We start from the raw sequence: 72,089 nt of genomic DNA on the forward strand, positions 1-72,089 counted from the left end.
AATGGGGGCTAAGGGATATGTGGAAACTCTCTGCACCTTCTGTTCAATTTTGCTGTGAACTTAAAATGGCTCTGAACAATAAAGTCTATTTAGGAAAAAACAAACAAACAAACAAACAAACAGGAAAAGGTAAAGAGAGGAAGCAAAAGATAGGGAAAGAAGAATAAAGAACGTGAGAGGCCTTGTGCAATTAAGAACCAGTCATTCCTCCTTAGGGGCCGTTGGAGCTCAGGCTGGCAACCTGACCCATTCCACCACGTGCGTGTATAGGCTGAGAGCCCTGACCTCTGTCTACAGTATTGTTATAGCTCATACAGCAAGTGTCTGAGCACTAACGCACATTGTCTTATGCACAGAGAAGAGGTAATCTGGAAAAATCTAGTTAATTTAGTTATTTCCATGCCTATCACGATGACATTTTCAGACCCAAACTCAGAGTAGATTGTCTGATGTCCATCCTGATGTAAGACAGACTGTTTCAGATTTAAAATATATACAACTTATTTTATTGAAACTCCAGACACTGGGGGAAGAAAAGACAAAAGGCATCTAGTATTGTTCTCCACACTCACCCTAATTCTCCAATTCAAAACTCAAGATGGCTTATAGAACTCATAGTCAACTCTCAAATATAAACCATAACTAACATGCAAAACTATGAATATATGTTCCATTATCTCCATGTCTTCTTGGCATTTATTTTATTAAAAAGCAGTCGTTCATGAAATTTACATATGCTGGTTTGATTTCTTATAAAATAATTGTTCTTAAATTTTAACTTTGACAAAAAGAAATGCTGAAAGAGTTGTCTTCTTTCAATCAAGTCCTTCTTGCTGAATAGCTACTGTATAAATGGAAGGTCAGGGCAGAGGAGATCACTGTGTTCTGTGTCCCTCCAGTGTTGAAGGGGAACTGGATATAGAGTTGCTCCTGTGGCAGATTTAAGTAACATGTTCTACTGAAGATATGCCCTGCCTGTATTTGGAACCTATATCTGTATCATGACCAAGTCAAAGTCAGTACAATGAGTGGAGTTTTGAGAAAAAATGCCTAAGGGATAGACCACACGTGGAGGAGTGAGTGTATTTACGGGTACAAAATCGTGTCAGCGGTTGTCAGTAGGGTGATTGAGCGTTTGACAGAAGAAAAGATCAGGCAATCCTCAGTGCCTGTGTGCAGTACAAAGTCTACATGTTTGATATATGTTACATAGTATTTTCTCTCTTGGGGGTAGAAAATAAGTATAAACTACAAGGAAGTTTAGGAAGGTAAGACTCCTTTTAACCACTAACCACATTCTGTCCTCTTTCCTCTTTCTATCCCCTCCGTAGGGAACTTGTTAGAAGTTTGATTTTTATTATTCCAGGTTGGTGTATAATTTTCATTACCTGTTATTATTTTATTACTTTGTTGCTATGTATTATTTTCTTATTACTATTTGGGTTTCGGTTTTTTCTTTGTTTTGCTTTGTTTTAGATTTAAAGTATATTTTGCATGCAGTATACCCAATTTTACATGCAGTATACAAAAAGATAGACAAAATTTTAAGAATTCAACTCAGTGAATTTTTACATGTGCAACCACTATACCAATTAATATATTAAAACTTTCCACACCCCAGAAGGCTCCCTCAAGTTCTTTCCAAGTCAACATCTCCCAACCTGAAGGCAACCACATTTCTCACTTCCGTTACCATAGGTTGGTTTTGTCTAAGATCAGAATCAACTCTTGGGCCTAAAGAACCTCCTCGTCACTGGTGTTTGTGATTATGGATTTTCAGAGAATTATAATAACAATAAAACAGACTGGCTGCAAAAGATGTGGGACACTTTGGATGGTTCAGAAAATCCTTCAGTCATTTCTTAAAGTGGTGAGCTGGGCAATAGAGATTTCCTGAATTATTAATTTCCCTCATTCTCTGACCCACAGATGAGAGGCCAGACTGACCTAAACCCAAAGAGAGGTGTAGGTTTCCAGAAGATTGGGAGAGTCGAGCCTCATAAAGAGAGGCCAAAGGTGGAGAGGAAAGGGTACTGCCTAGGGGCTCTCCATCCATCACATGTGCATCCTGAGGAACTGGAAAGGGGCTGCTTTTGGCTACCTAGTCTGCACTGTTAGGGTGTGTAACATCAGAACTCGTAAGTCGGTTTGCCCATAAACTCTAGTGGAGAGCAAAAGAGGCACACCAAACGTCCCACCATGCTATGGCCCTATTCTACACACTTGGCTTGTTCCCGTTCATCCACCTGGGACATAATCTGTTCCAAAATCACTACCATTTACTGAGCATTTACTCTGGGTCAGGCACAGGAGCTATTTTATATACATTAGCTCAGTTGATCCTCAGCGACTATCTCATGTTGTTGGCATTATTATTGTTGTTATGGTCATGACAATCTTTTTACAGATGAAGAAATCATGAAGCAAAAAGGTAAGTAATTGTTACAAAAATCACGTAGTAGTAAGGCTTGGCTGGACCCTGGGCCAAGTCTGCCAAACTCCAACTTGTGATTAACTCATGCCTGTGATTAATTATAATAGTGGCTCCCAAATCTTTACCCATCCCTAGGTCTCTGTCCCTACCATGTAACTCCACAGTTCCCACCTGTCCTCATGCTGCTCTCAGACACGTGTGTCTTGTGTTGGCCAAGGAGATGACACAAACAGACTTGAAAAGTACTTTCCTGACTCTGCTAGCCTATTCTTATTCATCTGTCATGGCCTGAGACCACAATGTGTTCTAAATAGGAGCAGTGCTATCTCAGTGATCCCACCGAGGCCATCATAAATCAGCTGAAGCCAAACAATTCCCTGAAATGAGGGTGCCCAGTCCAGATCGGCTGAGTCCCATAAACTTGTAAGGTAACCAAATGCTCCTTGTGATAAGCCACTGAGGCCATGTGGTTGTTTATGCAGGGTTATTGTGGCAGTTGATGAGTGACACAGCACACTGCTCCTCTGGTCAGTCTGGGTTGGAAACCTACCTCCAATACCATCTGGGTAAACTTGGGACACTACCCAACCTCTGTCTCGGTTTTCTCATCTGTATAATGTGGATAATAATAGTATTTCATGAGGTTTTTCTAGAAGTTTAAAAACTTTTTTATGAAGTATAAATTCTACAAAGCACACTGCATAAATCTTTAGTATACAACCTAAAAGCTTTTTACATTACTTATATACATATGCATGTGCCCACATCAGAATATTTCTGGATCTCCAAAATGTGCCTTTATCTCCTCATAACCAATAACTCTTCAAAAGTAACCACTAGTTGGGGCACCTGAGTGGCTCAGTCGGTTCAGTGTCTGACTTCAGCTCAGGTCATGATCTCACAGTTGTGAATTCGATCCCTGCGTAGGGCTCTGCACTGACAGTGTGGAGCCTGCTTGAGATTCTCAGTCTCTCTCTCTCTCTCTCTGCCCCTCCCTCATTTATGTTCTCCCTCTTAGAAATAAATAAACATTAAAAAAAAAAAAAAAAAGTAACCACTAGTCTGACTTCTATCATCATAGATTAGTGTGGCCTCGTTCTGAAATGCATAAAAATGAAATCATACAATTATACTCTTTTGTGTTTACTTTCTTTCACTTAATATAACCATGAGACCATCCATATTTTGTATATGATACTTGTTTGTTCTTTATCATTGCTATGTAATATTTCATTGTACAAATATACCACATTCTATTATCCATTATGTTACTGTTGGACAGTTGAGCTGATTCCAGTTTGGAGCTTTTGAAGCATTATAAGTGTTCTTACACATGTCTTTAGTGAATCTCATTTGTTTTCCACTCATACACCCAGGAGTAGAACTGCCGAATTATAAGATATACATGGTTTGCTTTATGAATATTGCCAAAACAGTTTTCCAAAGTTCTGTACCAATGTATAATCCTACTAGCAACATGTAAGAGTTCCAGTTAATTTACATTCTTGCTAACATTAAGAGTGAACAGTTTCCATAGACTGAGAGAAGATTCTGTTATTGACAAAAGACTTGCTGGAGAAAGAACTACAAATCAATCCAACCATCAAAAACTTTTGCAAAAAGGGGCAAATGGGTGGCTCAGTCAGTTAAGTGTCCGACTCTTGATTTCGGCTCGGGTCATTATTTCACCATTGATGCGTTTGAGCCCCGTGTTGGGCTCTGCACTGATAGTGTGGAGCCTGCTTGAGATTCTCTGTCTCCCTCTCTCTCTGGCCCTCCCCTGCTCACTCTCTATCTCCCTCTCTCAAAATAAAAAAATTAAAAAAAAATTTTTTTTTTAATTTCTTTCTAAAGAAAAAAAGACAACCCAACTAAGAATGAGCAAAAGACTTGATCACTCTGCATAAAAGAAGATAGTCCAATGGCCTATCGACAGATGTTCATCATTACCAATTATCAGAAAAAAGCAAATTAAATCACAATGAGGCAACATTACCACTAAGAATGTTAAAAGTGTTTTCCTTTGTTTTTTAATAAATGGCATCCCCCTCTACACCATTCAGCAACTTGGGTCATTCACTCAACAAATGGGCTTAGACATCTGAACATGTTGCCGCAAATATCACTGACTCATCCGTTTCAATTCCTCAGAATTCCATAGTATGAAAGTTCCACAATTAATTTCAACGTTTCTATTTCAATGGAAATTTAGGTTGTTTCCCAATTTTTTCACTGTTATGAACATTCTTATATGTCCTCCTTCTGTACGTGTACAAATGCCTCTCCAGGGTAGACAATCAGCAGTAAAATCTGGGTGGCACAGGGAATGTGTATGTTGAGTTTTAATAGGTACTAACAAATGATCTTTCTTATCAGCTATACTAATTATCACTCCAATCGATAACATATGAGAATAGGTTGCATTACCTCTCTGCCAGTATTTGCTGCCATCACATTTTTTCATTGTTTTCAAACTGATGCTTAAAATGGTACATTATCTTAAATTTTTTTTTTTAAACTGTTTACTGAATTTTACATCACTATGGGATGTCTCTAGGAATCAGGGAGGTGGTAAGGTGGCCATGGTGAACTTGGGAATGATGATAACGTATATTATCCCATTCTGTCCCCACACCACTCTAAGCTTCTAAAGCAAGTCCTTACTGTCCCTACTTCCTTACTCTTTTCCTGGTCAGCCTCCCTCCAAATGTCTTCTCTCAATTGCATGAATCACCGCACCTTTTCCTGTCCCTTCTGTTCATCAACTCTCCTGTCCTCCCCAAGGTCAGTGGGCCCATTAATCCAGTAAGAAACTGCTCATTTAAACAAATGAAGCAAGAGAGAAAGGTTAAACTGGTCTTTCCCATCCTAACAGTGTCTAAGTGCTAGCTGCGTCTTTAGTGGATTTTTTTTTCATGTTTACCTATTTATTTTGAGAGAGAGAGAGAGAGAGAGAGAGAGAACAAGTGGGGGAGGGGCAGAGGGAGAGGGAGAGAGAATCCCAAACAGGCTCCGCACCATCAGCACAGAGTCCAGTGCTGAACTCGAACTCACAAACTGTAAGATCGTGGCCTGAGCCGAAATGGAGAGCCGGACGTTTAACAGACTGAGCCACCCAGGCACCCCAGTGGAAATTTTAAAAGTCGGAGGGAAGAGAACCAGAGTTATAAAGAACTTTAAAGATCCTTTCCCCCTGATTTCTTCTGGTTTCATCTTCAGGGCAACAAAAACCACTGTAATAACTAGCAGGTATTGAACACATACTAAGTGCAAGGCCCTAGGCAAAGCATTTAGCGTGCACCATATTTAAGTTCCCCAACAAGACTGGAGAGTAGGGACAATTATTACCCCTGCTGTGGAGAAAAGGAAACATAAATCCCATGTAGGACGAATAACTTTCCAAGTTGCATAACAAGTAAATTTGGCTAGGAATTAATCCCAGCAGTCTGACTCTAACCTCTGTTCTTAACCCCGACTCCAACCCAGTAACAGTGTGGGAAGAAAGTATGGCGCAAAATAATAGCAGGGGTTATTCTGTCTGACACATATATGCCTGCCTTTATGACACTAAAGCCTGGAAGGTTTTACACATTTCACTGCTCAGCACAGTAATCGTGTTTTTTAGCCACGAAGTACGCCCATATTTTAGGCTAACTACTGGATGGAGATACAGACTCTTAGTTACATAGAAGCACAAATTAGGAGCTATGATTCCCCCCAAATGCTCCTGGATCCATGACTGCAGAAAAAGAAATGCACATTCCACTTCTGTCTTTTGCAGGATTCTAGGATTTTCAGACTGTGTGGCCTGGAGCATGTCACTTTACTTCACTCTGTCTCAGTCACCTCAGTGGTAATATAGTGATAATAACAGCACTGCGAGCGTTGCTGAAAGGATTAGATGAGCACATATATGGTGCTCGCAAGAGTAGCTGGCACGTCTTCGGCACCATATGAGGGTTTCTATCATCTTTGAAGCTTTCATAATTCAGGGTAACAAGCGCAAATTTACTCTTATTCTAACATCTCAAACTGGCTTCCAGTTGAGGGAGTGGTATAGAAATCCAAATATTTGAGTTTTACAAAAGCTTCTGGAAGCTTTCGGCCCTTTATTTTCAGACCTACGCGCTTTTCAAAGACAGTGCAGTGAATGTTTCTGGCTCACTGAAAAGGATATTTGCTTTGCTTCATCTTCCCCTCCCCTCGCTGAACGTCACTTAGTGTTCATCTGCTATGCCACTTTCAGGAACATAAACAGTTTTAAAGTCTTTTCCTTTGAACGTGATGTTTTGGCCAAGTACAAATCTTCAATGGTATACGCGTCCTTCTGAGGCTGCCATGGCTGAAGGGCCTCCGTCTGCAAGTGACTCACCAGGAGCCCAGCTGGCCCTCACACTGGCCTGCCTCCCTGCAGCTACTAGACTCGTTGCTGGTTCTGGTCAGTGCAGTCTAGACCAGCTGTGACTGACTGGCACAGAAACGTTGCCGAAGAAAGCCTCAGAAGTAGGAACAGGAAGGCTATTCAAGAGTGTCCCTGATACGGATCTGTCCTTCTGCATTGCCCCGCCTGATCCCTCACCCACCTTTTATTTTCCTACTCCCTGTGGCCTTAATTTGACTCTGACTCTTTGACTTTAGGTGCCCTTGAGCTAATCTCTCTCCCGGAAGTTGATTTCTGGTTTTCCAAGGCCCAGGCTGCTCCCTCCCGTGACTAACGCCAGCCTGCCCCAACTGCCTGCCACCTGCACTCACCTTTGGCTTTGGATAGTTGCCCTTGGCTCCAAATCCTAAGTAGTGACTTCAGCCAGCCACCTGTGCCACAGGGTTGACTTACTCCAACCTTTTCTCTTTATGTTTCTATGAAATGCCTTGGCGTTCTAGCCCAGGAAGCTCTCTGGATAAGGAGGCTCAGAGAGATTCGTTTACTCTACCAGGATGTGAGTGATGTATTGTGGCATTGCAGAGCCAGAGAAAACACATTCAGAAAGCCCTGTTTATTCTTCTTCCACATAATCATGGTATGTTGGGGATTCTAAAACCAAAGTATGTAATTTTCTTATGTTATTTTGAGGAAAGGAACTCAGACATTCTGTGCTTGTTAGTGGATGGTTTTATCTTGTTTCAGGACCACCATATATATGATAAAAGGACCCAAACCTTAACACAATCCAGAGGCCGGAGTTCATTCCATTTTTGTGGCACCAGCTGTTTGACTTTTGGGAAAGCCTTTTTAATTCCTCCAAACTTCGATTTCTTCTTATATAAAATTGTGACCAAAAAAATCCACTAAACTTTATCCTTTGAGATTATGAAATATGTCTTGTTTTTATAAGACTCCCCCCCACCACAAGTGACTCAGAGAAAGTGCTCCAAAATTGATCTCATAAGGCTGATAAAAGAATCAAATAAATTAGGGTATGCATAATCACTTTGAAAATTGCAAAGCACAAGATAAATATGTTTTTTGTGACTGTGAATGAGTTGTATGCCAAAAGTTGCTATGGAATTCGGAAACTATTTGCCCCCAAATTATCCCTCAGGGCTCAAATCAGATGGGACCTGAATCCCATTGCTTCCCCTCCTTTGTACCTTTGTCAGGCTTGTCCTATCCTCATTCTAGTATCTCCTTGTCTGAACTCCCCTTCAGACCATAAGCTCCTTGAGGACAACCCATATGGCCCATGTCAGAGTCACTGTACATACTAATAATATAAAAAGCTTTTAGTATTATTGAGGTTTTATTGTAAGTGCTTTATATATATGAAATCATTTAATCCTCATGGATTCCTCTGAGATAGAAATTACTATGACACCCATTTTATAAGCATGGGAACTGAGGCGTGGAGAGGTTAAGTGAACTTCCCAAGCATACATAGCCAGTGAGGGGCAGAGCTGGGCTTTGAAACCAGATAGACTAGTTCCAGGGTCCATGTTGTTAACTACTACATTATATTGCCTTTGTTGGATGGGTAGGTGGGTGAGTAGATTGGTAGGTTATTACATTTATTATTGTCCTTCATTATCTGTAGTCATAGACAATAATGCAAAAAGCATGAAGATCATGATTAAATACACATGAGGTATCAGAGTAGTTTTCCACTCAGTACATAAATGTGTTCAGTGAGGAGCAAATCAATACCTTTTTTTCCATTGCAATCAAAACGACAAAAAAATTATTTAATTTTTTGTATCTAAATAGCAATTATTGGTTACATTTAACTCTACCTTTCTCCGGTTTTAAAATAGAATGTTAAATTTGCTATGTTCAAGATGTGCAAACATTTGTGTGTTGATATATAATGATGGAGAAGGGGAGTATGAAAGGATTATATTTCCCTCTCCCCAACTTATCTGAAAACTAACAGCTCAAAGTCTGGGTCCTTCAAGGCTGAGGTTTTGAACCCTACCCTAAATAAGCTATCCAAAGGATTGTGGTGAGCCCGGAAATGACATCTTTAAAGCAAAAGTGACTCCTGCAAACACAGACACATTCACCCCTCCATTTTGGCCACTCACACAACCCCCAGGTTCACCCTATCCCCAGACATGTTAACTATGGGCTAGACACACAATCATTCTGGTCTAGTTGGTTTGGCTTGGTGCTTCTCCCCCAGACATCTCATTCGCTCCCACGTTTCGAATATCCTCTAAAAAAAACATCAACTCTCATACTTTCTGTCCTGTTCAGATCTATGTATGGAACTGTTTGCTCATCAGACACTTTTATGGGGATGTTTTACAATAAGCATCTCAAAGTCAATATATCTAAACCAGAACAAATGAACTGCCTCTTCAAATGTGTTCCTTCTAAGAGTAAATGGTACTAGAATGACCAGGTACTCTAAACAGAAACCTGGAAATCACATTAATCATCCTCATCTTCACATCTTACTCCTATTCAATGATTCACAAAAACCCAACAACTATATCTGTGAAATATCTTAAAGCTCCATCCCCCTCTCCTTCCCAGCTCTGTAATCTAAGCCACTGTATCTTATTTAGACAACTCTGGGAGCCTCCTAACAGATCTCTCTTCCATTCTTGCATTACTCCAATCTATTCTAGCCCAACAGATTCGAAAGGAAAACCTACTACATTTGACCCTTGAAAAATGCAGCGGTTAGTGGCAGTAACCACTATGCAGTCGAAAATCTGCAACTTACCTTTGACTCCTCCAAAACTTAACTACTAATATCCTACTGTTGACCTCACCAATAACATAAACAGCCAGTTAACACATATTGTGTGGGTTACATGTATTATATACTGTATACTTATAATAAAGCAAGCTAGAGAAAGTAAAATGTTATTAAGAAAATCGTGAGGAAGAGAAAATAAATTTACAGCACTGTACTGGATTTGTTGGAAAAACTCTGTGTATAAGTGGACCTGAGCAGTTCAAACCCAGGTTGTTCGAGAGTCAAATATATATTGTTTCCAGCTTAAAGCCTTCCAAAGCCTTCCAAATTCTTTTGGAGGAAAGGACGACGTCTTTAAGGTGGCCCACAAGACCCTGGGTGATGCTGCTCCCACGTGCTTCTGCAACTTTTCCTCACGGTCCTCTTTCCCTGCTTTCTAAAAACCTACAAACTTAAGGGCCTCTCAGGAATTCCCTACCCATGTCAAGTTCTTTCCTGAAGCTTGTATGCCTTTGCACTTGCGAATCCCTCTGTGTGGAACTCTCTCTTCCCCGTTTACTGTCTAGTCAATCCCACATTCATCTTTGGGACCTCAGCGTAAATGTCACTTCAGTGGAGAAGCTGGATCACCCACTTGGACGGGCTAGGTCAGATCCCCTGTTACACACTTCCGTGACACGATATAGTTTTCCTTCACTAAATTTGTTGCGCTGTATATTTTCCTTTGCCATCCTTATTACAGTTTGTGATTTTTACGATTATTTGTTGTGGTCTATCTCTTCTATATGTTCCATGAGGTCGAAGACCAGTGTTGTTCACTATTGTGTTTACAGTGACTAACACATCCTTAAGTGAGTCAATGAACGAATGAAGGGGGAAGCTTGGGGGATCATAATAACAGGCAATCGAGGCATACTTTTCACTCTATCCTCATAACAACTCTGCGAGGAGATATCATCATCACCTTTTTTTCATAGGTAAGGAAACCAGAGTTCAGAGTTCACAGACGTGCTGTTACTTGTCCAGGATGTACAGGTCAGTTCTTCCAGGAAAAAGGATCTTTGAGATCAGTCTAAGTTTTAAAAAATAAGTAACTGCCTACTAATAAATTTCTCCGACTGCTTTGTCCTTTGTAAATGCTAAATAGTATTGATATCTCTTTGCCATTTCCCGGAGTTCTTCAGGATGAGCAAAACCAGTTACACCCCTTCTCATTGAGGGCAAAGCCTACTAAAAACCCTCAGGGAAAGTTCTGATGAGTGAAGAAAGCATTTCTTATTCATTGAAATGGAAAACACACAGAGAAAGGAGCTGGGTGGATTAAAGCAAATCAGGTAGAAAAAGAAGCTTGTGTGATAAAGGCTGGAACAAAGAAAATGGGCTAGATAAAGAAAGAGTAGAAGAGATAAGTCCAAGGACACAGGGAAACAAAGAAAAACAGACTTCTCGAGTCCTTGGGAAAGTCCAGAAAAGCACACAGTAAGGAAGATGCCCTTTTGTCTGAGCAAAACCAGTGGTGTTTCTGAACACCCAAGAGTTTAGTAGCAAATAGCAAGAGTGTCTGATGGCTACCTGGATTGTTTGCACCAAGATTTTAGAGTTTTTTGATGAATCAAGATTAATGTGGAGTTTTATATTTGCTCCTAATGTATATGTTTGAATATAGATGAAAGTGAGAGGAAATTCGAATAGGAGGACTTCCTCCTCTGCACTAGACCAAAATATATGATGTGTCCCCATCTCCCATGCTCCGTTCCCCATCTGGCACCACTCTGAGGTTCACCCTAACCCTTGTGAAATTAATTAAGCCATAGTGGCCTATGTAAGCAACCCAAAATTGGAGACTGTAAATGCCTCAAGGTTATGAAATCAAAATCCAAGGACAACCAATTGCCAACAGCCAGCGAGGCTTCAAGCTCCAGCCAGTCAAATAATTTCCTTTCTTTGTTTCCACACTTTCTCTATAAAAGTCTCTCCCTTTGCTCCTGTTGGCACCACACTCCTAACCACTTCCAGCGTGCGGCTGCCAGATTGGAATCGGTCTTTTCTCAAATAAACTCTTAAAATATGTAATATGCCTCAGTTTATCTTTTAACATTCCCTAACTGGGTTCAGCCATGGGAAAGTCATTTTCCTCCTCTAAATCTCTTCCCTTGTCTATAAAGTGGAGAGAATCATTCACAGCTCAAGAGTTGGCTCACAGAATGTCAGGAGGAGGAAGCACTCGAGGAGAGACCTTCTAGTACAATCTCAAACAGGATGTGTGAATCTCCATTGCATTATCTCACACACCCACCAACCTTTTTTTTTTTTTAATTCATTTATTTATTTTGATTGAGAACGCAAGCAGGGGAGGGGCAGAAAGAGAGGGAGACAGAGGATATGAAGTGGGCTCTGTACTGACAAAAGGGAGCCCGATGCGGGGCTCGAACTCATGAACCACAAGATCATGACCTAGGTGTTTACTTATATATATGCTCAACCAACTGAGCCACCCAGGTGCCCCTGGACTATATTTTTAAAGGAAATATGAATTTTTTAATGTTGTTTTGGAACGCAAAGTGGGAGGGAAGTAAGTCTTAAAGGTGCATCCTTGGGATATTGTCCCTCTATACCAGTGGGTCCCAAGGTGTGATCTTGGACCCGCAGTGGGGGGCAGCATCTGGGTATGTGTTAGAAATTCAAAATCTCTGGTCCTTCCCCAGACCTACTGAACAAGAGACTCTGAGGTTGAGGATCAGTAATATGTTTCCTGGCGAACTCTGCCCTTTAAAGTTTGAGAACGATTGCTTTATGCTACAAAGTGGTAAGCTTGGGTAGAGGGCTGGTGTAGCAGACAAGAAACAGAACAAGTGTATATTGATGTGTTTTCATCATTAAAAATGAAATAATATTAGGGTGAAGCATGTAAAATTGCCAGTAGTCAACTATTTTTGACCTACATAAAAGCAAAGTAAGATTGAATCTAAACGTGTATATTTTAGGAGGTATTATTATGAAGTTTCCATAACCTATGTGAAAAAAACCTTACAAAGGGTCTGGATATGAAAGTTCAATAAACACTAACTTCTCATCCTTTTTCCTGATGCTCGAAAACATACTGATCAGGACCTCTATTCTCAGAAACAAGCTCTAAAATTATTATCATGTGTGCCTTCCAGCGCCCAAGAAAGGCCAATGGCAGGCAGCTCATCCCATACTCACCAGAAGGAACTGTGTTCTTAGATAAATAATGTGCCACCAGCTCACGTTCCCTCTAAGAAAATAAGTAGTTGTCTCTCCCCAGTAATTAAGACAATCAGAGTAATAAAATGTCTAGATGTTTGCCTACACATACCTCTGGACAAATATAGCAGCTACATTTCCCCTCATCTACCTGCTTCTTTCAGGTATTTATGTATACCTAGTCCTTCCAGATTGTTCTTTTCTTGCAGCTACTTACCTGCAATTACATTCTTGTAAAATAACTGGCTTCTAGGAAGAGCTGGAAATGAGCACAGGGCTCAAAAGCAATTCCAAAGCAAGTCATGAACACAAAATTAAGACTCTTGACTGATGTCAGTGCAAATCAAGAGTGAGTCTCAGGTTTCTCTCGTCATGCTGGGTTTGTCAGTCAATGTGGTGCAATAGGTTGTGTTATTGGAAATGGCCTAGAAAGAAAAAACACAATTTCTAAACCAATCTATGTTAACTAGATGAATAATGTTAAGTCTGGATGATTAAGCTAAATGCATCTTATAATCCTTGATCGCTTCAAAGGAAAAGGTGGAGATGTAGTTGGAAGAGGAGGAGGAAGAAAGGAGAAGATCTGGAAAGAGAATGGAATGCTTTTCTTGAGTGAGTATGCTCTTTCCCCAAATTAAAGTGCTTAAAGGATCAGAATTCTGTCATTTGCATCTTTAAATAGTGCTCTCCCCCACATAGAGGAGGGAGGGACAGTCAATAGTCAATACTCATGAATGACTGCAGATACTGAGAAGATTAAGGGATCTATAGATTTCCATAGAGTAGATGGTTGACAGGATATACCCTTTTTATAAATGTTTACTTATTTATTTTTGAGAGAGAGAGAGAGCACAAGCAGGGGGAGGGGCAGGGAGAGAGGGAGAGAGAGAATCCCAAGCAAGCTCTACACTGTCAGCACAGACCCCAACACGGGGCTCCATCTGAGAAACCATGAGATCATGACCTGAGCCAAAATCAAGAGTTCGTCGCTTAACCAACTCAGCCACCCATGCAACCCAATAGGATATAGACACTTTATCAGGTGCCTCAGTTAGTGAAGACTTGCTTTGGACTGAATGTTTGTGTCCCCCCAAATTCATATGCCCAAACCCAAATCCCCAAGGTGATGGTATTTAGAGATGAGGTCTGTGGGGTTAATTAGATCACGAGGATGGAGCCCTCCTAAATGGAATTAGCTCTTCCCATTTGCCTGCCATATGAGGATACAATGAGAACATGGCTGTCTGTAAACCAGGAAGAAGGGCTTCACTAGAATATGACCATACTGGTACCTTGGTCTTGGACTTCCAGTCTCTAAAACAATGAGAAATCAATGTTTGTTGTTTAAGCTACCCAGTCTATGGCATCTTGTTATAGCAGCCCAACTGACTAAAATAACACTTTATTTGCCATTCAGTTTTTGAAATAATGATGCCTTATCCTTACCATCTGCCCCCCTACTTCAACTTGATGTATTATTATCAAAACACCTGTCCATATTGGAAATAGTCCACATGCTCAAGAGATCACTTTTTTTTTCTTTTTTTTTTTTTAGAATATTAGTGCCCTGCCTCTTTGTTGGTGTTCACTTAATTGGGGAAATGAATCTGTCCTTCTCAGTTCATTCCCAGAGCACACAGCCAGATGGATAATAACCTTCCAGCTCAAACGTGAGGTTACAGCGCTCTTGGGAGTTTGTAGTTATGTTTTTTCTTCCTAATGACAGTCTCCCTCTTGCTTCCTAGTCCAACCCATCTGACCTCCGTCTTTCAGATCCACCATCTGATAGTGGAGGGCAGGGCCACTTTGCAACCAAATTGGGGTGTGGTATAAACACTACAAGTTATAAAGAGTCTGACAATCTTGAGATAATTGGAACTATGTAAAGGCAATCTGTTATGTATTCTGTTCTTTCTTAATTATTCTTATGCACCCTCCTTTCACACACAATTTTGTTTTGAATACGTATGTGTATCTGATCATAAGAAGAAAAAAAAAAAGCTAGTTGTCATTTACTGTGAACCAATGATGCCTTCATACGTTTTCTCTGTCACCTAAGTATTAAAATTATATTCCCTTGTAAATAAGACAAAGATACTCCTTTCTATTAACTACAAAAACCTGAGAGTATGTTTTTTTTTCTTTTCAACCCGAACTTTCTGACTTAATCAAATAAAATGTTAAACAGGATGAAAAGGTACTTAACTTAAAGTAACATAAGGTCAATGTATTTCTCACGCGCGCGCACACACACACACACAAACATGTCTATGTCTCCCAAGACATGTCAATGGCTTTTCCTTCATTTCACCTCACTCTTTCTTCCCACATACAGGCCCCTACAGAATTAGCCCAAAACACAGCATAAGAGAATCTTGTCAGAGATGTCCAAGAGAGCACCCTTTCTGGCAGCTCTCATCAGCACACAGTCCATTCACCCTACTTTTGTCAAATTCATTGACCTATAAGCACCCTTAGCACTTTCCCAGTCCTCTTCCTGCATGCGTTTGCTAGGGCTCCCATAAAAAAGTACTGATGACTGGGTGGCTTAAACTACGGCGGTTGTTTTCCTCAGTTCCAGAGGCTAGAGAATGTCAGCATGGCTGGATTCTTCTCAAGACCTAGTTCCTTGCCTGTGTCTTCACCTGGTCTTCCTCCATACGTGCCTGTGTCCGAATTTCCTCTTTTTATAAGTACACCAGCCTGACTGGATTGGGGCCCAACCTAAGGATTTCATTTAACCTTAATTAGCTCTTTAAAAACCTATCTCCAGGGACACCTGGGTGGCTCAGTCCATTAAGCATCCGACTCTTGATTTTGACTCATGTCGTGATCTCACAGTGTATGAGTTTAAGCCCCACATTGGGCTCTGTGCTGACAAAATGAGGTTTGCTTGGGATTCTGTCTCCCTCTCTCTCTGCCACTCCCCCACTTGCTCTCCCTCTCTTTCAAAATGAATAAGTTTTTAAAAAGTTTTTAGATAAAGACCTATCTCCAAATACAGTCACTTCCTGAGGTACTGGAGCTTAGGACTTCAAGATATGAATTTGAGGTGGGGATGGTGTGAAATTTTGCCCAGAATACCCCCTTATAATAGCCAAGATATAAAAACAACCTAAGTGTCCATTGATAGATGAATGGATAAAGAAGAGGTTACACACACACACACACACACAAAATGTAATATTACTCAGTCATAAAAAAGAATGAAATCTTGTCATTCATGATGATATGGATAGACCTAGAAAGTATATGCTAAGTGAATATGTCAGATAGAGAAAGATGAATACTATATGACTTCATTTATGTGTGAAGTCTCAAAAAAAAAAAAAAAAAGAACAAACAAACAGTAACAACAAGAAAATAGAACTAGAGTATAGACTCATAAACTGAGAACAAACTGGTGGTTGCCAGAGAAGACTGGGGTGGTGAGATAGGCAAAATAGGGGGATTAATAGAATGTGAGGGCGATCTGGCTGCGACATCTGTCACCCCATTGATCTCCAGGGTTGATTCGGCTGATCTGGCTGGCTAGGCGGGTGTCCCCTTCCTCCCTCACCACTCCATGTGCGTCCCTCCCGAAGCTGCGCGCTCGGTCGAAGAGGACGACATTCCCTGATAGAGGAGGACCATTCTTCGGTCAAGGGTATACGAGTAGCTATGCTCCCCTGCTAGAACCTCCAAACAAGCTCTCAAGGTCCATTTATAGGAGAACGTAGGGTAGTCAAGCTTCCAAGACTCCAGACACATCCAAATGAGGCGCTGCACATGGCAGTCTGCCTTTCTAAAAAGAAAGAAAGAAAGAAAGAAAGAAAGAAAGAAAGAAAGAAAGACAAAATTCCAATTATAAAATAAATAAGATAAAAAAATATAGCATAGGGGATGTAGTCAATGATATTGTAATAACTCTATATGATGACAGATGGTTACTTTACTTACCATGGTGAGCATTTCCTAATGTGTATAATTGTTGAGTCACTATGTTGTACACCTGGAACTAATATAATATTATATGTCAATTATATTTAAATTAAAAAAAAAAAGTAAATCTTGCCATTTGGGACAACATGGTTAGGCTTTGAGGGCATTATGCTAAATGAAATATGTCAAATAGAGAAAGACAAATACTGTGTGATATCACTTATACGTGGAATCTAAAAAACCTGAACTCATAGAAACAGAGTAGATTGGTGGTTGCTAGGGATTAGGGGTGGGGAAAATGGGAATATCTTAGTCAAAGGGTTTAAACTTCCAGTTATAAGATGAATAAGTTCTGAGGATCTAATGTACAGCATGGTGATTATAGTTAACAATGCTATATTACTTGAAAGTTGCTAAGAAAATACAGTTGACCTTTAAACAACACGGGTTTGAACTGCACGAGTCCACTGATACTGGATTTTTTTTCAATACAGTACAGTACAATAAATGTATCTTCCTTATAATTTTCTTAATAACATTCCATCTAACTTAGGATCTTTAAAAAGATCACTCTGTCAACTTTTTTTTTTTTTTAATTTTTTTTTTTTTTCAACGTTTATTTATTTTTGGGACAGAGAGAGACAGAGCATGAACGGGGGAGGGGCAGAGAGAGAGGGAGACACAGAATCGGAAACAGGCTCCAGGCTCTGAGCCATCAGCCCAGAGCCTGACGCGGGGCTCGAACTCCCGGACCGCGAGATCGTGACCTGGCTGAAGTCGGACGCTTAACCGACTGCACCACCCAGGCGCCCCTCTGTCAACTTTTTTGAGAACAGAATGTAAATGATGTTTGGCATGGATTGTATCATTTTATTATGTTCAATGTTATATGGGCTAGATCCTTTATAAGTCAGCATGCCTAATATCTAAAAACACTTTTAAGTGGCCAAAGGATGAGGAAAGACCAATGTGGATAAACAAGTATAAGAATGAAAGGCATCCAGGAGTTAGGCTAGTGCTGTTGAATAAAAGAGAACATGAGATTTCAATGAGTTGGAATAGATTAAGATCTTGGACCATTTTGAAAGTCTGAGAGCAAAATAAATAAATGTTGACCCTGTACCAAAAAAATAAAATACATCTTAAGTTAGATTACGATGGATCATGGCTTGGTAGAGTTTGATTATCAAAGGAAATATCACCCCCAAATTAGTAGTTTAAAATAATAACAAAATTTATTTTGCTCATGAAGCTGTAATTTGGGCAGTTTCAGCAAGAACTGCTCTATTTCCACACAGCATCAGCTGGGAAAATTCAAAAGATAAGGGCTGGAGTCATCCATAGTCTTTCTCACATGTCTGATGGCTGATGCTGGAAAACTCAAAGAGAGGGTTAGCACAATTGGGCTTCTGTGATATTGTGATTTAACACAAGAAATATGTATTTGGTTCTCATCCAGTTCTTTCCTGGCACAGAGCACCTAAAATCCTTGAAATTTCCTGTGATGAGAGCGATATAGAGGTGTCTTTTGTTATGTTAATGAGGTGACTTTTGTGAAGCACCTAAGGATGGGGGCTGGTTGCCAGGGGAACCAACTGTGATTAAAAGGTTGGCAACCTTCAGTCCCAGCCCAGACATCCGGGGAGGGGAAAAGGGCTGGAGATTGAGTTCAGTCACAAATGGCCAAGGATTTAATCAATCTGGTTTATGTAATGAAGCTTCCATAAAAACCCAAAAGTACAGGATTTGGAGAGATTCCAGGTTGGTGTAAACAGGGAGATTTGGGAAGACTGGTGCATGTGGAGGGGGCGTGGAAGCTCCACACACCTTCCCACATACCTTGCTCTATTCATCTTTTTCATCTGGCTGTTCTTGAGTTATATCCTTTTATAATAAACCAGTAATCTAGAAGGCAAAATGTTTGAGGTCTGTGAGCCACTCCAGCAAATTAACCAAATGCAAAGGGGGAGTCATTGGAACTTCTATCTATGGCCAATTGGTGAGAAGCATAGGTAACAACCTGGATTTGTGACTGGCATCTGAAGAGGCCATCTTATAGGAGGGAACCCTTAATCTCTGGGATCTGAAGTTGTCTCTGGGTGGTGTCAGGACTGAGTTGAATTGTGGGACACCCAGCTGATGTCACAGAATTGCTTAGCGGTGTGGGGGAACAAAATAACCCACACATCAGAATTGGTGATCAGGATTTTAGCTTCTGTTTGTCTATGTGAACTCTTTACATGATCTCTCCAATATGGCAGTTTCAGGATTACCAGACTTCTTACATATTAATTTGGGACTCCCAAGACAAATGTCTTGAGACATAGAGGGATCCTGGTAGAAGCTGAATCACCATTTATGATCTGGCCTCAGAAAGCATACAGCTTCACTTCTGCTACTTCCTATTTGCTATCAGCTAGCCACTAAAGCCAGCCTACATTCAAGGGGAAGAGATTTGACTTCACAGTTATATAGAAAAAGTTTCAAATGATTTGTGTACATGCTTTAAAACTACTACATAAATGTTTTGTTTATAGATCTTCAGATTCCTAGAATACACTTACATAAGCCTTAGACTCTGATATTGCCCTCTGAGCATGGCCCCTTCATAGGGCTTTAGCCCTTGCTAATCCTCATTCTGGAGAAGAGGTCTGAAAATAGATGAAGCTCTGGGAGCCCTCCTCTTTGTGCTCATCAAGGACCAAAAGGAATAGTTAAGTTCCAAGAAACCATTTGCTGTTGTTTGTGATGATAAAAGGGTGGTCTAATGGAGAAGATGAATAGAGAGCTTGGGTTGGCAATCAAGCAATGCATAAAACTATTAATTCCTGGACATCTCTGCCTAGATATCCAGTCAACACTCTGAACTTAATATAGCCAAGGCTGACTTCAGCCCTATCCTTCCTCAACTATACCCACGTGTATTTCTTATTTTCATTTCCCTACTCATCACTCACTCCCATTGCTCAAATTAGAAATCTGGTAGTCAAGTGGCATCCCCTCCCTCTTTTCCACTACCTATATTAAAAAAGTCTACCCTCAGGGCACCTGAGTGGCTTAGTCGGTTAAACGTCCAACTCTTGATTTTGGCTCAGGTCATGATCTCTCGGTTCATGAGTTCAAGCCCCACACTGGGCTCTGTGCTGACAGAATGAAGCTTGCTTGGGATTTTGTCTCCCTCTCTCTCTGCCCATCCCCCCTCAATCTCTCTCTCTCTCTCTCTCTCTCTCTCTCTCTCAAAAAAAAAAAAAAAAAGTCCATCCCTCTAAATATGTCTTACATCCATCTCTTCCTCTCCACCTTCATTGCTTCCACCTTAATTCCATCTTCAATGTCTTTCATTCATAGCAACTAATAAACGAGCTATTTAGCCTATCCTATCATTTCATCTTCTACACTATCAGTTATCATCCTTCTGAAACACAGATCTAATAAGGACATTGTCTTGAATAAAACGATGTTTCTTCATTACTCTAATGGTTTATTATTACTTACAAGATTAAGATTCCAGTTTTCAACAGAGCATAAAAAGCCAGGTTTCATTTTTCATCTATATGTGCACTCAATACTTCAATCACTACATCCTTCTTGCCTTTCTCTACACACATCATGTTCTCTCTTGCCTCTATACCTTTAGGTATGGTGTTTCTTCCAGGAAAGCCGTTTATGCCTTGGGTCCATCAGTGAAAATCCTTCATCTTTCAAATCCCAGCTTCAATGTCACCTCTGCTGTAAAATCTTCACTCTAAGGCCATGTTAATTATTTTCCTGTGTTCCATAGCATCTTGTGCTCACTTTATTTTAATAGTCTTATCATATTATTTCATAACTAACAATTTTCACACCACTGCCCCATGAAATCAATAAGTTCCTTAAACATACAAAACATACCTTGTCCATCTTTGTATCTTAGCTTTCTAGGACATAAAATATAGTCAATAAATATATATTAAACTAAAGAATGATTTAAGTAAAATTAGTATTTTTTTAAGCTTGCACAAATTTTACACTTGCTCAAAACTTTCACTGAATTATATCCCTAAAATCACTTTTACTTTTACTTAGATGATTTTTATGGTGCCATTCCAAAGAATATTAGATCTGGCAAGGGATTGAGAGAATACTTAGTTCATTTCTGTCAACTTTAGATAAGGAAGGCAAGGCTCAGAGGAAAAGGAAAGAAACAATCTATTGACCCAGCCATTTCCACATATATATCATATTTAATCTTCATGTCAAACATGTACCTCAGATGATGTTAATTTTTCAATTAAGAAGATATACTTCAGAGAGATTGTTTCACTTCCTCCTCTGTCACAGAGTAAACTTGGCTTTTAACCCCGCTTGCTCATTGTTTTTTTCCTATACATTCTAATATCTTTTACCTGTTTTTCCCTCTCATTTATTACTGAGATATAATAAATACCTCCATTAATTACTACAACTACATTTAATTTTCTAATTCATTCTGACCTTATTTCTAATGTATCAAAAAAGCAATGGTTGTGATCTTCTCCCCAGGGGTAAGGATTTGAATAAATGTATGATATCTGCCAAGAAAAGGGACACAGGAGCAAATCACAAGAGACAAGATAGTAGAGAGGAGAGGTCATAGGCTTTGGAATCAAGTGGACATGAAATTAATTCCTAACTCTACATTTAATTTGGAGCATCATTCTGACCAAATTCCTAAAAGTCAAAGAATAAGTGTATCTCAGAAGACTATAATAAGCATCCATTGTAATTACCTTTATAGGTTCCTAGCACCTCTTACAGTGGTTACAAAAACTCTAGTTTCTTCATTCATTCCTTCTTGAAGTCTTAGAACACACAGACCAATGGCAGAATTTGCTAATAAGCATTAAGATGTACCATATCTTAGAGACCCAATAAGACAAATTAAAACGTATTTTCCCATTAACATATTTTCAAATTGGTCTTCTATGTAGCCTTTCTTTCTTTCTTCTTTCTTTCTTTCTTTCCTTTATTATCAGAAAGAACCGTGTTTTCTCAAAGAAGTTTGAACTATATAGTGATCATGTTAACAAAGGAGAGAAGCAGCAGACTATCCTTGTAAATAAAACCCTTATAGATAAAATATGGAAGAATCATATCTAAATAAGCTTAGAGAATCAAAGAAGTCATACGCTTTTGTGAAAAGCAGTGAGAGAGAAGTAAATTTAGATGATTCATGGATAGATATAGCACCAGTTAACTTAAGCCATAACTAAATGATTTTGCTTAAGAAAAAGTAACTCCTCGATCTGAAACTTCCCCAGGAAAGTGAGCTATAGGAAATGTAATAGCCCTTCCACCCACAAAGATTCACAGAAAAGAGAAATGGTCAATAATAGGAATGACCAGGATGAGCACTGGGTGTTGTATGGAAACCAATTTGACAATAAATTATAAAAAAAATAATAATAATAGAAATGACCAGTGCCAGTAAAACGCTCATCAACACTCTGTCAAAAAACAACCAATTCCTTTCATAACAGAGTGATTATGGAATTTAATAATTCTGGCTAGCAATGGAACCACGAAAAGTGTGCAGAATTTCCCAGAATTTATGTATTACATTTTCAAATAAATGCCTTCTCATTTTTATCACATAAAACGTGACTTGTTTCATTATAGCCACCTTTCATGCTACATGCTTATGGAAGGTTAACATCTTTAAAGGAGTAGACAGAGAAGAATGTGCTTAGACTCCCTCAGCTCACTCCCTGTTGTCCAAGAAAGAGGAGGTGAGATTCATGAATACCAAGGTTTAGTAACCTGGAAAGAAAGGGGTTTTGTGTGTGTGTGTGGGTGTGTGTGTGTGTGTGTGGTTGTTTTTTGTTTGTTTACTTTGTTTGTTTTGCACAACTGAACATTGAAGCGTAGCTCTCAAAGCAGAGGGTCAAACAGAAAACTGCTTTTCCATGTGTTCCTCATTGCAAAACTGACAGAAGGGGCCACCTTGGCATATATGAAACATTGCATTTAGTTGTTTCCTATTTGTTCTGTTTTTTCTTTCTTTTTCTTTGCACATATTTCTCTTTTTCCTCTTCATCTCTTTCTTTGTTATCCTTTTCTCCCTCCTTTCTCCTTCCTCTTTTGTAAAAATTTCACCTGCAATTTTCCTTACTCACTTTAGAAATGTCTGCCTTTAGAAAATGGAACCACTACCTCCATATGATGCCACAGATTCAAAAAAAATAAAACGTATACGTGCCAATAATGGGGAGAAAAACGCTGCCAAGTCCTGGTTGCACAAATGGTGGAGAGTGAGCCTTTCTGTGTGAACAAAAAGCATTCGAATCTTCCCCAAATCACCACCATCTGTGGTGACCTTCGGTCAGTGAAAACAGTATTGGGTTACACTGGTGGTTGGCTTCTCAAAGAATTTCAAAGTGTATTATGAGGAGCCATCTTGGATTAAGTTTTTCCCTCCTCAAAATAATGAGCAATTAACAATTATGGCTTTTTATAAACTGAATAGAAAATTTCATTCGTTCAGGCAAAAGCAGACAACCACTAATGAAAAATGTTTTAAAGTGGATCTTACTGTGGAGATTTCAGTAAAGTGCCCCTAAGACTCTTCCAAGCGTGAGACTGAATTGCCTGAAGTAACCTACACCATAATGAGAGTAGAGAAAGCAATGCAAACCCCACTTAAACTGAAACAGGAAGAGGCTATTTGTCCATTGATTTACAGGGCTACATTCCAAATCTTCAGATGCCTTGTTATATGTTCTTTCTATTGCAACAGAACAATACCTTCATGCAATATTTTCCAACTCAGAAAATATAAAAGAATAATGACCAAGAAAATGTGAACAAGAAGTGCAAATAGAAATCAAAGCATTCCAGCTCACAAGGCCAACAAATTTTACTGCAGGACCTAGTGATCATTTACCCCAGTCAGGAGGAAAACTGTTGGCTGAAACAAATGAAAGAGATTGAGAAATCCTCTGGTGAAATTGATGACATTTCACCCTATCCAAAGATTAACTCAGTGAATGGTGTAACGGAAAGGATGTGACTAGAAGACATGCCTTGCAAATATTGAAACTCAATGTTTTTCAAAGAGATTACTTCTAATAGTATAAGGGTAAAGCATGCTTCTGATTAATAAGAAAAAAAATCTAATCTGGAAGAGCCTCTTGATTAGATTGGCCATTCCATGCAAAATGTCACAATGATGAGAAAAGTCATCCCTGAAATGCACCATGAAGGGTTTTAAAAAGAACTCGTGTGCCTGTGGAGACTAGGGAGTGATACAATTTAGTGCTTGTGTAAAAGAATCTCAGCCAGAGGAAATGATGGGGTGTCTTTGTGCAGTTCCAGAAAATTGAACAAAGAATTTGAAACAAATTACGTTGCTGCTTCACTCAATTTTCATCACCTCAATGGGTGCTCATCCTCTTTCCTTCTCCCCACAGTCATGAACAATCTGGAACTCATGACAGAACAGGAAACAGTCATCACCCTAAGATTGCCCTGATCATGTCTGGTCTGCAATTAATTTGAAATAAATAAGGCATGTAATAGGAGGAAGTAGATATATTTTCATAACATAAAAATTAGTAGTCAGCAATTAAACTAGAAATTATTTTATCAATAAAGTTTAAAGTACTTAATATGTATCAGTGGAGGCAGATGTGAGGTTACACAAAAGCCAAGGGGAAGGGAGATTATTAAAAAAAAGAAAAAAAGAAACCTGACAATGAAAATACTAGTACTATATTAAAATTCAAAGACATAAATATTTTGGTTGCATTATAAATATGACGATAACATGTTTATATATTCATATAAACATGAAGAATATATCATCACATGGTGAGATATAAAGGATGATAAAAATGTATGTTCTTTTCTACACTGGAATTATAGGCAGTTTGCATTGAAACTGGATAATATTCCAAAAGTAATTTGAAAGACACTTATTTGGAGTTCAGAATATATGTTCCCATAGAAACATCTTTGAAAAGTGAATTAGGTTCCTAAGTTACCTGTGAATTCTATTTAAGCCAGATACACAGAAAAATGATATTAATTTATATTTTGAGTCAGTAGAAACCTGTTGCATTGAAGCGAGAATTAGTCACAAGACCATGAAAAAATGAAGGAAATAGTTTTATGGAGCTCCTGAGAAAGGTCTTCTGGAGATATCAAAGAAACGAGACGTTGATTGCATCAGATCATCATTCAGGTCCACTTCTACTTCTTTTCTGGCCACATGCTCTCCCTTAGCGATCATCTCCAGTCTGTGACTTTATGTATCACCTGTATGCTGAGATTTTCCAAATTTATAACTCTAGCTCAGCCCTCTCTGCTAAACTTCAGTCAAGTATATCCAATGCCTTTTTATCTGATAGACATCTCAAACTTAACGTGTCTCAAACCTCAAGTTGATAGACATTCCAAACTGGATTCTAATCTCCCCACCACCAAATCAGACCCACCCTCCGTCTTCCCCATCTCAATAAATGGCAACACTAGTCTTCCATTTCTGACTCTTCTTTCCTCTCCTACCCTAAGTCCAATCCTTTACTATATCCTGTCAGCTCTACATTTAATGTACATCCTGAATCCTACTTCCATTTCCCATTTCCTCTTGTCTAAAACGCCATCACTTCTTAGCCTTATTATTGCAACTTCCTCCTAACCGCTCTCTCTGACTTACTCTTGCCCCCAAAAGTCTGTTTTCAGCACAGGAGCTAGAAAGCCCATGTGAAACCGTAAGTTAGACCCACTCAAAGCCCTCCAACAACTCCCAACTCACTCAGGGTAAAGCCACCATGTTTACATTGCTATGTGCCTCATTGCCAACATCTCTGAGCTCATCTTCTAGTCCATTCCCTTTGTTTATGCAACTCCAGCCTTATTGGCCTCTTCACTTTTCCTTAAGAATTCCACTTTTGATGCTCCCTTGGAGTTTTTGAATCTGCTCTTCCCAATGCCTGAAATGTTCTCTAGGTAACCACACGGTTAACTCCCCCACATCACCTTTATTGGGTCCTTATCGAACTTTCACCTCCTTAAGCCTTCATATTCTATGGGGCACCTGGGTGGCTCAGTCAGTTAAGTGTCGAATTCTTGATTTTAGCTCACGTCATGATCTCACAGATCATGAGACTAAGTCCCACGTCAGGCTCTGCACTGACAGAATGGAGCCTGCTTGGGATTCTTTCTTTCTCTCTCTCTCTCTCTCTCTCTCTGCCCCTCCCCCATGCATGCATGCTCTCTCTCTCAAAACAAATAAACTTAAAAAAATTTCTTCGAAAAAAGAAATTCCAACCTCCCCAGCCTGCCTCATCTGTTTTATTTTTCTTCCTAGTCATTATTATCAGCCCCTAACATACTATATATTTAACTTGTGTACTGTCTGTCTGCTTCATTATAGACTATAAGATCCACAAAATAAGCTTTCATACTCAATACCTAGAACAATGCCAGGCATAGAGTAGGTATTCAAATATTTGTTGAATAAATTGAATGACTAAGCAAATTAAATACCTGAAGGAATAAATAAATGACTTTATTTCACAAGTGCTCTATTGACATTGTTCTTACTTACCCTATTGTCCATCACAGAGATACATTTTTTTAATCACAAATAGAGAGAAAAGAAAAAAATCAATCACATCATATTTGTCTCTCCATCTCCAGTCTTGCCCACTCTTCACTTAATTTTCCACCCGTCAGCTACAATGATCTCTGTAAAACTCAAACCTGCTGAAACTGCATCTATGGAATTCTATGACTTTGAAGATAAAATCCATCCTTTTAATCTGGCTTATAAGACGTTTCATCGTCCATCTCTTGCATGTCTTTCCAGTTTCATAGTCAGTTAATCATGTTTCTGATAGGGAAGAACCAAGGCAGCATGGAGATTTTGAATCAGAGACTTCTCCTATAGATCAATGGCTGTTGACGCTGGAACAGGGTGGATTGGTGACTGTTAAGAATATTTTAAAATTTGGCCACCTGCCATTCTTGTGTATGAGGCCGTCATTCATCACTCAGGGTCTCTATCCCTTTTAAGGTTATAGTGCAGTTGGCTTATCTACTCCTTTTTTCTTTAATTAAATGTTATAAAACACCCTAATATAAAAAAAATTTAAGTGAAATTGTTCTGTTTAAGGTAGGGGGGACTTGTGAGGGGGGGGGGGCTTGGAGGGGGTAGCGTTTAAGCCCCGGCCATTCATCACCCAAATACCAGGCATGGCCACTGCAGCCCCTTCGAGCAGCTCACTGCCAGTGAGGCTCAGAGCCCTAATGCCAGGCAGCCTCACCTCACACCGCCACAGAGGAAAGCCTTTCAAAACAGCCACAACTATCGGTTATTTGTAACAATTGCCCCAGTAACTGAAATGCACTTTGCTGTTCTCTCCTCCTGTTCGGCGTGTGACAAATAGCGACATCTCCAAATGGCAGGAAACAACAAAATGAGAAATATGTCAGCGTCTGCATCGCGCAGGAGATAGAACATTATGCAGGTTTTCACCTAATGATTGGCTCCGGGGGAGCAATTAAGATTTGGTGCACTTCTTAACTGGCGCAACCTCGGCTTTTCTGCCAGAGGATTCTGAGAAAAGATTTGTTGTTTCAGTTTCCAAATTGCATTTTAGACCGACTCTTTGAATAGAGTGCATGTAGGGACACATGGCATGAATGTTTAGCGATTCTGTCTCTGTGCCTCAGATCCAGGACAGGTTGATTTTTCAGAAATCTCATAAAAAAGTGATATGAAAAAATGGAAAGTGGAGTTTTTAACTGCCAGAAGAAATGATTTTTATTTTTAGATACTGAGATGAGGAGGCTTCAAAGGAGGCTATGTGGTGGGGAGGGGGCGATGCACTTGCAGATGAACAAGTTTATTTTCATATTGAGAAATAAGACCTTATCCAATTTTTAAGACCCGATTTGAGCCAAATAAAGTCAACCTGAAGTATGAGTCCACTTGCAGGAAGGGCAATTGCCGATGCAGATCTAATGTCTCTGACTTGCAAGGAAACACATATACAGAACAATGAATGATTTTACGCCTTTTTAACGCTTCCACACGCCCTCCTCTTCCTCCACGTCCCTTGCAACAGCTCCCCAGAGGATCATGGGCAAAGGAGGCCTATTGGAAGGAACTGGTTAGTCGTTCCTGTCTGCAACCTATCATCACTTTGGAAGAACCGAGAAAAAAGAGCAGTTATTTCTATTACTATTGTATTTAGCTTATTTCAAAGACAGAACCAATTGCCATAATGGTTTTGAATAGCTCTTCAGAGATTCTGAGACACATAAATGGCTACCGGTAGCTATGGCACATACCCCTGTCTCTCACGTCCACACACACATATACAGACATCATACAGACACCGTATACATAACACACACACACGACATGCAAACATATCACACACACCAACAAGAGACACCACGCACAAAAACATCCCACATGCAAACACCGCCCCCCACAAGCATACCTATACACACATCATATATACATACCCCACACACATGTACACACTGGCTACATATAGATACTACACACACATACCATATATAAATGCACACAAATACACATTATATACACGCCATAAATTTCATACCCCTATGCACGCACAGTGTACATGAACATACAACCCTTGCAAACACACACCACATACAAATACATACGCACTACATAGAAATTCACTACACACATATGCACACCACCTCAAGTGTATATGCAAATATATACACATACATATCACACATGTACACACATAACACACATGTACACATCCAGAACAAAGACATACCCCCCCACCTCTTACAAGTGCATCTCACATTCACGCCCCATACGACAAGCATATGTACACCACATACAAATTTACCACACACATATGCACACAATTAAATGTGCACTTAAATTTATACACCTGTACACCCTATATAAACACACCTCCACGCACACAGACACATCACACACAACCATACAACACACAAACCTCATATGCAGATATGCATATATACACATCACAAGCATATACACCCTGTGCACAAATACATATTACACACTCGTACCACATACCCATATGGTACACACAAATACACAAATACCACACACATACCGCATATGAATACAACACGCACACGCAAACCACATATACACTCACAACATACATACACATACCACATACATATACACACCACACTCATAACTACATACCACATGCGTAACACACACCCCACCACACAACACACATTCACTCCCCCGACACACATATGCACACCCCAAACACTTACAAACGTGCACTCCACACGTATCCACACCACATCATACACGACATTCATACGTACACCACATAGAAATTCATCTCCATCTTCCCACAGAGGTTCTGGGGGAACCTGGGAAAGAAAATTTAGAGAAGAGAATTCAGACTATGGGGCACAGTGGGGAAGCTGTCTGGACTCCACTTGAATTTCGGCGATCTGCCTTAAGAACCATATTAAACCGCTGCCTACAGATCATTGCTGTTGCTTTTACCCATGTAGGTGGCAGTTCTGAAATCAGATCTTTTAGCATATACTGTGTTACTGAAACATGCCAGCAACTACTAGGTACACACCTTGTGTTTCATCAGCTCATATGTTGGGGTAAGAAAAGCACTAGCAGAGAAAGTTTAGGAAAAGGATTTAACCACCCCGCACCCCCCGCCAGAATGACATTTTTATTTTTCTTATAAATATTATTAGATCTTACAGTTTTAAAAAGAGAAAGTGGCTTTTAGTTTCCAAACCTTTGTTCAATCTGCAAAAAAACAGTCTTTTCCAAGATGTGCCTATTACCGCCTTTCATAGACCTGCCTCAAGGCTTTAATACATGGAGAAATTACTGCAGGTGCCTGGCTCTGGGCACTGTTCAACTTTAACACACCAGCATTAACAAGTACGCCTTCTGTCCATGATGACGAGCCCAGACCCGGCAGCAAAAAGTGAATCCAAGCTGAAAACAATTTCTTCGAGTAATGAGTCCTTGATTACTTCAACAGCAGGTCTCAGTGAAACACCTCTTCCCATTGATCACAGCCGAGTTATTTTAATTCTTATGTCTCTATGAAAGGTCTGGCTATCCCATTGGACTTCCTGCTTTGGAAATACCAAAGGAAATGCTTGCCCCAGATATACGCTACTGGAAGGCAGTGTGCATGGTAGTTCAACGTGAGGGTTCTGGAACGAGCCTGACAGGGGAAAGCTGAATCCAGCTCTACTGTTGAGCTGCTTCCCAGTTGGGTGTCCTCAGTGAGTCATTTAGCCCCCTTGAAAGTCACAGCTTTTCACAGGTCAATTCAAAGTATCTCTAGGTCATGAGATTGTAATGAAGATTAACTGAAACAAAATGCTAAGAAGAGGAGCTGGCAAAAAGTAAGCCCTCAGTAAGTGGTAAGTCCAGTCAATAGGAAAAATGTTTACAAGAGAAGTAGGAGGGTCTGCTCTTCTATTATCAGCAAGAAAATTGAGGTGTTTACATTCATTAGGCATCTTCTGAAGTCAAGACTTCGGCCTTCAATAATCCCATAATGTTAGCAATATTATTGCTTCGATTCTTCAGGTATGGAAACTGATGTTCAGAAAAGTTATAGTGACCTTCTTGCTGTCACACAGGTGACAAACTTGGGATTTGAACATAGGGTGGAATAATCCCAAAGCTCTCTTTCTTTCTACCCCTCTACTACATTGTGCATGTTCTAAAAGCCTCTCCTCATTATCCTACAGAATTGTTACCCTACCACCTAAAGGTCAAGTTAATAATATTGGACGGTTGGGCATCCAACTTTGACTCAGATCATGATCTCACAGTTCACAAGTTCGAGCCCCGCGTTGGGCTCTGTGCTGACAGCTCAGAGCCTGGAGCCTGCCTCACATTTTGTGTCTCCCTCTCTCTCTGCCCCTCCCCTGCTCATGCTCTGTCCCTCTCTGTCTCTCTCTGTCTGTCTCTCAGAAATAAATAAAAACATTAATAATAATAATAATAATATCAGTTCATTCCTAGCAAAATGGATCACATGTAGTATAGAATCATGTAACAGAGTGATCTGGGAAAAGGATCCAAAGCCATCCTGATTATGGAAGTGAAGGTCTACTCCAGAGGAGGGGGGAGAGGTCATTGCAGATAGCTCAAGTTCCTGAGTTGCTTCATAAAAACACATCTTCCCAAGACTGTTCCAAAATGCAGAAGGAACTCAACAAGACAATCATGACTTTCTCCTGGTGGCATGTTCAGGAAAAAGACAAAGGAAAATCTGACAGAAAAATGCATAGGAAGGAAGGAAAGAAAGAAGGAAGGAAGGAAGAGAGGAAAAGAAGGAGGGACAGGAAGGAGACAGTAAGAAAGAAGATCATTTCATCCCAAAAGAATTGCAAGGGAAACACAAGACCCCGCATATCTACCAGTACATCCAAAGGATATTGGGAAAGGAAGTGACGTCCCTCAGGAAGCCAGGATATGAACAAGGCCAGACACCCTGGTTACATAATAGCAGAAGGCCTGTCTTCTTTTTCCAGTTCTTTTTATCTGGCCCAGAGCAAAAGAAGTCTCAGAAAATCAGCCCTCTTAGGGGAGGATTTTTCCGAGTGGCCATTTTCTAGGTGTCCCAAAAGAAAGCTAAGTAAAGTGCTACCAGAGCTCATGGTGGAACATCACCTCCTTCTCTCTTGTCGACTGCAAAAGCTTCCACTTCTTCCACAGGCCACAGAAGCACAGGCCTGGTAAGAGCCTTGGGAAGTGGGGGAGGGGTGGTGTGAAGGTTGCTAGGAAGACGGGAAGAAGAGCTGCCGTGACAAGGGCCCCACGTCCCCGGAACGCCGCCCTCTCTGTGGGACTCTGAGATCAGAGTGCCTGCCCCAGCTCTGAGAGTCATTTGACCTTTAGTGCTTTCCTGTCATAGAAGAATACTTGTTTTCAGTTCCAAACAGCCAGGGTGCTTCATGTGTCTGTTTTCCACACTCTCATGTAAATAAGGCGAGATTGTGATGAGAGTTCCGTGTTCATGCATTTGGAAGAGAAACGCTGCTTTTTCAGGAGCCAGGAAAAAATTCTAGGTGGAAACACCGTTTACGAATGATTAAAAGGCATGCACACACACATGCAGAGAAGAGAGAACAGGTTTAATTTTGTGCTCATGGAGCCATGTCAATGAATAAGACAGTTAAAAGCCAGGAAGGTGAACTCACCTTTGGAGCTGATAAGAGCCATTGTTTCCTTTCCCTTTATTCTTTGTTTTGATCTAAGCCTGCCTCTCCTATCACTTTCTTCTTTGACACAGTATCACAATGTCAGCATTGAGACTGAAGAAAATTGTTCATTTCATGTAAGAGCAATGCACTCCCCTCCTTTTGTCTTTTTCAAAATCTGTGGCTCATGTTCCATTAACTGCAGTGTTTTACCTTATCTCATTCCTATGAGTAAAGTGGAAATTTCAAGGCCATAATTTAAAATTATTCTGTCCAATTCATTCTAACTGCTCTCACTGCAACATTTATCTCTAGACCTTACTAAAGATTATATTCAGGCTCACTTGCTGGCTCACAATTGTCATCTTTTTGGAGCAGAGGTCCAATGTAATGAAATGTGACAGCCTTTTGAATTGAGCTCTACAAACTACCAAATGGATTCTTTGCCATCTTAGAAGCCAGTCTCTACATTGTTTTATAATTTATTTTACAGGAGGACCTGGGAAACTCTGGGTTTTCTAAATACACAATACTAGCTCATTGTTCCAGAACAGTCTTACCAAGATTTATTGCTTTTTCTGATATTCATCTGAATCTTGAGGTTGAAGAGTAACATCTAGTTATCAGACAGAAGCTTCAGTGTGTCCTTCTATCATGTAAGTACCACAGGTGAGGATGAGCACTAATGATGTAGGCTAATACGGCACCTTTTTACTGTGTGCAATTCAGTTTCAAGAGAAAACTCATAGGGCGACAAGTTGGGTGACCTTCTTCCAGAATGCACCAGCTCCCCCAGATAAATTTTTTAAGAATGGCATCGATTCTGATTACTTGAAACCTATCTTATGCCAACAGCTAAGTAGTTTACTGTCTAGTCTAATTTCTTATTTTAAAAATAAATCAGGTCTCCAAGAAGTTAAATGATTTCCTGGAGTCATATAGATAGTAGATGGCTGAGACCAGGTCATGTCATTTGAATTCCACTTCAATACCCTTTTCACCAACTTGCATAGGCATCCAAATATGTGTAATCATGAACTGTGTTCTAACAAGACTCCACTGTTTCAATAACTAAAAGGGGGCCTTACGATTCAATATAGCAGCTCAGTGATTCTATGGCACTTAATAGAATTCTAAAAATACACAGCTTGTTATAGCTTATAACTAACACAAATATCTCTTCTCAGATCACAGCGTGATAGAAACAGAGCTCAAAAGGGTTCTTCCAGGAGCAGTCAAAGGAAAATAAAACTTACCATGTTCTCTGGATCCTAGTCCTGATTGTCACCACTCTTTCTGTGACTCTGGGTAAGTCTTCGGTTTTCACACGTAAAACTGGGCAAGTCTAAAAGAAAGTTGAGATTTTCAGGTGAGTGGTTGAACGAGATGATGACTGACAGTCCTTTCAACACTGAGATTCTATTATTCTCTGATCTGTTTACCAGGAAGTTAGTTGAACACACTCCCCTTACTCACCTCCTCAAGGAGCTTCACTTTTGGCACAGGAGGCACAGTAGAGTTCACTCACAAAGCAGCTCTGATATGGAGAAAACCAACCTATAATTTCAGGTGAGCAATTGTAGCAAAGATAGCTAGCCATTCACCAATATTCACTTCTTCTTTCTGGTATTAAAATCCCCCACACAGATTCTCACTGGGTTCAAGGCCTTCCAACTATTGATGACAATTCTTGGCTTTCCTTGCAACTAGGCGTGGCACTGTGACTAAGTTCTGACTCATGACAAATGAGCCAGAAGTGGTGTGTATAACCTCTAGGTTTTACCCTTAACTGGAAGGGATGTGTCCTCCACTTCCTATTTTTTCCTTCCTAATGTCTGTGGGAGAGTCCCTGTAGCCAACACGGACTGAGATAGAAGCTGTGTGTTACATATAACAGAATTAATATACCCATTTTGCACTGCCTACTTCTGGACAGGCACATAAGAGAAAAATATAATCTAATGACTTTGTGAGTGTCTTTGTTTTCACAGCTTCGATGGTTCACCCAATGGTACAACCCTCAGTGAATGCTGCCACGGAATAAAAATGAAGAATCCAAGCAGGATGCTTCAGACTTAGATTCTATTCAGTAGTGACCAGTAGTGATTAATTGTAATCTAAGGCATCTCAAGTTTCATAGCTCATAAGAAGACTTGATAATTACCAAGACCAATGATGTGTTTTAATCCAATATATCCTGTAAAATAATGGTATCATGAATCCTCATCCTGAATGTATTGTAGCCAAATATACTTTTTAAGAATTCCGATTGTAATAAATGGTCTCACAGAAATGGTATAGACTGAAAACATGGTATAAAATATAAACACTAGGGCCATCAGTAACAAAGTAAGTATTGGGTTTTCATTACCCACCACATTGTCTTTAGAAAAGCATTTATTCAAATAAATAATCTTTGTGAATCTGGAAATCCCAGGAACCAAGGACCAGAGATCACTAGATACCAGTATACTAACAGAACTATTTACAAAATTTTTACTTTCCTGGTTAGTTCACTGCCACATCTCTCTTTCAACACTGAGCTCATTCACAAACCATTATGTGAGTACGTAAAACCAATACCTGGTATCTTACCAGCATCTAGCTTGAGAATGAAGAATGAACCACAATTTGGACATGATAATTGTGGCAGATACTACAGACTGGTTCACTCAACAACAATTCCAGTCTCCCCTCCTGTAGAATAAAGGCTAGAAACCTAAACCCCACATTCCCCAGAAGGTTCTGCATGGGACCCGGGTTCTTCTAAGCCCACTCACATTTTGTAAGCTACCTGATACCTTACATTAAATCTCCTTCTATTTACGCTGGCTAACCTTGATTCTACTTCTGCAACTAAGAATCCTGACTACCAAGGTGTTATTTTAATTCTCTGCCTCTGTAAGGATTGAAGACATGAGGTTATTAGAACTTATTTGCTATGGCTATTTTCTTATTACTGGCACATTTAACATTAATTATTTTAATAAAGGAATTTTAATAAGGGAAACGGAAGGGTGCCTGGGTGGCTCAGTCAGTTAAGCGTCTGACTTAAGCTCAGGTCATGATCTTGCGGTTCGTGGGTTTGAGCCCTGTGTCAGGCTCTGTGCTGACAGCTCGGAGTCTGGAGCCTGCTTCAGATTCTGTGTCTCCCTCTCTCTCTCTGCCCCTCCCCTGCTCATGCTCTCTCTCTCTCTCTCTCTCAAAAATAAATAAACATTAAATTTTTTTTTTTAATAATAAGGGAAAGAGAAGGAAGCACCAGTCAGGAGGTGGGGTCATAGATGCTATTTGTGCTAGTCAGAAATGTTAAATAGCTGCCTTCTTTCCAAATTGACTCACTAGCCCTCTGCAAAGACACATAGTCATTTTCACACTGGTCTCAATGTGGAAACCAATGCTGCGAGACTACAGAGCACAACTGAGCTTTTGGATGTAGTGCTTTAATAATTTGTTATACTTCCAGAGGCTAAATGAGTAAGCAGTGGGAGCTAGTCTTAGAAACCGTATGGACAGAGGGGTTGTTAAGCCTGTTGCATGTAAGTTTGTAGTTCCCAAAATATGGTCCCCAACCAGCAGCAGCAGCACATGGAAAGTTCTCAGAAATACAAATTCTCACCTGCATGCACATACCCCAGACCTACAGAATCAGAAACTCAGGCTTGGACCCAGGAATCTGTTTTAGCAAAGCCACAAGATAATTCTGATGTGTGCTCAAGTTTGAGGACCACTGATACAAGTTGACTGACCCTAGCTGAGGCTAAATGAGGTTTAAGAAAAATAGTGGCAGTGTAAGAAAAAAAAAAAAAGACAATTGAAGAAACTGAGCTTTGATCACAGAGGAAGCTCATGTCAGAATATAATTTTAAATATTTTCCCATATGAAATGGAGAAAGCATTAGAAAGAGCATTGCACTGGAAATTTAAATTATTGAATCTGAATGTGGGATTTTTAACTAATAATGAAGTAACTTTAATCACTTAAGTTTTCTGGGATTCCATTTCCTCATTTGTAAAATGAAGTAATGGGATAAGATGTTCTCCAACATTCACAAATTCTGTTTTCTATCAGTGCGGGACAAAACTAACATTGTTATCCCTGATTAGCACCATATTGCTTCCTGAGTATCGTGACCTTTTTAGTATAAACCTGATGATAGAACTTTTCTAGCATTCTGTTTCTCTACTTAGGACCGGTACCTCGATGGAAAATTACCAAAAGATACATGCAGTTCACCACCTTGAGTTAATGGTCCAGAAGTATACTCCAGCTTAATTCAAGACTGGGGAAATCCTCTAGATATCTGAAAGGCCATACGTAACATATACAACATATTGGAAATTACTAATATTTTAGAAATATGTAAAAATTACTTGTATGTGTCTATCATTGATGATTTTGATCATATGTGGGACTTGAACGTTAGGGACTAGATTTGCACACGTCAAGATCCTCTGTGTGTGTTAATTAAATGCTTTAATCTACTTCCAAAATTTAAGAATCGAGAATCGCTGGCATTCAGCCACGGCTGAGGCAGGTAGTAATTACACTTGGGAAAACCACAAAATTACATCCTTTAACAATGTGGAAACATTGCAACATTGACAGGAGATTGTGTCCACTCAGTGAACTTGGGAATTACAGAGGAAAAAAGCCATCTGTGTAATTGAAGTTCGAGTGCATGACGGAAAGGAGGGCTTGGCCAAACTATGAAGCAGCAGGGCCCAAGAGTTAATGAGTTAATGAATTTGTTGAAGATGGAAATGCAAACACACCGCATAGCTATCAAATAGTAGATTAATAAAGAACGCCAGGAGGGTGCATACAGCAAACATGTGTGATCCTTAAGGGTGAGCCTGTATCTTTCTTCCGACCACTTCACTTAATAAATATTAGTATTTAGTAAACAGTTGAAATGGGATGAATAAAAATTGAGAATGAAAATATTTTAACTCTTTGTGTATGATTACAAAGAAACACAAATTTTAGCTGTATTTTAAGCAGCGGCAAGTTGCTTTACTTTTAATGAACCTAAAACATAATATTTTTGCAATGCCAGTGGAGTGGCACTTAATTGAAGTTTTATTATGTTGACCTTGTGAAATTACAGAGATTCACTGCTTTTGGCCTGCAAAAATGGCAAATTTAAACGGCCCCAAGGGTCTTCTTCTTTTTCTTTTTTCTTTTTTTGTCTAGGAGGTATCATCTGCATCTTAAAAACTGACCAGCACTGTGTTTGTAAACACCGAATCACAAAGAGTGAATGAATCCTGGCACTAGCAAGGATTGTATGTTATCAAGAACCACACCACCCCCTCCCCCCCTTAAGATACATGACTGCCGATTATCGACAGGTGTAATTTCAGAGCAGAAACCTTCTTAAGAAATAAATAAAACATAGTGCTCTTCTGGAGCTGCTAGAAGAATATAATTAGAAAAGACTCCTAAGAAGGTTTTGAAATGAGATCATGGAGGGGCGCCTGGCTGGGTGGCTCAGTCAGTTGAGTGTCCGACTCTTGATTTTGGCTCAGGTCATGATCTCGCAGCCGTGAAATTGAGCCCCGCATTGGGTTTGGCAGTGAGCATAGAGACTGCTCGGGATTCTCTTTCACCCTCTCACTCTGCCCCCTCCCCCACTCACGTGCACACACACGCACTCTCTTGCTCTCTTTTTCCAAATAAATAAACATTTTAAAAAAATAAATAAGTAAATGAATAAATAAAATGAGATCATGGTGATGGTTGCACAACTCAGTGGATATACTAAAAACTGTTGAATTATATACTTGAAAAAGTTGAATCTTACGGTATATCTATTATACCTCCACAAAGATGTTGTTTGCTTGTTTGGGGGGTTTTGTTTGTTTGTTTTTTCATAAAAGACTGGAGCTACAGAGAATGGAAATACAAATGCAGTAGGTGGACCATTTGGGGGAGGAAGAAGAGGAGGAGTGCATTACTTGCCAAACCCCAGACATCTGCCTGCTTGCTATCCAACCCTCACAGCATCATCTCTGAGAAGACCGCATATTGCAGCTCATATCCTTGCCAAGTCATGAAAGTAAATATACATGCAGTATTAATAGCCTCTGGTATTTTCAGCACAATGCTTGAACTCTGGAAAGGGATCCCCTGAACATTCCTAACTGAAGCATGATGAGAAGTGTCATCTTTGCAAACACCATTTGAGTCTTTGTGGGAATGACCTTTTTTAATCCATTTGTCCAGTCAAGTTCATATGGCTGGTTCTAGGACATAGAGTAAACGTAAGAGTTACCTATAAGAAGTGACTCTTCATGTGGGGAGAGAAGTCGGGAATCCTAGATGAAAGGCCGAAATACTTAGAAAACTGTAGATGTGCACAGACTCAATTTCACACACAACATCAAGGGCCCAGAGCCTTTGAATCCCTTCCATGGACTGCAGATTAGGAATCCTCGGTCTGTTTTCTATAGCATGTCTCCACTGCATTCTGTTAGAGTCATTTAGAGAAATTGAACGTTGAAAACTAAACACTAGAACCTTGGAAATACTCTAAAGAGGACACCTTTTCTTTCACTATCACAAATACTGGTCTTTACGTTCCTGACTGGAATCTATAGCACTTTCTAATGGATGTAAATGGCATCTGATAAGGGGGGGAAAGAACCTGGCAGACTAAAATCATAATTCCTTTGTTTTCCTTGCCTTTGGCTTCTCTCTGTTTTTTATTTTCCACTTGTCATCGCATACATTATTATTACATCCTTTGACATTGCATCATCCCTTGATACCTGGGCGAGCATATATATCTTAAAAATTGTTTAGAAGCCCTATTGTTAATAATATCCACTTCCATCAATTATCACTCACAATTACAATATGTAGCAAAAGACATTTGGAGAGACCAAGAACTGAGTCATTTCTTAAAACTTGTTACCTGGCTCTGATCATGCTGAGTATGGGTGTCAAGACAGATTTTGAATGTATTTGAAAGCATCTATTTTTTAAAAGGGGATGGAATTGGGGCGCCTGGATGGCTCAGTTGGTTAAGCGTCCGACTTCGGCTCAGGTCATGATCTCGCGGTCCGTGGGTTCTAGCCCCACGTCGGGCTCTGTGCTGACAGCTCAGGGCCTGGAGCCTATTTCAGATTCTGTGTCTCCCTCTTTCTCTGACCCTCCCCTGTTCATGCTCTCTCTCTGTCTCAAAAATAAGTAACTGTTAAAAAAAAATTTAAAAAGGGATGGAATCAAGAGTGGTAGGAATTTATTAAGCACCTACTGTATTGTCAGCACTAAGTTCAAATGGCATGGAGAACACAAAGGAAAAATAGCTTCTTCCATCAGAGAACTTACCAGCAATTGAGAAGACAAGACAGACAAATAAAGGGCAATGAGAGAATGAAAGAACAATTGGCTCCAAGTATTCAAATTCATAATCCATTAACAAAAAGTTGCAAGTAAAAAAAAAAGTGTTTTATGTTCTATTATTTGCTTGCACCAAAATCTGAAGGCTTTATGAATACTGCTATGAAAGAGCCAAATTTGTGTTGGGGGAGGGGGTGGGGCGGGCAACATATGTCAACAATCACCAATAAGCATTTATTTCCTGGCACTCTGTACAACTCCTTGCCACTTAACAAATTCACAAGTCATGGCCCTCGTACCTAAGGCCCTCACAATCCGAGTTTGTTTTCCAATTGAAGAGGAAGAAAAAGTGCTTTATTTTTTGGCTACTTGAAGTTCCAACAGGAAATATCAAAGGAGAAATCTGTTCTTGCAAGCTTCTCAGCCAGAAACAGAAACATTTCCATCAAAACTATAGCAAATAGGACTGTTCTCCTGAGATTTCTAACCTAATTAGTCAGATGAAAACACCTTTCAGATATTCCTTTGCTAATGTGTTTAGAGATGATAAAAAATCGTGCAGTGTATTTTCTCCTTTGCTATCTATGGAACACAGGCTGTGTCACTTGAGGTAAAAGGAGGCTGACGAAAATGAATTTGTGGGTCATTTGGAAAGAAAGCAGGACTGGAATGAAAATAAAGGAGCCCAGACTAATTCTCAGAGATTCCCAACCAATTCTCATCTAACTTCTACTAATGCTGGATGGTTTGTACCTCTAAACCAAATGGCAAGATTGAGTGGGTAGTTCTGAGTTAGTTGAGTGAGGTTAATCGAATCAAGCAGGATTTTACCACAGGATCTTTTGTGTGATAACAACCCCAACCTGAACCACAGTCAGCCAATGAGAGCATGAACAGGGGAGGGGCAGAGACAGAGGGAGACACAGAACTCAAAGCAGGCTCCAGGCTCTGCGCTGTCGGTACAACTCGTGTCTCGAACTCACAGACCGCGAGACCATGGCCTGAGCCGAAGTCAGACCCTTAACCAACTGAGGCACCCTGGGGCCCCGAAAATTACTTAAACAAGCAGTCCAGTCCAGGTTAAGAAATACGATATATCAGCTCCGGAGAAGCCCCTGTGTGTACCTCTCCCCCAGAGATTACCACTATCTTTACTTGTGTTCATCATTTTCTTGTTTTTCTTATAGTCTATACTACTTTTTTAAGCATTTCTAAACAATATAGTTTGGTTTTGTCTGGCTTTGAATTTTATAGGAAGAGAATCATAATGGAGGTGTTTTCTATGCTATGGTTCCTTTGTTTAACCTTATAATTGTGACAAGTTCCATGATACTGCCTGTAACTATTGTTTGTTCATTTACATTGCTGTTTAGCATTCCTTGTATTTATCCATTATCCTGGGGCCCATAGGCAAATTCTCTAGGGTATATTCTGGAATTGCTGGGCCATATGGTATGTATATCTTCAGCTTTCCTCTATAATTCTAAGCTTTCTTTCAGTGTGGATTTTACATCTTAATTTTAGCCCATCTGGTCAGTATATCATTACCATTTCAATTTTCATCTTTCTAATTGCTAATGAGGTTGAGCACCTTTTTCTAGGTCTACTGGCCTCCTTCATTTTTAACTTAATCGTCAACATCTCACATTCATACACAACCAGTAACATGACTATTTTCCAATCATTTTGGAATGATTTCTTCACTATGATTTTAAAACTATCATATCAAATTTGCTTCAGTTTTAACCAGGCATTGAAACAGCCTGCAAAAGATAAAATATTTTTTTGTTACATCTGCAGCCTAATGTAATAAAGAAATGTTTTTAAGTCCCAGCCTGTATCTAGTCCTTAAACTAATCATGGTGAAGTTGTACAAAGATAAATAATGAAACTTGAACTGTTCTGCCACAAAAAGAAGCCTGTTTAGCACAGAAACTGAGGACTGAAGATCCATCAATGCAGGGCATTATGAAAGTAGCTTATTGAATTGGTTTCTATTTTCTGAGTGCAACTGCAGACTTTGATATTTAGGGTAACACTAGTATTCTCTTCTTCTAACTGAAAGAGGCCTACAATTTCAGAGTAAGAAAGATGTAATGTGCTATTCTGTTTCTTATACAGGCAACCATTAACTATTTACCTCACATGCCCCAAATGGTCAAGGGCAAGCTACGCTCTCACTGATCAAGACCATTTTCTGAAAGAGTCTCTATTTTGCAGAAATGTGGCCTGCTCTGTATCTGTATAACCTTGAGCACACAGAGCAGAGCCTCCCTGTGCCTGGCATTAATCTTTTAATCCTCTTAGATCATTTGGTTTATTGTCCTAATCTGCCTGTTTTCATTGTCTTTCTATTACAAATCAAAAAGAATCTAGCAAGTACTAGAAAATATTTTTATAAAAGGGATTCGAGACTGCTAATTTGGTGGATATAAACTTAAACAAAACTGTTTCCGTTTCTTTCTCAAATTCCATGCATGTATATCCATCTTCTAGGGGGGTTTCTCTCCTTTATGAAAAAAACAAATTTTTCTAAGACCTATCCACAAAGTAAGTATGCTGTTAAAGTACATAACTATAGGGAATACGCTTGAAAGTCAGACGATTCAAACCGCGTAATTGCACACACAGCAAAGAACTTGTTCAAAGACCTGCGTCTTCCGGGGAATTTTGTTTATTTTGCTTTTTCCTGTCTTTTTCAGAGTGAATACCAGACTTACCAAGGAGCACTAAATTCAGTATATAAAGGAAAAATAACTTGTATGTGAGATGTGATGTAAAAGCAACTAGCCAACTGTCACTTAGATGAAAATAAAACCAATTGCTGAGCCCGAATTGAATAATACATTTACTCAACAGTTGCTTCAGGAAGCCTGAACGTTTAACGTTCCGTTAAACGTCCGACTGTTGATTTCGGCTCAGGTCATGAGCTCATGGTTTCGTGAGTTCAAGCCCCACATGAGGCTCTGCGCTGACAGCACAGAGCCTGCTTGGGAATCTGTCTCCCTCTTTCTCTCCGACCCTCTCTCATTTGCTCTCTCAAAATAAATAAAAACAAACTTGAAAAGAACAGATAGGGGCGGTGGGGGCGAGAAAAAAAAGGACAGTTGCTTCATCTGGCCCTTGGCTTACTGTCTTCAAGAAGCACATCAGAGAAGTAGAATTGTCTCAAGTATGTTAACAATATACTCTTTATCAGTGGTGTGTACATGAGGCAATTTTCCTAAATGGGCAACTGCTTTTAGATTTCTAGCAAACGTTTCTGACAAGGAGAGTTTTACTTCATTTTATATCACAATATGTTGAACTATTCTTTTGAAACCCATTGCATGTTTGAGACATGATATCAAATACAATATTCCTAGTACCTAGCACAGTGATAAGTACTTAGTACACATTTAAATTTTTTAAAATAAATAAGTGAATTTTGTAGCCTACAACTTACTTCATTTTAAAGGTTTAACTTGAAAAGTACGGTATACTCATTGTTTTTAAATCACAGCATATACAATTTTTGGTTTAGTCCCGTTAAGGCTTTATAACCAGAGCAGAGCAAGAGAATCTTTCATGAACTTTCTCTCCAACAGCCAGCATAAGCTTCAATAATCCAGTCAGGAGATTTTAAATTATAAAAATAATGACTGAAGCCTTGTCTCTCTCATTGGAGGGGAAAAAAATCTCTCTAATAACATTACAGGAAGGATAATTTAGCCCCTTTATCCAAATGCCTCACGGTATATTGGAAAGAACATGGACACTAGCTCCACTCACATTTATTCAGCAAATATCTGTTGAAAACCTATGTCAGGTATTGTGTCAAAAGTGAGCAAAGTAGGGGCGCCTGGGTGGCGCAGTCGGTTAAGCGTCAGACTTCAGCCAGGTCACGATCTCGCGGTCCGTGAGTTCGAGCCCCGCGTCAGGCTCTGGGCTGATGGCTCAGAGCCTGGAGCCTGTTTCCGATTCTGTGTCTCCCTCTCTCTCTGCCCCTCCCCCGTTCATGCTCTGTCTCTCTCTGTCCCAAAAGTAAATAAACGTTGAAAAAAAATTAAAAAAAAAAAAAAGTGAGCAAAGTAGACAAAAAGTAAAGGAAAGACAAACAAGCAGGTCTGGCCACTCTTACCTTTGTTTGGCGTGTTCCATTCAGCCTTGTGTTCAAAATTCATTTTTACCACTTAAATGACTTTAGACAAACTGAGATCCCAAAGTCTCAACCCAACCTGTCATTTACCTGCTTTCGAAAGAGAAACTGATGTTTAAAATATTGTACTTATATCTTAACTTTACTGTATGACAAACAACCGTCCAACCAGGACCCGAAGTGGCAATTCACTCCCAATGTCCAAGGAGACATTGGAGAGTGGAGGGAGCTGTGTCAGATACAGCACGTGGCCCTTGGAAGTGGCGTGGGAAGCTCATTCCTCAGCTCCAGTCACACAGATAATACAGGTCCAGCACGACCAATCCTCTCCATTTCTCAATTTCTCAGAAAGTTAGATTTATAGTTTAGCATTGGAGAAAAAAAATTTTTTTCCCCAATTATAAGCACTCTGAAAAGTCCAACAAAACACATCTGATGGTCAGACGTGCCTTGTGTACTCCTGCTTGGGCCTCCACTAAACATCTACCCTAAAATAATTTTGCGTGTCTGTATGTGTGTGTTGGTTGGAGGTGGTGGTGCTGAGGAAATCAAGGGCATCATGTCCTACAGAGTGGAGAAGTGGAGAAGAAAAGAATGTGAAAGTTTAGGTCTACTAGAAGTTGAGTTCACATGTTGCCTTGCTTCTTTTCATTAGTTGAAATAATTTATAAGCTCTAATTATAAATTAATTGAGATCATTCAGAGCTCTTATAGTAACTTCCCCTCTTCATGAAATCAACCGTGATAGATTTTATTAATTTATGACATCATATCTAACAAAGTTTTGGTGGCTCTAAACTTCTCAAAACCACCAGAGGAACTTGGCAAAATTACTTCCGTGTGCTCCAATTCTGGTGTCCAGCTTAATTGCTTGACTTGACAGAAGATGATAGAAGGGGTCCTATGCCAGTTAGTTTTCTGTCAACTTGACTGGGCTAAGGGATGCCCAGATAGCTGGTAAAATGTTGCTTCCTGGCATGTCTGTGACGGTGTCTCTGGAAGAGATTACATTTGTATTAGTAGACTGAGTAAAGAAAGATCCTCACCAATATAAGTGGGAACACCATGAGCCAATTTCTGAAATAAATAAATACATAAATCCATCCTAATTATATTTCTCTGGAGAACCCTGTCTAATACAGATATTTTGGTATTTTGGTGAGATTAGTATTTGAAATGATGGGATCAATGAAGTGGGTGACCCCCCCCCAATATGGGTGGGCATCATCCAATGCATCTAGCATCTGAATAGAACAAAAGACAAAGGAAGGAGGAATCCATCCCCCCTTTTTTTTTCCTGTCTCACTGATGAAGCTGGGATGTCTCATCTCATCTTCTTCCTTTGAACATCCACTACCCAGGTTCTCAGGCCTTCAAACTGGGACTGAATTACATCACCAGTTTTCTTGGGTCTCCAGCTTCTAGAGGGCAGATCATGGAACTTCTCAGCCTCCATAATGACATGAACCAACTTCTCGTGAGAAACATATCCTATTAGCTTTGTTTCTCTGGAGGACCCTGACTAATACAGGTTCTTTTCTGAACCAGAGTAAAAATGTTGCAGACCAGACTGACTCTGGCCAACCCAGGGAGTTTGCTGATTTCCTGCGTCTCAGCTTTCATTGCCTCATACGGTGACTATCAAAATCTCATCTTCACCATATTTCACTCCCAACATTCTACATTTTTAAATCCTTAATTAATTTTTGGCTTAAGTGGAGCATGTTCATAATTCTTCTTTATAAAAATATATTTTAGTAAAAGCTGGTACTTAACTGAACCTTTTTTCAATTTCAGTTGGTCCAATACTTACCTACACTTAACTACCGAAAGAACAAATCTAGCAAGAACAGCCATTCCTAATCAGTGCCAACTGTTCTTTAAAAAAAATGTCAAAGCATTTCATATCAATGACCTGAAATGACAATAACCTGGATTTCTGACAGCCTACAAGAATAAAAAGGTTTCTTTTCTTGATAATTACACCACATCTGGATAGTGGTGAAATGGGAAGAGTTTCAATGACTCAGTATTGTACAACACCAAAGGGGTAGGGGAAAGACAAGCAAGCACAAGGAAACTAAGAGCTACCAACTTCCTTATTTCAAAGAAACAGAAGTACTGAGAAATGGAAGCTAACTCTATATTATCCAGAAACGGCTTTCAGCTCTCTGATCTTCCCAATCAGTGTTAGTTTTCTGATACTGGTGAAATAATTTCTTAATCTCCAGCAAACTCTCAGCTGCACACTCTGAAATGGAAAGATGGAGGTGATACAGAAACATCACATGGGAAAGAATCAGTGGAATATTTTTTTCAAGTACTGTACATGTTTGGCTTTGGCAGGAACCTCATGCTTTCATGTAGTAACATTATATTTCCTTTCCTAATCAAGTTTGGATTAGTTGAAATGAAAATTAGTTTCTGTTTCCTAAGCCACTGAAAACAAGGGAGGATGGCTTAGAGCATTCTTCTGGCTAAAGCGATTGCTATTTAACCAAGGACGTGCCACAAAGCAGAATCCCACACTCCGATAATCTGGAGCTCAATTTAACACAATTCTGCATAAAAGAAATCCAACATTCATGACTAAGAGAACCCAACTCAAAAGCAATAGCATCACCTTCCTTCACTCCCACCAAGTGAAAATAAACTGGAGAATGGCTAGGCTCCAAAACAGTGAGTTGCTAATCATCATGGTTTTCGCCTCTTTCAGAGGAAATGAGATGTAATCCAACGCCTGCATGTGCCTTTTCAGGAAATTGCTCATCTGTCTAATTAAGCTCTTCTTTCTTCACAGGTCTGCAGATACACTGAACAGACATATGGTTTCCAGAAAACCTTCTTGCCCTCTTTCTGTTGGTCACTGGAAATTTCTGAGGTGGTGGAATCTCCTTAAAATGGAGATTTTTTTTTTAATCTCCATTTTAAGGAGATTCCATCACCTTGTATTAATCACTGGCTACACTTCACTGACACTTCATTAGAAAGTGTCATTTCCTATCGGGAAGCACTTTTGAGAGAGCATAAATTAAAAGGCCTTAGAGACAATGCAGATGGCTTCATAAACCTTGTCACTAGAACTACCGTAGAGCATCTAGCTGCTCACAGACTCCAAGTTTATATGTACTCAGGCAAGAATGCTCCAGCTTGTTTATTTGCTTTTCCAGTGGAATAAGTATTGTACTTTGCCCTCTCCTCCTTTCATAGCATACCACAGAGAACCTGCCCTCTGTCCTACCTTCCACCAATTACCTTTGCTTTATTTCCTGTCCTTGCAAAGTTAGTATAACCTACTTCACTTCTACCACCATCATTTACCATTTCCTTCCTTCTGAGTCAGCTTCTCTATTTCTACTGCAATTAAAGAACAATGTAACAGACATTTTTGGAGTCCAATGGCAGATCCTGGGGACATGAAGCAAAATAAGATGAATATTTTGTCCTCAAGAAACTTGCAGTCCACTGGGAAGAAAAATACCGAATTAACCCCAACCCCCTCATCCCATTACAACACGTGTTAAAAAAGAAAAAGAAAAAAAAGAAATGTCTTATAAAGAGCATGTTAAAGAAGCCAAGAGGAAGATGCAAGACGGACTTATCCTCTCTACTTATGGAAAAAAACTATTATTACTTTGAAATGCTTTGATACATTGCCAATAATACTGCTTAAATATATGGTCATTCGTACATAATTAGAGAAGGGTGGCTACCAAGCGTCCTCTGCCACTGGCCTATTGAATCTAAAATACTTACAAGAAAGAAAGCTGATTCTTATTTATGAAGTTACATGCACACAGAATATAATAATAAGTGAAGTTAAAAGAAACGAAGATCATAGCACTGAAGTCTGTTGAAGCCAACAACCTCCACCACCATCTCAAAAAGCATAATACAGGGATAATAGTACAGGCCTAGAACCTACGTCTCATTCAGCTTTACCCTCTGCGTAACCTACCTTGAATCAAAACTGCACAACTTCTTAGATCTGTTGAAAGGCATCACAATAGAGATAATTATGGGCCTTCAAGCAAATCTCTGAATTTGAGATTTAACATTCCAGTAGTTCTGGAATGCTTTCAGCTCTATTCATGCACACCAAAATGGTTGGGAAAGGATTAGTTCATCTCAGTGCAACCCAAGGCTGTAGGCTCCTAACATCTGCTACATACATTTATAGGGTCAGAGCAGATCCAGGCCGAGTCAGTTCCATTTCATTCAACAATTATTTGAGCCGAAGGAGTCCTTATTATTTGAACCTACATTATGCCCCATCTCACAGTTACCTGGTCGCTTGGGGAAGCACAGAGGCACCATCCCACAAAAATATTCACAAAGGGGCAGACTGATCTCTTGTAATACTCAGTCGCCACTTACCCTTCACTTGGCCCTAGCTTATATCTCCACCCATCACATCAATACCAACTGTGACTTACAGTTTAGATGTTGTAGACATTTAAACAAACAATGCAAATGCAATGCACTAGATTGCCAAGGAAAATGACAAACATTGCAAAAGTAGTATTTCATAAGATTGGTGAAAGTGATTTTGGAAAACTCCTTGGATCACACACAGAAAAAATGAATTGGCAGAGGTGAATCTATTAAAAATTAATGAATAGGAGGGGCACCTGGGTGGCTCAGTTAGCTCAACATCTGATTCTTGATTTTGGCTGAGGTCATGATCTCACAGTTCATGAGATCCAGCCCCACGTGGGGCTCTATGCTGACAGAGCAGAGCCTGCTTGGGATTCTCTCTCTTCCTCTCTCTCTGCCCCTTTCCCACTCAAGTGCAGTCTCCTCTGTCTCTGTCTGTCTCAAAATAAATACACTTAAAAAAGAATTATGAACAGGAAATCAAAAAAGATATGAGTGTGATAGGCATGGCAAAAAAAAAAAGAATTATTTGATAAAAGAGATTAACAGAGTCCTTTAGGATAATTGAGAAAGCCCTCACTTAAGGCAAAAAAATAACCTTGATTGTAATACAAAATGTATACATCCATTAAGTGAAGATTCCAATATTGCTGTAGTATCATTTTGTTAGAAAATGAGGCTGAAAAAGAATGATCAGTATTTGACTCCTTTCTGTTTTCTTAAAATACTAAATATAGTTTTTTTCCAGTAACGGATACAATTTTCTCTTTCTTCAACTGGCCATGTTAAACTTAATGAAAATGGTAAGCATTAACAAGGTTCTGGGGAAGATGGACAGTGCACTTAGGAGAATAGTTTGACAATATCTATCAAGATTTTTTTTTTAATGTAGTTGACTCACAATGTTACATTAGTCTCAGGTGTACAACATAGTGATTCAACAAGTCTGTATATTACGTTCTGCTCACCACAAGTGTAACTACCATCAATCACCCTACAAGGCTCTTACAATACCATTGACTACCTTTCCTATGCTGTACCTTTTCTCCCTGTGACTTACTCGTGCCATAACTGGAAGCCTGTACCTCTGCTCCCCTTCATCCATTTTGCCTGTCTCTCCATCCCCCACTCCTTTGGCGACCATCAGTTTGTTCTCCGTACTTCTGGGTCTGATTCTGCTTTTTGTTTGTTTAGTCATTGTTCTGTTCTTAGAGTCCACATGTAAGTGAAATCATATGTCATTTTCTTTCTCTGACTTATTTCTAAAGTGCTAAATACAATTTGACTTAAATTGATTTAAATATAAGCAAGAACAAGCAAATGATCACCAGGAGATCTAGTTTCCCTTTGAAGGCACAGAACCAATCATACTTCTTTTTCATTATTCTTATAAAAAAATATTTTAAGTCGATTCATTTTCAAGAGACCCAAAGATATATATTTAAATATGCATATGTATATATTTAGTAATTTTCCTCGGATAATGAAGACCCATTCGCTATTGCAGCCATGGTCCTTGTCCTGAAGAAGCTTCTGAAATCCTGCCAGGCTGCATCACCCATCAAGTCACAGGTGAGGGCTATGGCTGCAGCTAGTGCAGAGGAGTCATCCGAATGTTGCTCCCACATATCCGTGGTCAATTAACTTGGTGCTGATGAGAGGGTTTTGCTACTTATTGTAACCTAGGCTTTTCCTCTGATTACAAGGAAGGACCTACACACTAACTTCATTTTCCCAGGACTAATGAAAGAACATCCATCAAAGAAAAAAGTCTCTATTGAATTCCAGGTGCCTCAGGTGGCTAAGGATGCTTAGTTGAAAAGGTCAGGTGCAATACTACAAGGCACACGTAAGCACAAGAGGATCCCGCCCTAAATCAGCCTTTGGGTAAAGCAAACAGCCTCCTCCACCCCAAACACCCTGGCCCTCTGGTCATGGAAAGTTTTCTGGAACTCTATTGGGAAAACTCTGGTCTCTCTACCATAGACTACAAAGCCCTCCATAGGAATCAATTTTATATCAGCCCTTTTCTTCTGAAGAGGTAACCTTGTACAACATAAAAGAGCCCAGATGTTTGGAGTCAGACAGGTGAGTGTCAAATTCCACCTCTGTATTTACAAACTGTGTAACTGGGACACATTTCCTACCCTTTCAAAGCCTCAGTTTCCACCTCTGTGATATAAAAGTAATAAAAGCTACCTCACGGAGCGGCCAAAAGACTGCAAATGAAGCAATGGCTCTGAATGCCCAACAATGTGCAGGCTCCACAGTAGGCACACTTTTAAAAAGAAGTTCCCACCACTTCCCCCAGGGCTAGAGAGATTATGGGAAGCAGAACCCCTCTGGCACCTGGTGGGAAAGGAGGAAGTGAAAGGCGAGTAAGGGAGTGAGGAGGAAATGGAGAGGGTGAGACCCACTAGCCTTGCCAGCCCCCCCTCTCCCCCACCCTGTCCCGTTTCACCCACGACTGCTTCTCATTTCACAGGGATGAGGGTGATGTGTCAGAAAGTACAAACTCAGTGCATCTGACTCAGAAACCGGGCCAAGTTGTCCAGTTTAATACATAATCATAAATAAAAACAATCACCCTGATCTAATTCCGAGGCATGGCCACTCCCAGCCGAGCGGTTCTCCTATCACTGGAAGGAAACCCACTCCGGCTGGCATGTGACGGTTGCTAATGGTTTTCTAATCTCAGTGTCAAACCTTTCATGAATGAGGCTCGATGTGTTTGTGTGTGTGTGTGTGTGTGTGTGTGTTTTAAAATGGTATATAAAAGAAGGTCTTTTTCAGAACTTGGAAAAACATAGATTCAACAAAAAACTGGCCAATGTTTATGTTAGTCTTTATCTTCAAGGTCTGAGTACTTTCATCTGTAATCAGTCAACAAATATTTATTAAACCCTGAGAATATTTGCTGTGCCAGGCACTGTGAGTAATACAGAAGAGGCAGAAGGTGTAGACTCCACTCTCAAGAAAACTGCAACCAGCTGGGGTGCACAAGACCAACCCCAGTATGAAATAACTGGCCAATGGGACAAGACAAAACCTCTATGCTCTAGTGATGGTGTGCAAGAACATCTCCTGCCTCAGAAAGTTGTCCTGAAGCTCACCTACCATGATACAGAGAAGGCTTCTAGCAGGAGCAAGTGTGTTTAACAAATTCATTTTCCCTTCCCCCTGGGAGAGAATCTAGGGCAGAGCAATGTCAAGGCCACAGCAGCAGGCAGTTACAAGGAGGAGGTTATCAACAACTAATGCTGCTGAGAGATTTTGACAAAAAGGAAGTTACAACTGACCGTTTAGAGAACTCTTTCTGATGTGTGATGATCAAAGTCAGTTAATAGCAAAGAGTTAGGAAACGAAGGCATGTCTAGAAAGTGAAGGCAAACAGGCATAAACTGTACCTTTGAGAGGCTCAGAAGGGAAAAGGAAGAGAGCCATAGGATCTACTGATGGTCATTCTGTTTCTTCTTTACAACATGGATCTCTGTTTAAAAGATTTTTCTACAAAGGGGGAAAGCATTAAAATATTCTAGAACCTTCTACAGCTCGAATCTGAAGCCGACAAGGCGACCACAAGGCATCCTGTCTCCAAGGAATCCAAAAATAGATGGAACCAATTCCTTTTTTAATTTTTAATTTAAAACAGTCTAAAATAAAAATAAAATCACTTCCCCGGGATTAAAAAAAAATGAACAGCCTTGTTTATTTTATCAGAATGTGATATAACAAAGCAGGCAAAAATAGTGGTTAATTAGTTTTGTCTACAGTAAAGTTAAGGGACTTTTGCCTAGGATATTGCTAATCTTTGTTCAAATTATTAAGAGTTAGTCTATCCTTTAAGCCAAGAAACATTGACTTATTACATTGGCTTTTTATATCCTCCTATCACTGAGTAATATTATAGAAAATATAGGGATGTTCATGGTAAACTCTTTGCCCTCTTCAACTCAATATAGACAACAGAAAATGTATAAACAACTTGTGTATAAAGGACAGCGTGACCAATTTAATAAAAGGCTAAAGATATTAGGAGGAGAAAAGAGAAAGAAGTTAATTCTGGGCTGGGAGAATGGAGTTTTCCAAAAAAAAAAAAGGATTTAAGTTGTGTTTTGAAGAAAACAGGAGTTTCTAAGGCAGATAGATACGGCAAAGCCAAAGAAAGGGTGAGGGGAGGTGCATTTCTGCTGGAATCCAGGCAGGAAGAAGGAAGGAACAAAACCAAGGGTCAGGGCGCCTGGGTGGCTCAGTCAGGTAAGCATACAACTTTAGCTCGGGTCATGATCTCGCGGTTTGTGAGTTTGAGCCCTGCATCAGGCTCTGTGCTGACAGCTCGGAGCCTGCTTCAGATTCTGTCTCGTCTTTCTCTGCACCTCCCCCACTCAGGCTCTCTCAGTCTCTCTCAAAAATAAATAAATGTTAAAAAATTAAAAAACAACAACAACAACAACAAGGGTAACGAGGGCAGTCATCAACAAGACACCAGTGCGACAGCATAAGACATTTGAAACATCCACTGAACCAAAACAGACCTGACCAAATGCAAGTCCTCTAGATGGAATATCCACACCTCTGGGCCTTTCTGTCTCATTCATTATTGCATTATTACTCATGCCTCTGTTTCCTAACTTCACATTTCAGCTCTAGGATCTGTTTTTTTTTCCCCCCATTGTACTCATACAGCAGAAAGAGGAAATAACTCATCCAGCAGTGGGGATTTCTTAGTCGGGTGTTGAAGAGAGATGCTGGGGGTGGCTGACTCGGCCAAAATGTTTCCTTTTTCTCTTGCTGTTTGTCAGATATTGCTGTTGAGCAACCCTGGTCAGTGTCATCAACATGCAATCTCATCTGATTTATCTTCCTTTACTCACTCAAACTCAGCCCTTTGCCCCCTTTTTTTTTCTGGCTCATTTAGAGTTTCACAACCCCTTACCTTTAATTGCTGAGTAAGTGTAACATGTTGTGTGTCTGGCATCAGATATTATAATCACCAAGGAAAAGGACTCATGGTCACAGGAATCACTGTGGCTATCCATTGCACCTTAATCTTTTCTTTGCTAGTATTTCATTTTAAAATTACATTTCTATTTTTCTCACAGATTCAGACTCAAAACAATACATTTTTGTGGCTATCTTTTCCTCCAAGTCCCTCCCTTTTGAAATGTGGATGACTGCAATAAACATTCTCACGAGCTCCAGAGAGCCCCTAGCGTCAGGCTCTCTAGAGACCCGTAAGAAAAATTCCACACCAATAACCCATTGATACAAGTACAGGCAATGGAATATTTGTGTCTAATGGAATCCTAAAACTGGCCTTCAGTGACACACATAGAAGAAATTAACCTCATTTGTAGGTCAAAAGCTTTTACAGTGTCCTAGAGGCAGGGCCACCACGGTTACCTCCTTCACCCTGCAAGCACAGATATGGGACCTTTATACTTTATCCCCAAGTGAACCCGACTTCCTATGGATCAGCCAAGAACACTCTCCCTTCTCCCCCAATTTCTCCTGTGTACATCCATCTCAAAAGGAAGAAAAATGACTTGGGTTTTGATAGAGGCTTCTTGAGCACAATTCCAGATCTGATTGTTAAATAAACATATGCAGTTTGAGCCTAGTGAGAGATATGGATGTACTAAAAATGGCTAAATAAAGCAGGAAAGAAAAAAAAAAAGGCAGCATGTTGATATTTTCAACAGTCTGTAGCTTTTATAGACCCTGTCACTCCATCATGACGGTGTCTGGACTCACAGACTCAGGGGCGACAAGCATTTTTAAAGCACTCAAACCAGGAAGGACTGTAAATACATTACAACGTTTCCAGGATCTCCCTTCACGTCCCTGGATGCAAGCGGGCCACTCTACCTATTATCTTTTTATATAAATATCTTCTCTTGCCCATAAATCCTGAAAGGGTCAAATTCTGGGAAGTCACTTGTTGTCTCTGTCAACACACAGAGGAAGCACGTGCTGTAAGATGTTTCCTGCCTGAGGCCATCTTTGCTTCCAAGTTGCTGCTGTATCCACAAAGCCTTCCACGGCACCTGGAGCTTAGTAGGAGTTCAGCAAATATTTGTTGAATACTGAATAAATTAACAAAGAAAAGAGGCTTATTGTTGGTGAAGTGTCCTCTTAAGTGCCTACCTGGCCAAAAGTCAGCCTGACTGAATCAACCAATCTCGATGCTCTCTAAATCCTTGCCATTTTCTTTTTTATTAGGCTTCCAAGTGTTTCTAACCTTTTGAGTTTAGCCTGGATATGGCCCACCAGCTCCAAGCAGACTAGCAACTTTTAGGGCTGTCTTGGAATGAGATGGCTTATTGAAATGGCTTCAGCACCACTACCTGGCTTATCTTGGTTCTCACAGTCCTCAGTCCTAAATTCCAGAGCTACGCGGATAGAAATCCATATGCATCATGCTAACATAAAAAAGTGAAAATGAGGGGAGAGGTGGTTATGAGATGTGATAAACAGGCTCTAAGATGTCTTCCAATGATCTCTGCCTCCTAGTCTCCGTGCCCTCATATGGTCCCCCCTTCTTGAGAATGGTCTGGACTTAGTGCTGGCTTCTAACAAATTCAATACTGTAGAAGTTATAGTGTATCAATTCCAAGACTTGACTATAAAAGAGTGCTGATTTTATTTCATCCTCTCTCTCTCTCTCTTTCATCACCTACTCCTGGGAAAGCCAGCTGTCATGCGGAGCAGCCCCATGGAGAACCTTCTGTGGCAAGGAACCGAGGTCTCCACGCCAACAGCCAGTGAGGAACTGAGGTCTGCTGACGACCTCCTGGTATGAGCTTGGAAGTGGATTCTTCACCCCCAGGAAAGCCTTCCGATGACTGCAGTCCTGGCCAACAGCTTGACTGCAACCTCAGGAGACACCCTGAGCAGGAATTCCCCACAAGGCAGCCCAGATCTCTGACCCACAGAAACATCAGAAAATAAATGTTTGTTGTTTTAAGCTGCCAGATTTGGGGGTTGTTACATATTTATAGAGAATGAATACATCAAACTGGAGGTCAACAGACGCTTTTCTTAAAGGGCCAGTTAGTAAATATTTGGGGATTTGCAATGTGTCTACTGCATTCGTCGGTTTCTGCCTTTGTAGCCCAAAAGCCGTCAGAGACAATTTGTAAATGGTTACACATAGTTGTATTCCTACTTAACTTACAAAAACAGTCAGCCAGTTTGTGGGCTATAATGTGCCGATCCATGCATTAAACCAGTGTATATTCAGTCTTCACGGTTTCTTATGTATCCTTGTCCTGAAGCTACCCTATCAAGAAACAAACGTGGTCAATTCAGATGATAGTTTCTTCTATAATGTGAAGGGGATATCCTTCTCTATTAGTACTCTTAAAATTACTGTTAAAAAGGGAGGTTGGGCTACTCTGGGTAAGTCAAGTAAGATGCAGGGAAAGTACCTTCCAGAGTTGGAAAAGAAATAAAAATCCAGACCTTTTTAAACCCAGGAGAATTTAGAAGGAGAATAAAGACAGGTGGTCTGAGGAGATAAGGTGTCCAGCTTCTACAAATCCTTGGCAAACACTATGCACAGTATGAGGGAAATGCTTTAGATACATCTGGATAAGCACAAGAATCCTAAGAATGTCAGAACTGGTCCCCCGTTTGCGTGGGTATAGTGGAACGCTCAAAGCTGTGAGAAGAAACGCTGAGCCATTTAGACCAAAGAAGCCCAAGACTGGTAGCACAGCTTCGGTGAAAGGAGACCTAAAATAAGGTTTATAGCCCCCCATGCGCTTGGCACAGAATAGAGAAGATGCAGAAGTGCTCACGTGGCCACCCAGAAGTTGCAGAAATGCTAAGACCACTTGGTCAGCAGAGTCCAGGGCTGGTTAGGGATGGGACCTCATTGACAGAGGCAATAGCAGTGTCTACTGTAGGTAGCAAGGGAAGAGACTAGATTTTTACTTCTTCCTCCTCTCTGGAAAGAATTCTTTCTGCATCTTACTTTTCTTTTCCCCAAAGGACCATTCTCCTAGTGCACACTCAAAGGTCAGAAGGACCAGCTATAACAGCAGCACATTTAGCAGACACCTACAAGGAAAGATTAGTGGAAACAGATCCACAACCAGAGACTTATGGATAAGCCCCCTCTCCCTCATTCCCAAGAAGATATACGGCCCCCTTCCACACCACTGGCCTATATGTCCCCTTGGCAAAAAGAGAGAAAGGGAAAATAACTCTGGGAGAGCAAACATTTACCCAAAAAGGAACAAGTGACCTCAACACACAACAGTTTAAAGCAGAAGGGGTTGAAATACTTTTACTTGATGAGTTCACATTGTTTTTCCTGCTAGCCAGAGGAATGGGCCCTCATGAGAAAGTTTATCTCAGCTATTATATTAGTTTTCTATTGCTGCCACAACAAATTGCCATAATCAAGGTGGCTTAAAAGAGCATGAATTTCTTGATCTTACAGTTCTGTGAGTCAGAAATCCCACATGAGTCTCACTGAGCTAAAATCAAGGTCTCAGAGGCTATTTCCTTTCTGGAGGATCTATCCTTTCATTTCCCAGCTCCCAGAAATGGCATGTATCCCTTGGTTCCTGGATCCCTTCTCCCATCTTCAAAGCCAGCAATATGGTATCTCCCTGACCATGTATCCATCATCACATCTCTTCCTCTCACCCAGCTTGTAAGAGATCTCCATTTTTAAGGATTCGTGTGACTAAACTGGACCCACCTAGGTAAGGTGACAAATGCACAGGTTCCATCTGAACATCTTTGGGGAGGGAGGTGACATTCTGTCTACTGCAGCTTTGGGGAGGTACATTCCACTTCAATGTGTGCCATCAATAAATTTGGGAGCCTGATGATAATAATACCCAATATTTCACTATAATTTTACTCAGCACATATTGTAATGTAAAAACTTCCCAAATATAACACATTCTACACAAGGAGCTAATTCCTTTACTCTTCAACTAACATTGAATTAAACATTTAGGGGAAAAATCACAAACTATGCCTATTGGAGGTAGCAGTCTCACTCAAAAAAAAAAAAAAAAAAAAAAAAAATCCAACAGCTCTTACAAACATTCACCTAACCAAAAGCGCATTTCCTTGTAGAATTCTCCAAACAGAAATGTATGAGCTAGTAACCAGTAAGAAATAGACAAGACTCTTCAGGGAAAGGGTCTTAAAACCACCCCCTGAAGTCCTGTTTTGCTTCGATTAAAGCCTAACAAGCCAGTATGATCTGTCATTAAATTAGGCAGCCTAATTAATTATAGAATGGCACCAAACATGTAAATCATATAAGAGACTCCTACCAGAATAACACTTAATGTTTGAGGATAACACTTACTATAAATTATGTGCACTCCAAATAAACTAATATTGCCATTATTATAAACATTGATACATGCATATTGCTTGAGAATTTTGTGTTAGTTTTAGTTGTTTGGAGTTCATGTCTTTGTTTTGGGGGCTCTTTTTAGTGTTCAGAGTATTATCCAAGTTGAAGCTATATTATGAGAATTATTATTGTTATTCCTTTTAGCCATCTCTTATTACTAGAATTTTAATTTTTTTTTAATATTTATTTTTAAGAGAGAGACAGTGAGAGCCAGGGAGGAGAAGAGAGAGAGACAGAGGGAGACACAGAATCTGAAACAGGCTCCAGGCTCCAAGCTGTCAACACACAGCCCTACACAGGGCTCAAACCCACAAACCAGGAGATCATGACCTGAACCAAAGTCAGATGCCCAACCAACAACCACCCAGGTGCCCCTTATTGCTAGAATTTTTTTAAAAATGTTTAATAATCAATTATTGATTCAAATAAAACACATCCATGTTGTATATGATGGCCTTATCTCAAATGAGTTTTTAAGCATTGGGTTTGCCATAAGTTAGACCGCTTCCACAAAAGGATGTTTCAAATATAGAGAAAGAAACAATCTGTAAGTGTATCTGTAAGTGAGCATATCTAGAAATTCCTTTGGAGAAATTAAATGTTTTGGGTTCATATTGGTTGCGGTCATCATTGGTGTCATATGCATTGATAGACTTGTACTTTTCTGAGGTCTTACAGCCACTAAAAAGAGCACATTTTTTAAATTATAAAATATTCAGCTTAATGAAATTGCATAAAGGCCAGTTTTCATTATTTTATTCTTGTTGTTGTTCTGTTTTCTTTAGTTTTTTAGAAGTAGCTGGATTACACTTGCACCAAAAACCATAAAATACTTAGGAATAAATCTAACCAAAGAGGTGAAAAATCTATACACTGAAAACAATAGAAAACTTATGCAAGATTAAAGAAGACACAAAAAAATGGAAAAATATTCCATGCTCCTGAATAGGAAAAAAAAAATTGTTAAAATGTCAATACTACCCAAAGCAATCTACATATTCAATGCAATACCTATCAAAAATAACACCAGCATTCTTCACAGAGCTAGAACAAACAATCCTAAAATTTGTATGGAACCAGAAAAGACCCCAAATAACCAAAGCAATCTTGAAAAAGAAAATCAAAGCTGGAGGCATCATAATCCGGACTTCAAGATGTATTACAAAGCTGTAATCATCAAGACAGTATGGTACTGGCACAAAAACATACACTCAGATCAATGGAACAGAAAAGAGAACCCAGAAATGGACTGACAAGTGTATGGCCAACTAATCTTTGACAAAGCAGGAAAGAATATCCAATGGAATAAAGACACTCTCTTCAGCAAATGGCTCAGGGAAAACTGGACAGCAACATACAGAAGAATGAACTTGCACCACGTTCTTACACCGTACACAAAAATAAACTCAAAATGGATGAAAAACCTAAACATAAGACAGGAAGTCATCAAAATCCTAGAGGAGAAACAGGCAAAAACCTCTTTGACCTTGGCTGCAGCAACTTCTTATTCAACACATCTCCAGAGGCAAGGGAAATCAAAGCAAAAATGAACTATTAGGACCTCATCAAAATAAAAAGTTTCTGCATAGCAAAGGAAACAATCAACAAAACTAAAAGGCAACCAACAGAATGGGAGAAGATATTTGCAAATGACATATCAGATAAAGTGTTAATATCTGAAATCTAGAAAGAACTTATCCAACTCAACACCCAAAAAACAAAATCCAGTGAAGAAATGGGCAAAAGACATGAATAGACGCTTCTCCAAGTAGGACATCCAGATGGCCAACTGACACACGAGAAAATGCTCAACATCATTCATCATCCGGGAAATACAAATCCAAACCACATTGAGATATCACCTCACACCTGTCAGAATGGCTAACATGAACAACTCAGGCAACAACAGATGTTGGCGAGGATGTGGAGAAAGAGGATCTCTATTGCACTGCTGGTGGGAATGCAAACTGGTGCAGCCACTCTGGAAAACAGTATGGAGGTTCCTGAAAAAATAAAAAATACAACTACCCTACAATCCAGCAATTGCACTACTAGGTATTTATCCAAGGGATGATCAGGTATGCTGTTTCAAAGGGACACATGCATCCCAATGTTTATAGCGGCACTATCAACCATAGCCAAAGTATGGAAAGAGACCAAATGTCCATCGATGAATGAATGGATAAAGAAGATACACACACACACACACACACACACACACACACACACACAGAGTGGAGTATTACTTGGCAATCAAAAAGAATGAAATCTTGCCATTTGCAACTACATGGATGGAACTAGAGAATATTATGCTAAGCAAAATTAGTCAATCAGAGAAAGACAAATATCATATGACTTCATCCATATGAGGACTTTAAGATACAAAACAGATGAACACAAGGGAAGGGAAGCAAAAATAATATAAAAACAGGGAGGGGGACAAAACATAAAAGACTCTTAAATATAGAGAACAAACAGAGGGTTACTGGAGGGGTTGTGGAAGGGGGGATGGGCTAAATGGGTAAGGAGCACTAAGGAATCTACTCCTGAAATCATTGTTGCACCATGTGCTAACTAACTTGGATGTAAATTATAAAAAATAAATAAATTATAGGGAAAAAATAAACAATTTTTAAAAATAAAATAAAATAAGAACTAATTGCAATTATCTTCAGTCCTTTTCCAAAGCTTGCTTTTCAGGCAAGCTTTTATCCATTTTACAGAAACTTCCCTCAGGAGGAAGGAAAGGATCAAAACATACATATTTTATTATTTTATTTTATTTATTATGATAAATAAATTTATTTATTATTTTTATTTATTTTGAGAGGAATAGAGCAGGGCAGAGAGAGAGAGAGAGAGAAAGGGAGAGAGAATCCCAAACAGGCACCACACTGGCAGCACAGAGCCAGATGCAGGGTTGGAACCCCCAAACTGTGAGACCATGACCTGAGTCAAAACTGAGAGTTGGACACCTGTCAGAGCCACCCAGGTGTCCCCAAAAACATTCTTTTTAATAATTACCTACACTTCTGCAACTTTTCACCTTCTTCTTTGTCCAGTCACCTGAAGACATACAAAGATCAGTGCAATTGGGCATTTGACAAAAACTAGTCGCTTAACAATGAATGAAGCAGCAGCATGTGGACATTTGTCGTATGTGAGACACCTTCAAGTAGCTAAACCAAACATGGACACAACAGAAGGGGAAGGTTGCAAAGGAACGTAAGAAATGTAAGATTAAAAGTTGTGGAAATGTCAAGGATGGAGAGATGGTACAACTGGGTAGGATAAAAAAAAAAAGTGTATTATGAGGATGGGGCATTTGAACTGAGCCATGAACATCCAGGTAGCTGTAATGATTGAGGGGAAGGGTTTATCAATAAACCCCCAATCAATAAAAGTTCTTAATTTTTCAGAGAATCAGAAAGCAACACACATATCCTTATATTTACAAAAATGTAGCAGATACAGATCTTGACCACACAGAGTAGTAGAAAGAGCACAAGGCGTGGCTATAAAAAGACATAGAGAATGAGGAGTGTGGTCTAGTCACCATGTGGTCACTTACAATCCTGTTACCTTAGAGAAATTACTTCATCCTCCTGAGCCTCACTTTAACATTCTGTAAACATTGAGAGTAATAAAAAACAAGTCGGCATTATTGTTTGTTTTTGTAAGCAAGAAGTGTAGCTCCTGGTACAACATGTTATGTTTGAAATAAATGTTAATTATTTTATTACTATATAGTTTCTCCATAGCAAAGATCTCACAGATCTTACTACTTCCTTACTTGTAGATAAATTTCCTCTTTTAAGATTACTCTGCGTCTAACTTCTAAATTCTCTTTCTAAAATTAACTCTGGGATCTTGAGACTAGAATAATAGAATTCTCACATAAAATTTTTCCAGGAGCCAGCTACTGCAAAACTGCTAAATATAGAATATGCAAAAAAGAGGGATATGGAAAAGTATGGACATATAGGAAAATGATGGCTATAAAATTTCAAAATCACATTGCAAAATGCCAAATGCTAGAATTTCCTATAAAACTTAATTGTGTTTATTTCAAGAAGAAATATTTTGGAAAGTTTGGTTTGAAAAGTTCCTCACATTTTGGCCTACCACTTCCAATAATGCTGGAAATTCACTATCAGTCCTCATACTGGAGATGTATCATTATCTAAACAATCATTTCCATTTCAGAGAAATCCCAGGACTGTTTTTCTAACAATTGAGCCATAACAGTGCTGTTCCCATGGTTACCAAGAGTTCTAATTTCAGTTCCTCAATATGCATTTTATCATGTAAGATTGTACAATGCTTCAGAATAGGCCACTTTTAGTTCCACATGCTCTTTCTATTATTTTTCTCCAAGTTTCTCACACCCAATCCCCACTTAAGCTTCCTATTTTGCTCATTTTTTGATTAAAGTTTGGGTACCCGATATATATAGTGATCATGTTTCTGGCCAATAAATACAAAGCAGTGGAGAAGTTCAGGGACAGAAATTGGACAAAGATTATAAGAATTAGCTCCTCCTCACTGTCCATGGCCCTAGATTTAGCCATAATCATGGTGGTAAAGGAAAGAACCACATGAATCCCAGATTATGGGGTCCTCAGTGATTCAGTGATTCCAATTTTATCTCAGTTTGAATTTATTGACAACAAAGGAGTTTGATGTTCACAGCTCTGAAAGGTGCTTTCTCTAGAGATTAGAGTCTTATACCAGAGTCCATAGAATGCACTTCAAAGGTGTTCATCCAAATGTCTGAAATTGTGTGTAGAGAGGTGTGTGTGTGTGTGTGTACATGCATATAACCCCATGTACCTGAGGGAATTCAGCTGTGGAGGTGGGAGACAATGTCCATAGTCTTAATCAGATTCACAGAAACATGCATACAGCAAAGATAGTTTAATAGACACTTCTCTTGGGGGCGCCTGGGTGGCTCAGTCAGTTAAGCGACCGATTTCGGCTCAAGTCATGATCCCATGGTCTGTGGGTTTGAGCCCCACATCGGTCTCTGTCTGACAGCTCAGAGCCTGGAGCCCATTTCAGATTCTGTGTGTGTGTCTCTCTCTCTCTGCCCCTTCCCTGCTCAGGCTCTGTCTATTTCTCATTCAAAAACAATAAAAAAAAATTTTTTTTTAAAGACACTTTTCTTGGACAAGATCTGTGTTTTGGGAAAGCACTTGGAAGGGCCAAGTTGTTAATAAAAATTAGTATTATCTCCTCAGTCATTGAGGGGTATTTGGTAACATTAGTATTATCTCCTCAGTCATTGAGGGGTATTAAAACTGGGTATAAAATTTTTGGAAAATCAATATGGAAATGTTTGATAAGACTCATAAAGATGTTCCTCCTCTTTGATCCAGTCACTGTATGATAAGGAATATATTTTTAAGGAAAAAATTCAAGAAGGCAAAAAAGTAAAGACGTATTCATTTTGATATTATGAATGATAAGAAAAATTTAGAACCCAATATTAGAAACTTGTTGAATAAAAAATGTGACATCAACACAATGAAACATTATAAGGTCACACCTAAGAATATTCTATAGGAAAATATAAAATATTTATGATGAAATATTAAATGAAATCACCAATGCAAGTATGGGTAGTATGAGCAAAACGATTATAAAATATGTAAGCTTTTGAACAATAAATTTTGAAGTAGTTATAATAAAGTAATGGAATTTGTAGATTTTGTTAGTTTAAAATCCTCCCAAACTTTGATATCCCATAAGGTAAATGTTGAATTAAAAACAGAGACCTCTTGGGAATGCAAACTGGTGCAGCCACTCTGGAAAATAGCGTGAAGTTTCTTCAAAAAATTAAAAATACAACTACCCTACGACCTAGCAATTGCACTACTAGGTATTTATCCAAGGGATGATCAGATATGCTGTTTCAAAGGGACACATGCACCCCAATGTTTATAGTGGTACTATCAACCATAGCCAAAGTATGGAAAGAGCCCAAATGTCCATCGATGAATGAATGGATAAAGAAGATACACACACACACACACACACACACACACGCACACATACAGAGTGGAGTATTACTTGGCAATCAAAAAGAATGAAATCTTGCCATTTGCAACTACATGGATGGAACTAGAGGATATTATGCTAAGCAAAATTAGTCAATCAGAGAAAGACAAATATCATATGACTTCACCCATATGAGGACTTTAAGATACAAAACAGATGAACACAAGGGAAGGGAAGCAAAAATAATATAAAAACAGGGAAGGGAACAAAACATAATAGACTCTTAAATATAGAGAACAGAGGGTTGCTGGAGGGGTTGAGGGAAGGGGGAGGGGCTAAATGGGTAAGGGGCATCAGGGAACCTACCCTGGAAATCATTGTTGCACTATATGCTAACTTGGATGTAAATTTTTTTTTAATAAATAAATAAATAAATAAGAGACTTCTGTTTGAGCATGACAATTTGAAGGTATATTTTTAAAATTTTTTTAATCTTTATTTATTTTTGAGAGAAAGAGACAGAGTGTGAGCGGGGGAGAAACAGAGAGAGGGGGAGACACAGAATTCGAAGTAGGGTCCAGGCTCTGAGCTGTCAGCATAGAGCCTGTCGCAAGGCTCGAACTCACGAACCGCAAGTTCATGACCTGATCCAAAATCGGATGATTAACAAACTGAGCCACCCAGGCGCCCCAAAGACACATTTTGAGCTTCATTCCTTTCCCACACTTCACTAGAATGATATCTTCACAGAAGATATGGAAGGGGAAAAAAGCAATAAATTTACAAGGAAAATGAGGACAGAGAAAAAAATGACAGCATCAAAATTTGGAATCTATGAAGCCAACAAACAAAGATGACTAACATTAAAAAGGGGAAAAGTTAAACATATGCCAGCAGTGGAATAAAGTCAGGAATAAGCTTGAACCCTGGAACATTTCAAAATCAAAGACATCTTTATCTAAAAGAGACATAGAGGTGTGACTCAAACAGATTTGAAAGCAAATTCTGGATCATAGCCGAAAACAATTAGACCCATCCCCTGCCCAGGTTCACCTTGCCCAAACTGCTCAGCCAGAGAAGTTTCCCTTCCCCACCCAAGGAAAACTATTCTTTAGAGGGATTAAAGCAGGACAATCTTATACTGTGAACAGCTGAAGTCAAAGTGACATTCTGAAAATAAAGCATTTAAGGGACATATCAAAGAGTGGGGTCCCTCTCCTGTCCTCACTCAGTCCCCAGAATGCACCAGCATCCAAATTAGATCCCTGGGAAGGAAATATTCAGCTGACCAGACTGTGAGAAAAGATCTACAACTATTGATGGTTGTGGTTTGCCCAGTAAAATATCCAAATCATATCATGCTGGAATAAAGCCCATCAGAGATTCCAGACAGCTTCTTAGTGCATTAAACGTAAATATGAATGGACACCCAGAAGACACAAGACATTTGAGGAAAACTTTGAGCATAAGGGACAGCAACCAAAACAAACAGTAAAAGAGACTGGGAGGGATGAGACAGGGTAGAGACAGAAAAATTCTTCTCCAAACAAATATCTACAGAAAGATAAGAAAAGATATTACAGCTATGGAACAGTGAGAAAGATGCTGGTTTTAACAGAACACTAAGAATACAAGAAAGAGCTCTTGAAATGAAAAGTCTGATATTAGAAGTTTAAAATGCAGTAGTGGGATTGGAGGGTAAAGTGGAGACAGCCATCTAGAATGTAAGACAAAAGACAAACAGAAGACAAGAGAGACAGTCCAGAATGCCCAATATTTAACCAACGGAAGTTCTAGATAAAAAGAATGGAGAAAAGAAGAGGCAAGAATGTGATGTGTCCATCACATTCTCAATACAATAAATACAATAAACCACATTAAGGTTTAAAATCATGAATCTTCAAAATACCAAGAGTGAAGAGATCTCAGATCTTTCCAGAAAGAAAAGCAGATCAGAAGCCAAGAATCAAAATGACATCAGACCTGATTTTCTGAAGACAATCTGGGTGAGAAAGTAATGCTTTGAAAATTCTAAGAGGAAATGACATCTAATATTGAAGTCTATACCGAGATAAATTATTCATCAAGAGCGGGAATAGGCTTGAAAGGTGTCAAAACTGTAGTTCCCATGTTCCTTTTCTCTGGAACTAGTGGAAAGGATAAACCAAGAAAGAGGAACCAAGAGATGGGAACCAGGAAACAGTCTCCAACACAGGAGAGAGTTGAAGGGAATTTCCATGATGGTGATGATGAAGGGGGATCCCAAAGACAAAGCAGTGCAGCTAGACTAGGGAACATCAAATCTACCCATCCAGGAGGGATAGCTTCAATGCTCTTAACTGAAACCGAGAAATTATTTGATAAGTTTAAATGCACTGAGAGAGGATTTATAATCTGGCAAAAAGTTTGGAGTTGAATTGAGATAGGTACTTGGAAAATGAAACAAAAAGAAAAAAGCTTGACAGTGATGACTCCAGGAAACATAAAATTTATATGGGAAAAGAAACGAAATGAGAGTCCATTGCCCAGTTCATCTGTGAATGAAGTCTACGTGGTTATAAAAATATAAACACTGAATATTGATTTCATGTGAAAGAATGAGAAGATTTTATCTGGAAAATGGGGGAGAAAAGTGTTTCTATTGAGGGGGAGAGGCATGTATCACAAAATTAAATCCTTGGCTTCAGGGTAAAAAAAAAAAATAATCAGTAGCATCATTTTAGGGGAAAAAAAGTCACTGTAAGCGTGTTATTAGAATGGTGGAAGCAAATACTAGAAGTAATACGTATGAGAACTTAGAAATGAAAATTGAGGCTAGAGAGGAGTTGAGGAGATGACTGATATTTTTAAAAGTAAGTCTTACTGACTTTCTAAACATGTACATAATGAAGAAAATAAAGTCAAGAGAAGAAAACAGACAATTATAAAACAGGTAAAATAGAATGGGAAAGTAAAACTGAGTCCCTTCCTAGATTCAGTTTCATAAAGGTTCACTATTCCAGAAGACATTCAAACTGCAGCTTCCATTAATATTATAAAGTGAAATCAGAAAGAAAAAAAAAGAAAAGGACTAAAATTATTAAGAAAAAAAAGACTCATAACAGGAATTTTCCAGGACTAAGAACATGAACATTTCAGTAAAAAGCTTCTACTAAGTGCCTCAAACAATAAAGGAAAAATGCTCCAGCTTAGATGCATCATGATAAATTTTTTTAGAACATGAAGGATAAAGGAAAGTCCTAAAAGTTTCTATATAAAGAAAAATGCAAATGGGAGTAAGACTGTTATCAGATTTCACAAAAGCAATATTGACTTTATTTTCTTTATTCTGTTTTCCTTAGATTTGCTTTTCTTCTCCTAACGTTAATATAAATGATTATATTTTCTTATTCTCTTTAAATAATGAAAACATTGCAAAGTTATACACGTTAATATGTTTGAAAGCCAGTAGTTAATAAAACGCTTTAAAAACAGCAGTCACAATGAAAAAAATAGTTTTAAAATTAGGGAAAATAATTTTAAACCTACAGCTCCATATCTAGCCAAATTAGCAGTCAAATATAATGTAGAATAAAAACATTTCAGGCATACAAAGACTCAGAATGTTTACTTCCTACACATCCTCTCTTAGGCACTTACTTAAGGATGTTTTCCATGAAAACAAGGGAGGAATCTAAGAAAGAAAAACTTCAAGCCAAAAAATGGGAGAACTATGCCAACACAAAAGACAAACCAAACCAAAACTAAACCAAGAATTAGTACCTGGATGAAAACTGCAAAAAGCTAAAAGATCAGTCTAGATGGAACAGAGACACCCAGAGAAAATAAGCTTAAAGTTGGTACTTTCCTTAATAAGCTGAAAGACCTGAAGTATTTAATGAAAAGGAGACAATATAAATTAGAATCTAAGAAAAAGCAAGGGTAAAAAAATCTATTTAAGAATGGAAATTAGGGGTGCCTGAGTGGCTCAGTCAGTTGAGCGTCCAACTTTGGCTCAGGTTGTGATCTTGCAGCTCACAAGTTTGATCCCTGAGTAGGGCTCTGTGCTGACAGCTCGGAGCCTGGAGCCTGCTTCGGATTCAATTTCCTTCTCTCTCTACCCTTCCCCCATGCATATTCTCTCTCTCTCTCTCTCTTTCTCTCTCTCTCAAAAATAAATAAAACATTAAAAAAAATTAAAAAGAATGGAAATTAGCATTTGATACGCTATGAATGATTTTTGAAAACTATAAAAATATGAATAACATTTACTTATTTATAAACTTTAGACACAATTTATACACTGGAAGTCACAAATTGGTAGCCCAATGGGCTCCATCCAGCAGAAGTGTTTTATTTGACTTAGTGTGTGTGTGTGTATTTTAATTTAATGAGGTTCAGCATTTTTAAATCAGAAGATTTCACATAAAAATCTTAAAATACCAGGGTATTTTGTATCACTGGGTTCACTTTCATCCAAACAACACTCAGCATACACTCACCAGCTCGCCAAAGTCTACCAGTTTTTAACGCATGCCTGCCTGGTCTCCACAGCTTTTGAAGTTTCAATACATCCCATATACAGTGTACTAACAGTTCAATTATGGTCACAAAATAATAAAGAGGTATCATCAATATTTCTTGACAATGTTGTCAATTACCTTGACAATGTAAAAATTACCCATGACTGAAGTGAGGAGGCGAAAGATGAGATGAAATGAAAGCAAGAATGGAGAGGCTAAAACCTTCATCGTTCAAAGTCAAAACTCAGGAATCAATAGAATAAGGTATAAATGTTAAGATACATTATTCAAACTTACAAACTCACAAATAGAGGAATTTAAAAAAATAATATAACTCTACTGGGATGGAAAAAGCAAAGAGTGAGAGATTGATTTAGCTGCCATAGCAGATTGTGCATAGATGTCTAAAATTGATATATCAAGGACTAGTCATATAAACATTTTAATCACTGATATGCTACTAACCCCCCAAAATTAAAAACAGTAGTTTCAGAGTTCACAATTATCCCTCTAGGACTGAGACTGTGTGTGTAAGGTAGGGTATGGCAGGGGATTGCTGCTTTAAACCAGGAGGCATCTATCTTCTCTCCCACCAGCCATTTGGAGTCAGAAGTGAAAATGCCTTAAGATTGAGATAATCAAATGAGTAATGTGTTTATTTAATTCTTTCATTTGTAAGTTTTTATTTAAATTTTTAACGTGTGCATAGAAAATTTCAATAATGGGTGAAACACACATAATTCACACATGGAGAAATACACAAAGCAGAAATCTTAGAAAACCCGTGGTTACAACAATCAAAATAATGCAATTGTGCAATATTGATGCAAACGCCAACCTACAAAATGAAACACAAAACACCCGCATATATATGAAATAGGATTTTTAAATGCAACTTTCCACATTATCCCAGTTTCATCTAAGGAATCCAACAATACAATTCATCCAAAACAATTCCAAAACTACCATGGCTATGGGTGCTAAGTGATTTCCAAAAACTGTGGGTTGAAACCTGTTTTCCCATCATTACTATGTGAGAGGTGACTAAGTAATCAGTTGAGAAGACTAGAGAGTGGAAACTGGGGGACAGGCGATAAAGTTGCCCTTGTACCTTAGCATTAAGCTGGTGACCATGAGTGTGAGGGTCTTTTTCCTATTAGATGATAATGCTTATTTTGTTAAATAAGTGTATTCTTGCATATGAAGCCTGAGCCTGCTTGCAGTAGGAACTGAAATGAATTTTTAAGATCCAACTCAGTATGACATCAAAGATCCAAACTTTTATCCCAGATGAAGCTTGTTTCCTCTTCCCACCGTAGGCCTAACTTGGGCTGTGAAACCTGTGTCGGAGACCTGGGGCCTGGCCGTTTTCTTCTCTTTCCCCCACTCAACATCCCACACCTTCTTTACCTGGTATTTTTGACCTGCTCTAGGATCAGCCTTAGCAGAAAGATTTAAGAGAAAAAGTCACAGTCTCAGGTGGCTTTGCTAGAAAAGTTAAAGAAAAATAGGCTGGCTAGAATGGACTGCTTAACAATAGAACAAAGACACAAAGCTTTGTTTCCAAAGCTTTGTTTCTCAGAGTACTGTGCCATGGCACAAATTTGGACCCTCTGAGTGCACACTGTGAGTGCCGCAGCATCTCGAAATGTACTCCACACAAAAGGATGTCTGAATGAGTGGAGCCACCCAGCAGGGTGGTGACCTGGGAGAAGCCGAGGCCCTGAAGGGACGTCAAAAGCAGACAGCTGAAGGATCTGGTCTAAATCAACAGAAATGGAGCTGAGTTTCCAAGCAATGAGATCTCTGAGGAAACCAATAAAAGTGACATACGAGAAAAGTATTTTACAGGTAATATTTTCCTTAGCATTTTTATGTGAACATATTGCATCCATTGTTCTGAACATATTACATATATTCATTAATTGAATTTTCACAACAACCCACCATGGTACAATTTGGTATTATGCCCAGATAACAAATTATGAAACAAAAGCACAGAGGGGTTAAATAACTTGGCCCAGGACACACAGTGCCTAGTAGAGCCATGATTGGAATCCAGAGACTGTGACTCCAGAGTCTAGAATTATATTAAAGGATCCCCTTGAAAAACGGACAACTGTTTATCAATCACACAGAGGCCTCAAAGTCAGGTTACACGTCTCCCAACCACCCAAATTCTTAGGAAGCTCCTCTGCTTCTTGTACATTTGCCATGCAAGGAAAACACCTATGATAGTCTGCTAGAGAATGAAAGCAGCCCAGCTGCTCAGTCATGCCCAGCTAACGGCCAGCCACCTGCCATATGTGACCAAGTTTAACAGAGACCAGAGTACTCATCCATATTAACTCGCTGGCCCATGAACTCATGAGTTAAATAAATGCTTATTGTTTGTTGCAAGCCACTGATTTTCTGGGTAATTCGTAGCGATAGACAATTGATACTCTCGTAGTGGAGATTTCCTTCTGCAGTCACACAGGAAGTAATCAAGGATTTAATCAATGCGTGGGAGTGGTAGTAGGAGTTTTCCAGAGAGTGGCTGCCAGTGTTACCTAGAAGCTCAGGATCTGTTTACAGGGAAGATACAGGATCCACAGGCTGGTCGAATAGCCACATACACAGGGAGGGCTGCCCCAGGGAAGGAAGCTGCATGCTCTATTGTGGGTTTTAGACTGGATCATCCATGAAGTGTCAGCATGTGCCTTTAGACAGACTCAGCAGATGGCCAGTTAAATAATCAGTGTCCAATACAGTGCTTACAGGCAAGAATTTATATTGTATTTTAAATGTCTGTCTGGCAAGGGGCGCCTGGATGGCTCAGTCAATTGAGTGTCTGACTTCGGCTCAGGTCATGATGTCACAGTTCATGAGTTTGAGCCCCTCGTTGGGCTCACTGCTGTCAGCACAGAACCCGCTTCAGATCCTCTGTCCTCTCTCTCTGCGTCTCCCTCGCTCATTTCTCTCTCTCTCTCTCTCAAAAACAAATAAACGTTAAAAAAAATTGTTAATATCAGGCTGGCAAGATAAACCTTAAATGATGCTCATGGAGGGCTAAGTATATTGGACAGGACAGCCTTTGTGAAAACAGTGTAGTCATATATTAAGAACCACAAACATACTCAATACCAATTGACCTAGAAATTTCAATTCTGATCATTTATTCTAAGAAACAAAATTTAAAGGCATTTTAATTTTTTTTAACCATGTGTTTGTCCGAATTCTCACACCACTCTATCTGGACAGTCATGCAAGTATAGTCCGTTACCAGATAGAGAACATTCTCATTCTGTTCACTGATCATAAACACGCTTGTAGAAAAAGGATAGAGCAACTTCTAATGTCAACTTTTTATTTTGCATCATCTTTCAGTCAATAGCCTCACATGAATGAGTGGGGAGCCTCATTTCCCACAATCTGCCTGCCTCATTTTTCTTTGATCTTTAAATCACCCTCCAAACTCTCCCCATACATCCATACTCCTTAACTCCATTCTGGTGACATTCCAGAAGGTCAAGGCTGTGAAACTCTTTGCCTCAGGCTCTATCCTGGGAGATAAAACCTGTGGTAGTTCTCCAAAGGAACAGGCTTAGGTCTTCACCTTTTGTGAAGCACGTGCAAGAAAACCAACTTAATTATATCATCATTCCAGGGGGCTTGATGATAATTTCTTAAAAGATACCTTTCCCATTATAGGTAAGAACAAAGAGGATAAAAAAATACATAGAATTGGATTTTTTGCAATATGGCTTTTATTAAAATTTTTACTTTATTTCCTAACCATAAGGAATTTCAAATAAATTCTAAATAATTGCTCCCCCCTGCTAGGTTTCCACTTGCTGGCTTCTTCTTACTGTTCTTTACAGAGACCTTGAGAGATTACCACCCACCACCATCCTTCAACAGTTTTTCATTATCTCATTTCTGTGTTTTATTTTTATAATAGCTGTAATCACCAATTAATTACATCTTTTTTAAGAATCTGTCTCTAGGTTTATCATCTGTCTTCTCCCATGAAGATGTAGCCTTTTTGAAGCCAAGAAACTTATATACTGAGCACATAATAGGTGTTCAGTAAATATTTGGTGAGGAAATAAATTTTAGATATTAAAATTATAAATGTAAAAATGCATGGCTTGGAAAAAAATCTTATGTTTAGTTGCTTAAACACAAACAACATAAACTATAATTTTAACAGTGTTGAAATATTTTGCATATGAATTAAATAAATAGCTTAACTCACTGAGAAGAATAATTTTTTGAGACAGAATAATTATAAATAATATTTTTCTTGTATGGTGAGTTGCTTTAATGTCATTAAAATAGTGTTTATGAATTTTTAAGCATCCAGCCTATCCTTGCTTGTGTGTCTCAAAATAACACGAAGGGATATCTTGGCTTCTCTGGTGAAAAAAG

General features: G+C 39.3%; 1 long non-coding RNA gene across 1 annotated transcript; it reads right to left on the bottom strand.

Moving 5' to 3' along the window:
* Positions 1–26,223: 26,223 nt before the first annotated feature.
* LOC123590815 lies at positions 26,224–33,382 on the bottom strand. Its single transcript, XR_006708988.1, has 2 exons — positions 33,180–33,382; positions 26,224–31,787 (listed from the first exon to the last, which is right to left on the bottom strand). It is a non-coding gene; the product is annotated as an uncharacterized LOC123590815 (long non-coding RNA).
* Between the last annotated feature and the right edge of the window lie 38,707 nt (positions 33,383–72,089).

This window comes from Leopardus geoffroyi, chromosome B4 (genome assembly GCF_018350155.1).
Source record: "Leopardus geoffroyi isolate Oge1 chromosome B4, O.geoffroyi_Oge1_pat1.0, whole genome shotgun sequence".
Classification (NCBI taxonomy): Eukaryota; Metazoa; Chordata; class Mammalia; order Carnivora; family Felidae; genus Leopardus; species Leopardus geoffroyi.